Source organism: Triticum urartu, chromosome 2A (assembly GCF_056163025.1).
Source record: "Triticum urartu cultivar PI428250 chromosome 2A, HENAU_Tu73, whole genome shotgun sequence".
In the NCBI taxonomy this organism is placed as follows: domain Eukaryota; kingdom Viridiplantae; phylum Streptophyta; class Magnoliopsida; order Poales; family Poaceae; genus Triticum; species Triticum urartu.
The window spans coordinates 26,207,058-26,279,146 of record NC_141874.1 but is presented as its reverse complement, the minus strand read 5'-3'; the positions used below and the strand labels follow the sequence as shown (position 1 = coordinate 26,279,146).

General features: G+C 45.1%; 2 protein-coding genes, 1 long non-coding RNA gene and 1 pseudogene across 3 annotated transcripts; 1 reads left to right on the top strand and 3 right to left on the bottom strand.

Moving 5' to 3' along the window:
* Positions 1-1,166: 1,166 nt before the first annotated feature.
* Positions 1,167-2,863, top strand: LOC125527725 (putative inorganic phosphate transporter 1-13). Its single transcript, XM_048692241.1, has 2 exons — positions 1,167-1,670; positions 1,799-2,863. The coding sequence occupies exons 1-2, from the start codon at positions 1,167-1,169 to the stop codon at positions 2,861-2,863; spliced, it is 1,569 nt and encodes a 522-aa protein (XP_048548198.1).
* A 6,426-nt stretch (positions 2,864-9,289) lies between these two features.
* LOC147983123 (uncharacterized) lies at positions 9,290-12,587 on the bottom strand. Its single transcript, XR_015615572.1, has 4 exons — positions 12,361-12,587; positions 11,520-11,563; positions 11,208-11,310; positions 9,290-9,497 (listed from the first exon to the last, which is right to left on the bottom strand). It is a non-coding gene; the product is annotated as an uncharacterized LOC147983123 (long non-coding RNA).
* Positions 12,588-12,862: 275 nt separating this feature from the next.
* On the bottom strand, positions 12,863-16,231 carry LOC125553005 (putative inorganic phosphate transporter 1-4). Its single transcript, XM_087542852.1, has 2 exons — positions 16,168-16,231; positions 12,863-15,593 (listed from the first exon to the last, which is right to left on the bottom strand). The coding sequence occupies exon 2, from the start codon at positions 15,529-15,531 to the stop codon at positions 13,930-13,932; it is 1,602 nt and encodes a 533-aa protein (XP_087398978.1). The 5' UTR covers positions 15,532-15,593; positions 16,168-16,231; the 3' UTR covers positions 12,863-13,929.
* A 25,947-nt stretch (positions 16,232-42,178) lies between these two features.
* On the bottom strand, positions 42,179-71,814 carry LOC147983122 (xyloglucan endotransglucosylase/hydrolase 2-like; annotated as a pseudogene).
* Between the last annotated feature and the right edge of the window lie 275 nt (positions 71,815-72,089).

The following is a 72,089-nucleotide window of genomic DNA, read 5'->3' as shown; positions in this document are numbered from 1 at the left end:
TGCGTGGTGCAACCTGTAATCCGTGATGAAAACCTAGTACTTATCAGGGGATTTTTGTAAACTGTTTTCACAATTTGAAATTGACCCCTTTTTAGTTTATAAAGTTTATGTGGCTTATTATGCATATTTCAGGTTAAAATGAATAATAATAATAAACTCTTCGGCGTCCTTGGTCCTTGGGCGTATGCCATCGACTCGACCATCTACCTCCTGCTCCTGGCACTGGCAAATTCATTACTCCGGCAAGCAGCAGCGCCTTTGTCAACAGAAACACCATCTTTTAACTTTAAAACTACTGCTCCCTCTATGATCGCAGCTGGTCTCCGTGGTCCGCAGTCACCATCGCTTGCAAGCTGCAGTCAATTACATAGGTAATATCAGTCTAACAGAAGCGGAATCTGCACCAGATTCCAGTGGATATACCCTAAGACGCGTGTGATCTCAACATGTCGCGTCAGTGTGTCACACACCCTCTAATATATTCTCGAGACGCACCAATCATTTGATGCATGGATGAACAGAAAAATAATAATTATTACTAGTTGGTTCCTGCCGTCCAAGCTAGACTTCGTGGTTCGTACGCACGAAGACCGGCGGCAGATTCCTGCCAAGTTCGTCGCTCACATATATAAAGATCAAGTACGTAATTTTCAGTAGATCCACAGGTTAAATAGTATTCCAGTGACATGTTTTTTTCCACAATGTCAATAATACATTCACCATTAGTCTTTCAGTTTCATGAGTTCTTTTAGATTTTGTGTTTCATGAGTTTGCATCACATAGCGCATGGAGATTTCGGTCCTTTCTCAAATATTCATTCCTCTAAACTTAGTGGCCATCTGGACGATGCGGCTACACAACCAACATGGTCTCGGATTTTGCAGTTAACCGTATGCTAGTGTCTTGGTGCACAATCATATTCTAACAACTTGACAACGCATGCAGGGCAACATATGTCCCTTAGGAGACAACAATGAACTGTCTTAGGAAAATAAGCCTAATTATTAGTAACAAAACAATAATAATATTTGAACAAAACCTTAACTGCGTGAAAGCAACGTACAATTTCATATGGGACTCTAGGGGCCACTCTACGCACATATACATATCTGTCTGCAGGATCATCACTGCAACAACAACAAACAGCAGGCAAATAGCAAGGAACCATGGCTCGCAACCAGCAGCTGAGGGTGCTGCAGGCACTGGACGTGGCGAGGACGCAGTTGTACCACTTCATGGCGATCGGGATCGCGGGCATGGGCTTCTTCACCGACGCCTACGACCTCTTCTCCCTCTCCCTCGTCGTCGACCTCATCGGCCAAAGGTACTACACAGGCGGCCCGATACCAACCCACATCTCCGTCTACATCAACGCGGCCGCCCTCTGCGGCACTGTGCCTGGGCAGCTCGTCTTCGGTTGGCTTGGCGACAAGATGGGCCGGAAGCGCATCTATGGCGTCACTCTACTCCTCATGGTCTTCTGCTCCCTCGCCTCCGGCTTCACCTTCGGCAAGAGCAATTACAAAAGCGTCGTGACCACGCTCTGCTTCTTCCGCTTCTGGCTCGGCGTAAGCATTGGCGGCGACTACCCACTCTCGGCCACCATTATGTCTGAGTATGCTAACAAGAGGACCCGCGGTGCCTTCATGTCTGCCGTGTTCGCCATGCAAGTAAGGATGACATGGCTTGATTATCTAGTTCTTTAGACAAAGGAAGACGATTATTTCCTCCCTGACTGCTTTAATTTATATATGTATCAATTGTAATATAAGCACACTTTATTTCCAACTAATTCCAGGGTTTTGGAAATGTTGTGGCGGGGCTCGTTGGCATGATCACATCACAAGCCTTCAAGAAATCATCGCCAGACAATATAGATTTTGTCTGGCGCATTGTTCTCATATTTGGCGCCGTTCCTGCACTGCTCACCTACTACTGGCGCATGAAGATGCCAGAGACAGCACGGTACACGGCCCTCATAGCCAAGGACGCAGATATGGCTGCAGCGGACATGTCCGCTGTCCTTAGCATGCACATCGCCCCAGAAGAAGACAGTCTCGGTAGCCACGACCAGTATGGCCTCTTCTCCTCGGAGTTTCGCCAACGTCATGGGCTCCATCTCCTCGGTACCACCGTCTGCTGGTTCATCCTTGACGTCACCTTCTACTCCCTCAACCTCTGTATGAAGAACATCTTTACTACAGTCGGGCTGCTTGAAGGTCATGATGACGAAGTCTGTAAGGTTAATAGTTGTCAAGGGGCCAGTTATCATAAAGCCGACAATCCGTTCCAGCGAACAATCGACATCACTGCAGTGCACATGGCCATCGCAGCGGGGTGTACATTGCCAGGATACTTCTTCGCGGTCGCCTTCATTGATCGCATAGGCCGCGTGAAAATCCAATTGCTCGGCTTCACCATGATGACGGTCTTTCAACTCTGTCTTGCCATCCCCTATTATAAATGGCAAGAATGCAACCACAACAAATATGGATTCGCGGTCATGTATGGCTTGATCTTCTTCTTCGCGAACTTTGGGCCAAACACTACGACTTTCATCTTTCCAGCGGAACTCTTCCCGGCACGGTTGCGCTCCACATGCCATGGCATATCGGGGGCGGTCGGGAAGATCGGTGCCATCTTCGGCGTGTTAGCCTTCTCCGTCTTGAGGTGCCGTTTCAGGACCTTGTTGTTTGTCCTTGTTGGTTGCAATCTAGTTGGCATTGTGTTCACTCTTCTACTGCCGGAAACTAAGGGAAAATCTCTTGAGGAGATTACTGGGGAGATAGAAGAAGGTCAGCCTCTGGATGATGCAGCTGCAGTAGTCAATGCAGCTGACGGCATACACGTTGTGCCTGTTTAATTAGCCTTCTTGATTTGATTGATTGGTCTAGATTGTGTCTTCTACTCAAAAGGTTGCCTTGGGTATAGTACATGAAAGTGTATAATCATCTTAATTATCTTGATTATTGTGTATTTGTATAGAATATAAATCGGAATTTAGATCAGTAATTGAAAATGGGGATTAACGTTTTTTCATGTCAGGGAACAACCTATGGTTTTTCTAGAAGTAATAGCCATAAATATCGACACCAGATGAATCCGAAGGTGTGGGGCGAGCGGTCGATAATGCCCTATGTTACTGTGGATACCACTTGATGTGTCCCTACAATATCACAAGCGTACATAATAAGTGGGTGTATGAGGGGCGGAGGGGGTGTATAAGGGCATCTCGTGCAGAGGCCGGGGGTAACCCTCCTTTTCGAAAAAGAACAAAGGCATCTCTAACTGATCCCAAAAAATCTTTAGACGAGGATAAATCTGGTTCTTCCTTCTCTAACCGGGAACTAACAGAACCTGAAAAAACGTTCACGGAGGAAAAAAAATTACTCCTAGCCAGTCGCGGCTCTTAAATATACTTGGCCGAGCGGATGGGGAGTAAAAATTCCTCACCCCACTTGCCTCACCTCCCACCGCCCCCGCTGCCCAATCAACGCCGGGACGCCCCTACCCTCGCCCACATCCACTGTGCCGCAGGCTTGCCGGTGATAATAGCCAGATGCAGACACCGGCACCCATCACCAGTGCTCAGCCTGCGGATCAACAACACCACAAGCGTCGCTACGTCAACGCTTCCTCCCGCGCCGGTGCTTCATCCTCCTGCGCCGGCGCATCCGCAACCTACCATCGCCGCCGCCACAGTCAAAATACATAGGCGTGTGGCAGCGCCGGTGGAGAACGTGTGTAGCGGAGATCACTGACCGTGACACCAGTAAAGGGAGTGGACTGACTCCTTCCACTCTGCGGTCCTGGCGGCGCACGAATACAACATCATGTCAGTCTGCCTCCATGGCACCGCCACCTGGTACAACTTGCCCATGGATAGCCGTAGTTGAAGCCGGTCGACCCCCTGGGTGGCCACGACACGGGAGATGCGGGAAGACCGGGAGGCGCACAAGTGCCTCAAGGCAGAGCAAGCCGGCGAGACCTACATGGCGGAGCTCCGTCGTCCCCACCCGGAATGAGTCAAGGCAGAATGTCGGCTGTACGTGGTCGGTATAACGGAGGTCATCAGCTTCCCTTACAATCATGACGGCGACGCGGGACATGTATGTCTCATATGAAGGCTTGTCGAATCAAAGTGGGAGAGGATCGAGAACAAGACTGATAATGAGTAGGTTAGTTAGTTTGTATGCAATCTTGGTCTAAATTTTGTTTAATATTTATGTGAAATAGTTATGAAAAATATTTTGAATCAAGTTTGCAACGAATGAAATTCAAATCTTGCTAATGTTGCACCGAATATGTGTTGAAATTTCTGTAATCTGTTAAATTTAGGAGATCGGTTTTTATAGAAGCAAAATATGCTCCACTGAAGGATACTCGGCCGTATCCTCCTCTAAACTATAGGGAATCGGTTAGAGATGTCATGATGCTTGCCAAAGACCAAAGTCACCAACTATCATACCCAAAGTCTTGGAGTATTTGAAATGCTCCTGTCGAGCTAGTATTTCCGGTTTAACGATCTGCAGCAAATCGGCTTTTCTAGGGGTACACGAAATTCAATTGGATAAAAGAATTACTATCCTGGTCTTTTATTGGTGACCTATTTGCTTACAAGCTACAAAGAAATATAATTTACTATCAAGGAAATATAATGTTTCAAGGAGAACGCCAACCAGGTGGAAAGACAAGGGTTCACGATTCTGCAGATCATCACAGGACCCTCAAGTCTCAACCGCCTCTCACGACCACTATGGTTTCCCGCTGCAGACCGACAGCAACTCATACGCCACGCGACACAATGGTTCACGAAATTGAAAGTGCACTTCTCACCCTAATTGGTACTAGCAACCCTGCCGTCGGGCGTGGCTATGTTCTAGCAGCCTTATCTTTATTCTTTTCTTTTTACTTTCTGTTTCCGTTTTTTGCTTTTCTTTACTTTTGATATACTTCCAAATATTCTAAGTATATATTACAAAATAAATTTACATAAAACATTTGAAAAATATTAATCAAGAATTTGAAAAGTATTAAATGTGTATAAAAATTGTTTCTCATGTATATGAAAACATGTATGCAAAAAATATACAATTTATATGAAAAAAGTTGATCACGTATTTAGAAAACGTGAATCAAGCATTTGAATTTTTTTAATCAAGTATATGAAAAATGGTAATGAATCATTTGAAAATGTAAAATACGTATAGAAAAAATGTGTGTCATATATATGAAAAATACATATGAAACAAATATAATGTGTATGAAAAAGTGTTGATAATGTATTTAAAACTGTTAAATATCTATTAAAAATGCTCCTAGTGTATTAAAAAAAGTACAATGTGTATGAAAAAAATAGATATCGAAACTTATATATGGAAAAAAAGTTAATCATGTATTTACAAAATGTTAAATGTGTCTATAAAAAATGTACCTATAGTATACATAAAAATGCACAACCTGTATGGAAAAAGTAGACATAAAAAATATATATTTTTAAAAATCCTAACCATGTATTTGGTAACTCAAAATATATTTTAAAAATATATTCGTGGTGCACAAAAAATGTACAATTTTTAATAAAATGTAGACATAAAAAAGTAAAAGTTATATAAAATTTTAATCATGTATTTGGAGAATGTTAAAAGTGCACAAAAACATATTTCCTGTTGTATAATAAAAATGTATAAATGTGCATGAAAAGAGTGGGCATCAAAAACACATGTTTGGAAAAAAAAATTGTTAATAATCTATATAGAAAATTTCTGTGCAGTTTCAGGAAATCTATATTACCATAGAAAAAATGTTCAGCATGTATTGGAAAGAATGTTGACCATGTATTTCAATAAGTGTTCATGACATATTTTTTAAGCAAAAATCTGTACTTCATGTATATGAGAAATGTATAACATGTATCTAAAAACTGTTTCATGTGAACGCTGAAAATGTAAAGTCTGTACAGCTTGTTTTTACATGTATTGATCAAAAACAAAAAATGCTGAAAACCAGAAAAGATACATAAAGAATACAAAGAAAACGGGAAAAATGAAGAAACAAGAATTATGACAAAGTAAAAAAGAAAAACCTGGGAAAAAACAAAAGAAAACTGAACAGAAAAGAAAAGGAAAACAAGAAAACGAAGAAAACCTGGTGAAAAAAGAAAAGGAAGCAGAGAAATCAAGGGGGGGGGGGGTCAAGAAATGACGAAAAAAACTGAATGAAAAAATAAAAAGAAAAAACCCATGAAAACCAAGAAAGAAACAAAGAAAACTGGTTGGAAAACAAAGAAAACAAAAAAAGAAAACCCGTTGAAGAAACAAAAGAAAACTGAACAGAAAAGAAAAGGAAAACAAGAAAAAAAAAAGAAAAAACTGGTGAAAAGAAGAAAAGGAAACAGAGAAATGAAAGGGGGGGGGTCAAGAAATGACGAAAAAAAATGAATGAAAAAAGAAAGAAAAGAAAACCCATGAAAACCAAGAAAGAAACAAATAAAACCGGTTAAAAAACAAAGAAAACCGGTTGAAGAAACAAAAGAAAACCGGTGTAAAAACAAAACAGAACAAAGAACAAAGAAACAAGAGGAAATCCAGCCATTGATTTTCTCGATCGAAACAAGATCAGACGAAAAAAAACAGACGAAACTGGGCCAGCCCAATGGCTATACGTGGGGGAAAGCCCAATGGCTATACGTGGGGGGAAAGTTTTCATTCAAGGGCGGCATATATCGTTTGTTGCGTCCGTTGTTTCATTTTGTTTTTCGTGCTTCTATCGTTATCTCTTTTTGGTTTTCTATTTGCCTTTTTATATTTGCAAATATCGTAAATAAATACATTCTAAAATTAATTGACTTATATTTCAAAAGCGTTCGTAGTGCATTCGAAAAATTAACATGTAGTAGAAAACTGGTAGCGAGAATTACTCTTTTCATTTAAAAATGTTGAAGCGTTTCCAAAATATGTTTAAAAGGTACGTGTACCATGTAAAATAATGCTCATGTAAATTTTGAAAATAATTTTTTTAATTAAAAAATGGTGCCATTTAAAAAATTACGTATTTCGTAAATATGTTTGTGACATTTAAAGAATAAAATTATACATTGTAAATTAATATCTGTGTAATTTTGAAAAAAGGTTTAGTACCAATCAAAAAATGTTTGATACATTTAAGAAATGTTCTTCTTTAACAAAGGTTTTGCATGTTTTAAAACAATGTGCATGACATTTATGAAATAATTTCCATGTGTGTTAAAAAATGCTCACCATGGATTCAGAAAATTTCCAATGTAAATTTCAGAAAAATATTCAGTGTGTACATGAGAAATGTTCAACATGTATTTGCAAAAAGTGTGCATTTATTTGAAAATTTAGAAAAAGGGAAAAGGAAAACAATAGAAAAAAATGACCCAATAAAACAGAAAGAAAAAACTAAAAAAGAGATGAAACTTATACAAGAAACACACGCAAAAAAGAAAAAATAGGGCTAGGGATTCTAAAACAGTCCAAACTGGTCCATAGAAGTTTCCCAAAACTGCTTCCAGAAACACCACAAGAACAATCGTGGATCTGCTCATAGCACTCGCGCCGGCTGTCATCCTTGGAGACGTATCAATCATCACTCTGTCTACGGCGACGACGACAGGGGCGGCGCATCTGGAGGAGTTGGGGATAGAGCAGGGTGGGTGTGGGAAGGGGAGAGAAGGGCAAGTTGGTGGACGTATGAGGACACGAAGCAAAATCATGTTCGTTCGTTCGACATTAGTAAATTCCTGGATCCGCCAGCGTGGCTAGCTTCTAAATCGAACGGTCGGTTCCATACTGCAGTCCATAGTCAAACTCTATGAATTTGACTTAAGACAAATGTAATCTTACATTCTTTCAACATGCACACTATCCACATCAGCATGGCGCCACGTCATTATTCTCCACATTTTCTTTTTGAGAAAAATCATTCTCCACATGGACCACACCGACAACTCGCTCGTCTCTTTATTTACTCTCCACCCGGGCGTTTTCTCTCTAGACGATTAGTACCATGGATCGTCCCCGGAAAAGAATTCTATAAGACTAGGTCTCATGTGAGACCCATACTGATAAATGACACGTGGCATTCACAAATCACAAAGTATCCCCACCCCTCATTTAAAATAGGGGGGGGGGAGATTAGATGCTTTGTGATTTGTGAATGCCATGTGTCATCCATCAGGACGGGTCTCACCTGCTCACGCCCCCATCTATTTATTACCACCACTTCATTCTTCTTCTCCACCAAATCTTTATCATCTTCATCTCCTCCATTATTTTTTTCCTGTGAAAGAGAAACAGATTTCTGATTGTTTCCTCATCTTCTTCCATCGAAAAAACAAGTTGCTTTTCAAGATGTCAGATTTTTCCTTGAAGCCTCTATTGTCATCTGTCGTTGGTACCGCTTCATGAATTTACCAGCAACGTGTTGAACAAAGAGAATTTGGAGGAGGCGTCAACACCAACCTCCAGAGCATTAGCGAAGCACTGCGGGTGGTGGTGCCCTGGGACCCCAATACCGGCAACTCCGGCCTTATCGCCATCCGCGCCTTGTCGCCCACACGTCGTGCCCGCAGCGGCCTCAGTGGTCAGCGCCGTCGACACCACCACCAGGTCCAGATTTCCCAACCACACCGATCTTGGCGTTCTTCTTTTTGTTGGATTGTGTTTCAACATAAGAATTTTGTTACAGCTTCGGCGCTTCGCTTTTGAGTTTTTCAGCGCCGGCGGACGTCCGAGCTGCTTACTGAATGCCAGATGGTGGAAAAGATTGTGCTGATGTACGCCCGCGACAGCCCCAAACGCTGGAGCAGTTCAACTCCTTGCGGGTGCCCAGGCTCAGGTACTCCCATTAATCCTATCTGATGCTTCCTATGAGTACCAGCCTCGCATGCATGCTCAGGTTGGTGCTGCTGGATTGAATCGGTTAACATTGGTGCTTTTTCTTGCCAAAGTTGGTTTCTTTGAGCTACATGTCCACGCCTCAATCACTCAGAACAAGTTGATTGCTCGATGATAACTTTATTATAGCTAAACCATTTTTATTAGATTAACTAAATTGGATTCCATTAATCTTATTTGTATATTTTCCCTTGACTGCATAATTAGCAGTTCCGTTTTAGAATTAAACAACTGGTCATGTGGTCTGGCAGTGTTTATCTCTTTTGATGATTCTTTTGCACTACTGTTTCTGTTAGATACTAATTGAGTTTCAGCTTTGATTTAGTGGGACTGTCTATTTGACATTTGACTGTTTTTCAATCCGAAAACAGTCAAATTTCCTGACCAATCAACACAGTACACATTTATTAGCAGTAAAATCACTAAACGGGTCGGATAAACATCCGACCCGGTTCGTCCTGGACAAACAAACCCCCTCCTGATTCAGGGGCCACACAGCAAAAACAGTCGAACAGCAACTCCCTCATCCATCATCTCTCTTCACCTCTTGCAAGAACAAAAAACTGAAGGAGTTTCCTGCATGTACAAAACAGATAGATCAACATCAGAAAACATCCCAGAAAAATCCATAGTGTAAAAAACCAGAAAATTGCAGTGTAAACCCCCATGTAACTAGTCTTTCCTAACAGTTTACACTGTAAATTCCCCATAAATTCCAGTGTAAGCATGTAGACAAACGATGCAATTACATTGTAAGTACACAAATAATTACAGTGTAAATCATAGACATCAGAAAAGATGAACATCAGAAATTACAGTGTCAATTTCCAGTGTAAATCCCCATGTAAACTAGTCAATTTCCAGTGTAAATCCTAGAATTTTACAGTGTAAATCCCCATGTAAACCCAGTCAATTTCCAGTGTAAAACCCAGAAAATTACAGTGTAAAATTTCCAGTGTAATCCCCATGTAAACTAGTCAAAAATTCCAGTGTAAAATCCCAGAAAATTATAGTGTAAATCCCCATGTGAACTAGTCAAAAATTCCAGTGTAAAATCCCAGAAAATTACAGTGTAAATCCCCATGTAAACTAGTCAAACTTCCAACGTAAATCCCAGAAAATTAGCGTGTAAATCCCCATGTAAACTAGTCTTGCACCTAGAAAATTCCAGTGTAAAATTCCCATAAATTCCAAAGTAAAGAAATGATGGAATTACATTGAAAAGTACACTGTAAAATCCCCATAAATTCCAGTGTAAGCATGTAGACAAAAGATGTAGTTAGAGTGTACATCATAGACATCATAAAAAATCCCCATGTAAATCCAGTGTAAATCTAGTGTAAAATCCTAGAAAATTACAGTGTAAATCCCCGTGTAACTAGTCTTGTACCTAGAAATTTCAAGTGTAGATTTCCCGTAAATTCCAGAGTAAAGAAAATGGTGTAATTACATTGAAAGAACACTTTACAGAGTAAAAAAATGCAGCGAAGACAAATGATGTACTTACAGTGTAAATCACATAGTAAATTAAACTGTAAATGCAGACTTACATTGTAAAAAAAATGAAAATCACATTGTACCTACCTGGAAATTTTCCACTGTAAAACCCCTAGAAATTCCACTGTGAAATTAAACATGTAAAAATCCAGTGCAAAACTAAAGGGTTTTTACACTGTAGTTACCTAGTAAATTGCAGTGCAAAACCCCTAAAAAAATACAGGGACTATCTCCTGCCCCTCTCCCAATAGAAAGAAGTATTTCAAAAAAAAACTTTCATCTATTACTAAACGTTTTGCTGCTCATGATTATGTTAACACTGACATTCTACTTTCCAAATGTCATAGGAGAGGAGCATGATGAGCGTAGTAACTGAAAAGGATCTACTAAGATTATCACAGGAAGAACTCATACTAAATGTGCGATGCAATTGCTAGAACTTTGGGAATATATTTAAAATACATAAAAGGGTAAAAAGCTAACAATATTATGATGCAGGAAACATTTTATTTCACTGTGCTCCTTCACTCCAACTACACAAGGTAAAAATCCCAAAAATCAAAAAAATATCAGGTGTCTAAAAAAAGAACTTATGATGAACCTTGCAGGTACATTCAGGATTCAGGAGAGGTATCTACGAACATTACCGAAACTATCTACGAAAACTCCAGGAGCAAATCAGATGACAGTTTCATCACAACAAGAGATGACAATGTAAGCAAAACAGCAGCTGAATAACTATTACAAGAAAATGCCGAAGGAAAACACACTAACAATCAATAAACTTACTTAGTAGACACTGGAGGCAGAATTGCATCAGGAAATACCAGCAAGCGAAGATGGGGGAGGAGAATCCAATCCCTGGGACACAAACCTGTTCTATAACATGAATCTGCAATAGGTTCACACCACAAAAATTCAGAAAATACAAAACAATGAACATAAATGAAGGGCAGAACATTTTCAGAAGAAAGTAACTGAAAACAAATCCCTAAAAGTTGCAGGACCCTCAAGATGTTGACCCCAGTAAAGCGGCAGCTAAAACAAACTCAAGCGCGGGTCATAGCAATGAAGGAGAAAGAAAAGAACAAGAAGACTCACTTGGACAAGATGGAGACGATGAATTCCTTGATGAACAAATTACACTGTAAATTTGGGACAAACTACACAGTAAACATTGGGTACATTGCACTGTAAATGCAGGACAAAATACACTGTAAACTTGGTACAAATTACGCTAGGATTACACTGTAAAAATTGGCTAGAATACACTGAAAAGTGCTATACATGAAGGGGGGGCATGTACATAAATCCCCCAACTTCCTTCAGAAAATTACACTGAATGTGTTGGCACAAATTACACTGAAATTAAACTAAAAAAAATACATGCTTGCTTGAACTCAAAACATCATACAAAACATCTGAGGTCAATTACACATCAGCATGAGAAAAACCTAACTCTGTATAGGCACAAAAGCAAGCTACACAGCTGCATACAGCAGCAATCATCGGGACATAATAGACCAGAACACAAAAATCCCTGGAATCACGCACCTACAGGGGGGTCACATCTACACAATCCCCCAAACTGCAACAACCCGAGGACAGGAGACATGAAAACAACCACGGCATCTACAACTATATTAGCGGCGCGGGGAGGCGCACAAATCACACACCTCCACCTTTAGCAGGGGGTCAACCATAAAATCATGCATCTATTATGCATCTCCAACTACAAAACAGGTGCTCGGGAAGACATACAAATCACGCATCTCCAGCTTCGGCAAGGAGTCAACAAAAATCATGCATCTACAACTACAAGCACGGCACAGACAAATCAGGCATCTCGACCTCCAGCAGGGAGTCAACAACATCATGCGTCTACAACTAGAACAGTGCGCGAGACGATAGGGGCACGACGACAGGGACGACATGAACTCACCTAGATCTGGAACCAGACGCAAGCAAAAAGCACACGGGCAGAGAGCGGAAGAGAGCGGGAGAGAGGAGCAACCAACCGCGACACTGGAGATCAAATAGAAAGGGAAAAGAAATCAAAATCGAGCGGCGAGAATCGCCATGGACGGGGAGAATAGCCTGCTATGCTGCTATGCTGCGCCGCTCGAGCTCGCCCTCGAGCTTATCGAAATAGAGCGTCCAGAGTGGGGAAACGGGAAAAGATAGTCTCCCAAATTCAAGCGAGACAAAAACCGAACAGAGACGGGCCAGCGATAACGGGCAGACAGAAAACCGCGCCCGGTAAAAAAAAAACGGACCTGGAAACAAACCCGGACAGAAAACAAAACCAGCGCGAATCTCCGCGCAAAAACGGACGGACAACAATTCGAATGATGATGGATTGCAAAACACTCAGCTGTAAAATAACAAATCCGTTGATTTATTAACATGCGTGGCCATTCTAATAGACATCATTCATTTCAGGTTTGGAACTTTCTTGGTGGATGGTGTCTCCTTACTTCATCTCTTTTACTTTCAACTTTGTCGCAGCCATGGAGGATTCTTAATTTGATTCTTCTGGTATGTATGTGGTTGCAGCATCCCGTTTGAAATATAATATATCATGTTCTCTGCACCGTCGCTGATTTTCAATAGTAACAATTTTGTACTCCTCCAGCACCATATTTCATTATGATAATATTATTTGTTCTTGAGGTTTATTTATAGACATGGAATGTTCTCAAAGTTTAATCTTAATATAGGTTCACACGGACTCGGTCGGACAAAGCAATTTCATTTGAGTAGATATGATACTAAATCACCTGTCAGTTAATCCTTTCATGTAGGAGAAGAACCATTGTACTAATCAGAAGATGCGTTCTGGCATCCACTAAGGGTGACCCCTTTTTCAGTTTTGTCACATTATGTTAGTTACTCACCTTAGAGAACCCCCCTTTTATCTTCATATAAGGTTGCCTGCTACTGCTAGCGTATTCAATTTAAAACAGCTATTTGCATCATTCATCGGTTCAATCTTCCGTTGATCAATTCACACCCAAAAAAACGCTTACTTGACTGGCTAATATCAAATCAAAATTTTATAAAACCGACAATCTAGCACTCTTATTTCATATGAAAATTGGAAATCTCTCACAGTCTATCGAAGGAAGAAAGGTGTACATCTGTTTTAGCTTTTATCTTTATAAATGTATAAATATCATGTACTTATCTACTTGCAATACACCCTATTCATTGTTTACGAAAACCTACTCTACTGCCTATGCATACTTACTCTTTTGTCACATTGTTGTTCTCGAATTCTCAATACCAGTTTGGCATTTCGTTCTTTCATTTATAAAAAAATCCTTAACGTTAACTAAGTGCCCGCAGCAACGTGCGGAGTATCATCTAGTATGCAAAGTAAATAAAATAAAACGAAGGTACACCTATTATTTTACACGCCGGCACCACCAGTGTAATTGACTCCGAAGAGTACACCTATTAGCAGTGGTAACGTATACATATTCCATTATTGTAACTTCTATCAAGCCATCTATGAAGCCGCGGGTGCCGGCGTGCTCCTCTCTTCCCGGGCTGCTGCAGATGGCGTGTCTTCGGGCATGTCATCCTCCTCGTTCTCGCCGGAGAGCTCCTCCAGCGACTTCCCGTTGGGCTCCGGCACGAGGAACGTGAACAGACACCCGACCACGTTGCACCCGGCGAGCACGAACAACGAGTTACGGACGCCGATGCCAGGCGGGTACCCGGCGTCCGTCTTCGTGGAATCAGTGCTCTGGGCAGCATACAGGAATCCGAACGACCCCACAATGGCGCCCGCCTTCCCGGCAGCCGCCGAGATGCCGTGGCACGTCGACCGCAGCCGTGCCGGGAAGATCTCTGCCGGCACGATGAAGGTGGTGGAGTTGGGCCCGAAGTTGGCGAAGAAGAAGGTGAGCGAGAACATGACGACGAAGCCCACATGGTTCCCGGGGGTCGTCCAGTGGTGGTACGGCACGGCGAGCCCCAGCATGAACGCCGTCATGAAGAAGAAGCCGCCGAGCTGGATGGCGAAGCGGCCGACGACGTCGATGAGGAACACCGTGAACCAGTACCCTGGGATGGTGCCGCACAGCGCGACCAGCGTCTGCGCGCGCGAGATCTTGAACATCTCCTGCAGCGCGTTCATGGTGTCCGCCCTGGGCAGCCACTCCACCGCCGTGTAGATGTCCTTCTGGAACAGGTTCTGCGAGTAGAAGGCGATGTCGAGGACGAACCAGCACACCGTCGTGCCCAGCAGGTGCCGGCCGTGGCGCCGAGCGAACTCCCTGGAGAAGAGCCCGAACTGCTCGCGGTCACCGTGTCCGACGGGCACTGGCTGCTCCGCCTCGTCGGAGACGAGTTCCACGTTGAGCACCCGCGCCATGTCGGACGTGGCCAGCTTTGCGTTCTTGGCCACGAGCGCGGTGTAGCGCGCCGTCTCGGGCATCTTCATGCGCCAGTAGTAGGTGAGGAGCGCCGGGACGGCGCCGAACATGAGGACGATGCGCCACACGTAGTCGGCCTGCGGCACGGTGGAGCCGGCCCGGTCGTCCCTGTACGCGGGCGCGTCGAACCGCTCCTTGAATGCAGCCGAGACGATGATCGCAACGACGCCGCCGGTGAGGTTGCCGAACCCCTGCATGGCGAATACGGCGGCGATGAAGGCACCACGGGTGCGCTTGTTGGCGTACTCAGACATGATGGTGGCGGAGAGCGGGTAGTCGCCGCCGATGCCGAAGCCGAGCCAGAAGCGGAAGAAGCAGAGGGTGGCCATGACGCCGTGGGCGCTGGACCCGAAGGAGAGGCCGGAGGCGATGCAGCAGAGCACCATGATCATGAGCGTCATGCCGTAGACCTTCTTCCGGCCCATCTTGTCGCCGAGCCAGCCGAAGAAGAGCTGCCCGGCGAGAGTGCCACAGAAGGCGACGCCGTTGACGGCGGCGGAGACGTTGGGCGGGAGCGAGCCCGGCGCGGCTGAGCTCGGGTCGAAGTAGTAGATGCGGCCCAGGAGCTTGGTGACGAGGGAGATGGAGAAGAGGTCGTAGGCGTCGGTGAAGTGGTACCACTGCGTCTTGGCGGCGTCCAATGCGCCGAGCACCTTGAGCTCTCGAGCCATGGCGTGTGGCTCGTGCTTGTCAAAGGCCCGAGGCACGTATGTACGTGTAGGCTCGTGACTACCTGAGATGTCAATGTCAGATCACTCGATTTTCGAAGGTTATCACATAAGCATCTGGAGTTCTGGACAATGACACACTCGTTAACGTTGATCGAACTTCTCGAACGACCTCTACGTGGACCAAACATCTACGATAAAGTGATTCGAACAAAACAGTTTAGAAGAACTTGCCATGCATGTTTACATCAAAACTGTTAAGCTAAACGATAAGCCGAACATGCCTCCAGCTTTCATGGCGCTCGTGCTTAGGAGGGCGCATGCACGAAAATTTCTCGGCTGTTATCGACATGGTCTGCCTCAGTGACAGCAAACGCCGGCGGCTTGTTATTATGATGAAAGGGGTCATGCCGTAGTCGCAATTCTTATTGTGTTTTTTGGTGCTTTGTAGTTTTGATGAACTTCATAATATATCTGGGTCGTTTTTGGCAAGAAAATTCGAACTAAAATTCAGACCAATATTTGAGTTGGGTTGATGGAAAACCAGTAGTATGTGAGGATCATGCATGCATATATGGAGCAGAAAATGGAAACATAATAACGAAAAAAGACAGCAAAAGCCAATAAATAGCTACATACCTGATGCTACCCGGTTTCCCTGACCTTTGTTTCCTAGGCAGTAGCAAACACTGAAGAACTGAATACATCAATCGGCGAGAGAAGCGCTTGGGTGGCATATATATACAGGCCAGGAGGGTGCATCTTCCTCGTTTTGAAACGTGTGTATTCTTCGATGGATATTCCACGTGTCTCAGTTTAATTTGCTGCTGAGACTTGAGAAACTATACCTCAACTTGAGTGAAGTCCTAGCTAACCGTAAAGAAAATAAAATTCTCTGTCAAGGGACCAGCGATGCACCAAATAGCAGCTTTGCCTCTGCTTGCTAACGCTGTCTCGGTTCCTTGTCTCACCTGCTAATTGACTAGGATTGGCACGCGGATCACCATTTCCGCCAACAAACCTCCGTGCACGTGGACCACGAATATTCACACCCTCACCGTTTCATTTGCTGCACACAACACGTACTACCCATGCGCATCACACAATGACATCGAGTTTTGCTACACCTACGTATACTAATTTTACTAAATTATATTTGCATGGTAGTCCCGGATACGCTCATATGTGGCAGCGATGGTGGTGTGTGGTGGTGAATTCGGGGATCTTGCGGGTGCCGCGGGGCGGCACAGCGGCGGCGCTTCCTTGTGAAAGGGTGTTTCGGTGCTCAACGATCTCTAGCGCAAGGTTTGCAACTTTCTCCTGTGAGGCTCGTCATTGAAGTCAGAGTTGCCCCTCGTCCTCGATGTGTCTGGGCCAGTTATTTGGCTGTTCTTAGTTTGGCTTCGCGCGGCTATTGTCGTGAGGGGGTGGTTGCTAGTGGCAATGTCGCTTGCTCAGGGAGGAGTGACTTACGAGATGATTGTCTGCTACCTCGGCCATCATCTCATCAACGGCATGCATGGTATATCTCTCGTGTGCTAGGTCGACGAGCTGTGCCCGAGCTTTCCGTGTTCCTTCACGGTTTTCGTGGTTGTATTGGTTTTAGCCCAGTTTTTTGTAATTAATCTGCCAATTGTCAGGTTGTCTTAATTAATGTGCCTTGTGCTAAAAAACAAATACAGCCACAAATACTGTCGGTATGTTGTTCACAAGGCAGATCATCCACCTTCAAACTTTATGTGGTTGTGGTCTGGAAACTTCACTAAAATGGTCAATGTGTGTGAGTCATGCATGGACGCATAGTAGAAGCAAAGACTTGACTAGATACTAAACTATCAGCTGAGAAAAAGGCATTTTCTGGGCTCCGGGAGGCATATTCCCTGCCAGATTGACATGGAATCGAAGAGTCAAAGTCGTCAGTCTCGAAAGTCATCCTCTGGCCTGTTTGTTCTTACTTCTGGGACAGTGACTAGCCGGAGTATATTTGTTCACGTTTTGTTGCTCAGTGTCTTCTTGCTTACGCTGGTGTTAAGGTTCCTAGTACGTTTGCGTTTCTTCAAAAAATACCGCCTCCAGTACATGAGCTGGACGCATGCAATTGCATGTTTTTTTGCAAGTGTGCAACCTAAAAGCAACTTAACAAAGTTGCCATATTGGCTCGATCGGCATAATAACCGTTAATATGGTGATTTTGGTCAAAAGAGCGAATATATCCATTGACGGATGACCCCTTAGGACAAGGTAGGGCTGTGTTCATATCATTTTGGAGTCTTGAAATAAGTTTCCATATCATTTTGTTAAATTATCTTCCATGGTTGGGCCGAGTTCTAAACGTGTTATTTTCATAATTTTTTTATACAATTTCATTTCTGTGGCACATCTATTTTGCATATTTTTCATTATTTTTTTCATGCATTCACTTTGGCATGTTACATTGTTGTACCATCCGGTATACTCCCTCCATCCACAATATTATATGACATGCATGTCATAAAAAGCATACTCTCGAATTCGTATGTGAAAGGAGTTTGTGATCATATAATTTTTGTATCATACATCTCATATATTAATAATAGTAGTACCATTGGTTAAAGGCTACCTAGAAAGAAGTATTGGGCCCTATGTACGTGGATGGAGGGAGTATCATATAAGAGCATCTCTAGCCGTTCGGCCCCCAGGGCGTCGAAAAAGAGCCGTCTGGGGGCGAACCGGCGCTAGATTGGCGCATGGTGGCGACTCCGCTCCCAGTCGTCGGCTCACAGGTCGCCGCGGGCTCGACGCTATTTTATACAATTTTTTGGAAACTCGGCGAAATTTCATTGAAATTTGTACAAAAAAACATGCAAAGTACACGTAAACTACGCCTAGGAACTGCGTCCGCGTCCACCACTCGCCAACTACATGCCGAGAATCCTGTAGAAGCGGGTGTAGTCGTCGTCGTCGTCGTCGCGCGCCCTGCCGGAACCGCCGCCATCCCTGCTACACCCCTGGCCAGGGTTGCCGACGCGAGGTTGGGCGCTGGACGACCCGGCCTCGTCCTCCTCGTCGCTGTCGAGGACGATGACGCCGCCCACCTCGCGCCCGCGGCGCCGGGCCTAGAGCTCGGCGTATGCCCGGCGCTGGCGGAGCACCTGCCCGCGGACGTAGTCCTCCTTCGCCCACTTGAGGGCGGCCTCGTCGTTGGGGGCCACCATGTCCGCATGCTCCGGCTTCACCGGGAGCAGCCCCTGCTCGGTCTTCGGCCGAACCAGGCGGAGGGGGCGCGGGGAGGGGCGGGAGCCCTCGTTGATGACGAGGGCGCCGCCGCGGGTGCGGCGCCGGAGCGGCGTGTCCTTCGGCTCTGGCTTGACGGGGAGGAAAGCCGGTGATCCGGAGGAGGGCTGGACGGGGGGAGAGCCGGCGAGCCAGAGGAGAGCGAGCCGAAGCCCGACGACGATGACGTCCCCGGCTCTATTCGACGCGGCGTCCAGGAGCTGTCACATCGGCGAGAGAAGGACGGTCGCGCCGGGTACTCGAGGCGCGGCACGTTGCCTGTCTCGATGTGGTCGAGGACGGCCTCGAGGGTGCGGCCTGGCACGCCCCACCACTCGCGCCACCGATCGGCGTTGAGGCGGCCGCAGGGGATAACGCCCTTGGTGGAGGCGATCTGCTCTTGGCGGCGGCGCTCGAAGTACATCATCCACAGCGTTTCGCTGTCGGCGGCGTACCTCGGCTCGTTCCTGTAAGTGCATCTAGTGCCACCCCTAGTTGGTTTTGGAGTATTGACGACAAACCTAGTTGAGGGACTAATGTGTTTGTGAGAATTGCAGGATAACACAGGTAGAAGTCCCTCATTGATTCGGTTTTCCTACCAGAGATGACCCCTAAAAATGTATGAAGACATTGAAGTCAAAGGTAGTATATGAAGATATTCACATTAAAGACTATGACAAGAGAAGACACCACATGAAGCCTATGGAGCTCGAAGACTTAGATCTTTCGTAGTTCTCTTTCTTTTGTGTTGAGTCATAGGAACCACCGTACTGTTAAGTGGGGTCCAAGAGAACCAGTCAGAATGACTGAAGTGATGCTTAAACAAAACCTATGTCTTCGAGTGAAGACTTTGAGAGCGAATCTTGTCCAGAGTCGGGCAAGTCAGCTTTGCTTGAAGCCCAAGTAAAGTTGCCATGTGAGTTTGAAATCTGACCGTTGGAACACGTGTCAGTTCCTTAGTGACCCAGGGTCATTTCGGACAAATCAGGTCGGGTTGCCAAGTGGCTATAAATAGCCCACCCCCTACAACCATAAACGGATGGCTGCTCAGATTCAGAGTACGGCTTTTGTCGTTTGAGAGCAACCCACCTCGAAGCCTTTGAGAGAGAATTCCTTGCGAGGATAAAGCCCTAACCACCCAGAGCCAAAGAGAATTAGGCATCACTTAAGTCTTCTTGTCTGTGTGATCTGAAGACTTATTACACTTGAGGACTGTGCATCCTCCAGCCGGTTAGGCGTCGTGTTCTGAGCATCCAAGAGACATTGTGGATTGCCGGTGAACGAAGTCTGTGAAGGTTTGGGAGTCTACCTTGAAGACTTACCAGAGTGATTGGGCGAGGTCTGTGTGACCTTAGCTCAAGGAGAATACGGTGAGGACTGGGTGTCCTGAGCTGCGTGTTCAGGACTGGGTGTCCGGGACTGTGTGTCCTAAGGTTTAAATACCTAGCCGCCCTAACCAGACGTACAATTGTCACAGCAACTGGAACTGGTCCAAGAAATCATTGTCTTCAGCGAGTCACTGGTTTCATCTTCCCTTCCCTTCACTTACTGTTACTCCTTGTGAAGTCATTGTATGTTCGCACTATCTTTTGTCTTCACTGAGTGACTGCGTGTTCTGTGTGGCTTCACAATATCTTCCTACCTGATCCTTACTACATTGCTGCTATTAGTCATTATGCTTTCACTTTATTGAATACTTGACTATGGCTTGCCTAGTGTAGTCTACCTTCCACTGCAGGGTAATAGGTTTATTTCTATCGTTTGTCTTCATAACTTCCACGTTTTGAAGACTTTCATAAAAATCGCCTATTCACCCCCCTCTAGTCGATATAACGCACTTTCAATTGGTATCAGAGCAAGGTGCTCCCTTGTTCTGTGTGATTCGGTTTAACCACCTGGAGTTTTAGCTATGTCGACTGCAGGGATAATTAAAGTCTCCGCTGCGTGCCCCGTCTTCGATGGAACTGAATATCCCTACTGGAAGAATAAGATGCGCATGCATCTTGAAGCCATTGACGTTGACCTATGGTATGTCGTCAAGAACGGCGTTCCCAAGGCTGGAGGTGTCACTGCTGCTGATGTCAAAAAGTTTGTTCAACTGGACTCTACTGCCAAGAATATCATCTGTGGTCATCTGACCAAAGGACAGTATGGCCGTGTGAGTGCTTTGGAAACATCTAAGCTGGTCTGGGACTGGCTCTCCAAGGTCAATGAAGGCGTCTCAACCCAGAGAGATCAGAGAATCAGTGTCCTTCGCAACCTCTTCAACCGCTTCAAGCGAAATGACAATGAGAATGTCCAGCTCACATTTGACCGACTCACTGACATCACAAATGAGCTTCAAGCCCTCGGCGCTACTGAGATCACCAAACATGAAGTCGTCAAGACACTACTGAGATCACTTGATAGTTCGTTTGACACCCTAGCCCTGATGATTCAAGAACGTCCTGATTTCAAGACACTTGATCCGTCTGACATACTTGAGAAGCTCAACACACATGAGTTTCAGCTTTCTGAGAAAAGAGATATCTACGGTCCAAACTATGGGCGAACTCGTGCCTTGAAGGCAAAAGCTGTCTCCTCATCTGAAGAAGAATCTGACAGCAGTTCGGATGATCCTGAAGACATTGGAAGGGAACTTGCTATGCTTGTGAAGAAGTTCCAAAAATTCACCAAGAAGAAAGGTTTCAGAAAGTCTTCTCGATCAAACTCAAGGAATGATGAAGCTTCTGCTCACGACTACAAGAAGAAAACATGTCACAAGTGCAAGAAACCTGGCCACTTCATCTCTGAGTGTCCACAGTGGGACAATGAGAACAAGAAGAAGAAGAAGAGCAAGGAATATGACTCTGACAACAAGAAGAAGAAGAAATACTCAAAGTCTTCCTCACAGTCTTCATCACACAAGAAGAGCTCATCTGGCAAGGCACGTGCGTTTGTTGGCAAGGAAATGGATTCAGAGGAGGAGTCCGCTTCTGAGGAGGCGGAGGTGGAGTCTGAGGAGGAGTCCGATTCAGGCGTCGCAAGTCTGGCTACAGCATACGTTGCCAAGTCCATCTTCAACACTGAAGACAATGACTTCATCACCGACATCGATGCAAATGACAAGGACTACTCCGCTTCTACCTACTGCTTCATGGCACGTGGTACCAAGGTAAATACACGCACTACTCACTATCAAACATCTAGTGACGATGACTCTGATTGTGGTTCAAAACCCAGCTACAAAACACTTGCTAAAATTGCAACTGAACAACAGAAAGCTATGGAACATATTCAAAAACTGTTAGACAGAAGCGATGATCTGTTAGGTGCTGAAATGACTCGATCTGAATCCTTAATTGAAGACATAAAAAATCTTCACGTTAAGTATGAGGAACTTGAAAGTCGTCATGAAACTCTCTCAACAACTCATGAAAAGCTTTCCTATGATTATCTTCAAAGGAAGCAAGATCTTGAGAAATTGAGAGCGGCTCATGAAGATCTTCAAAAGGAAAACGGGTCACTTCGCGCCGAACAGATCAGCTCCGCTCAGGAAGGATTTGAACCACCATGTCTTAAATGCATTGAGCGTGATAATGCTACTACTGCTGCTGAATGTTCTACTACTGCTACTGTTGCAATATCTTCAACTGTTGATGTGGGAACTAACCCCTCTGCTGAGGATTCCACTGCTATTGCTGATGAGAATGCTAGGTTGAAGACATTGCTTGAAACAGGGATGTACAAAAGTCTTAAAGGGCATCAGACACTATGTGATGTCCTCAAAAAGAAAATTTTGAACCGAAACCCGAGGAAAGAGGGTGTTGGGTTCGTAAGGAAAATGAATGTTGATGGCTCTTATTGGAAACCTGAGCAGTACCCCAAAACCACATGGGTTGCTGCAAAGGAATTTTCAGTAGATCCATCCACTCTATCTGGGTTCACTTGTGCTAACCCCATTGTCATTGATGAATCCTTTGATGCAAACTATAAACTGTTTAAGAATCAAAATGGTGAAGTGTTTGCCAGGTACATTGGTACTAACTACAGGAATGGACCGCCTATAAAGAAGATCTGGGTTCCGAAAAGGTGTCTGGAGAATCTTCTGTGAATGTCATCATGACACCTCACGTGAAGAAGGCAAACCTCAGACCAAAGGCTTCATACGGTCCAAAGGCTTCATACAGACAGAGGACTCACCTGAGTCGCACTAACGCAAATGTTTTGAAGGGAAACCATACTCAGGCATATGAATATGAGAGCGGTTCATCAAACCGCCATGTTCATAAGACCAAGAACTATTCTGCTTATTCTTATGAGTACTATTGTCCGCCTGCAAGACTGTTTGCTAGGGCTCCAAAGCCAAAGTTCTCAGATGCTGCACTTAGACTTATTGCTTCTAAGCCACCCTTGAAGATGTGGGTGGCTAAGAAAGCTTAACTCTCTTTTGCAGGGAAAGGTCTCCAGCAGAAAACCAAAATCATCTGACGCTATTGCTGGGGACCTTAAACATCTTGTAGGGCGCAAGATCAAATGCTCGAATGGTCTTACTATGTACTTTGTTCCTGAATCGCTTGCTACTCTCCCTATTAGTCCTAATCTGGATCTAAGCTTTCATAACCCACTGGTTCGTCAAATGTTTTTGCTTCACAATGCTCTTCGTGAAGCCTATCCCCCTAACTGCACTGTAGGGTACGACACCAGCGTCTTCAGAATGGATTATTGATAGTGGATGTACAAATCACATGACTGGCAAAAGAAGCCTTCTTATGGACTCAACCTTACGTCCATCCGACAAGAGCCACATCACATTTGCTGACACTGGTAAAAGTAAGGTATTGGGTCTAGGTAGAGTTGCAAACTCAAGGGATCAACACATGGATAAAGTCATGCTTGTTGAATCCCTTGGCTTCAACTTAATGTCTGTCTCAATGCTTTGCGATTTAAACATGATCGTAATATTTGGAAAATATCGTTGCCTTGTTCTAATGGAATCTGACAAGTCTCTAGTATTTGAAGGGTATCGAAAAGATGATTTGTATGTGGTAGATTTCTCAGCAAGACCACATCTTGCCGTATGTCTTCTAGCAAAACCTTCAGAATGCTGGCTCTGGCATCGGAGGCTTGGGCATGCTGGCATGAGGAACCTCCACACCCTGGCAAAGAAGAAGCATGTCATAGGCATCGAGGGCGTCAAGTTCAAGAAAGATCACTTATGCGGTGCCTGTGAGGCAGGAAAGATGACGAGGGCCAAACATCCCTCGAAGACAATCATGACCACTACTCGACCCTTCGAACTGCTTCACATGGATCTTTTCGGTCCCACTCATTACTCAACTCTTACTACTACTGCTTGTCTCTATGGCTTTGTCATTGTTGATGATTATTCTAGATATACTTGGGTTCACATAATCCTTTACAAGACTGAAGTGCAGGATGTCTTCAGACGCTTCGCCAATCAAGCAATGAATAACTATGGCGCCAAGATAAAGCATATCAGAAGTGACAATGGCACTGAATTCAAGAACACTGGCCTTGATACATATCTTGATACCTTGGGCATCACACATGAATTCTCAGCCCCGTACACGCCACAGCAGAATGGGGTCGTCGAACGCAAGAACAGAACACTCATTGAGATGGCCAGAACGATGCTAGATGAATACAAGACTCCAAGAAAATTCTGGCCTGAAGCCATTGATACTGCATGCCATACAATCAATCGTGTTTATCTTCACAAGCTTCTGAACAAGACATCTTATGAGCTCCTTACTGGCAAGAAGCCAAATGTCAGTTACTTCAGAGTATTTGGTGCCAGGTGCTGGATCAAGGACCCACATCACACCTCAAAGTTTGCACCAAAAGCACATGAGGGTTTTATGCTTGGATATGGAAAGGATTCGCACTCCTACAGAGTCTTCAATCTCTTTCATTACAAAGTGGTTGAAACAGTGGATGTGCGGTTCGATGAGACCAACGGTTCACAAAGAGAGCAACTGCCAAATGTGCTAGATGAAGTTCCATCCAGTGAATCAATCAAGCTAATGGGAACTGGAGAAATTATACCTTCTGAAGCTCATCCTGAAGAAGAACTTATCATCTCAGCACCTGATCAACATGAAGACAATGCTCAGTGTTTGCATGTGTTTGCTTAGTGTTTGCATGTGTGCTCGATTCCAAGCGGCACCAAAGGAGTCGCATCACTTAGCTGTGAAGCGAATTCTTCGATATTTGGCTCACACCCCAACTCTAGGATTATGGTATCCAAAGGGCTCAGAGTTTGATCTGGTTGGATTCTTGGATGCTGATTATGCTAGTGACAAGGTGGATCGCAAGTCTACATCAGGCACATGTCATTTTCTGGGACGATCACTTGTATGTTGGTCTTCAAAGAAGCAGAACTGTGTATCTCTCTCCACTGCTGAATCTGAATACATTGCTGCTGGATCTTGCTGCGCTCAGCTTCTGTGGATGAAGCAAACGCTCAAGGACTATGGCATTCATCTGAAGCAAGTGCCACTCTACTGCGACAACGAAAGCGCCATCAAGATTGCCAACAACCCAGTTCAGCACTCGAAGACAAAGCACATTGAAATTCGTCATCACTTTCTTAGAGATCATGTTGTGAAGGAAGATATTGATATCATACACGTCAACACTGAAGAGCAATTGGCAGATATCTTCACCAAGCCCTTGGATGAGAAGAGATTTTGCAAGTTACGGTGTGAGCTAAATATCCTGGAATCCTGAAATGTCCTGTGATCAGGCACACATCCTAACCCTTATGCATATTGATGACTTAGATGTGCAACACACGAAGTAAAGTATATCTTCAATCAATGAAGACATACATTCTAAGTGTGAATACATTAAGGTGGAATTTGACTTCGGAGCGCCACGATAATTGTGCGCCGTGTCTGGGTCTAATACTTCCTATACGGTGGGTAACGCCACCACCAAATGTTCTATTTTGAAGTGTTTCACTCATGGCGTTACCTTGCTATGTCTTCACATTTGGTTTGGCTTCAATCTCAACATGTCTTCATGATTATCTTCACTATGTTGATTATATATATATACTAGTGTTCTGTCCTCTACAGCATTCAATTATAGCTATGTCCTCTTGTTGAATCTTTTGAACTAAGTGAATGTGATCGGACCCTAACCTCTCTATGCTATCTATCTCAAACTCTATCTCTCCAAATCATATGCATTATATTGAAACCGTCGAATGTCTTCTCTGCGTCCTTGTCAGCAGAAGATACAAAGACAAACCTTAAGTCCACTTTCAATGCTCATTCCTCCACATGAAACCCGGAGAAGTAGGAACGACCACCCGACAATCCAGGCGTGCGTGGGACATGGAACAAACCCCAAAATTCTGCATGATGGCCACGTGTTCCTCAGATGCGAATCGCTAGGGGCACCTGTGTAATAACGTAGTGCCGCCCCTGTACCTATAAATACACACTTCACGGCGGTCATTATCTCTTCTTCCACTCTCGCATGAACCCTAGCGCCACCGCTAGCCCTCGACGACGCCGACGACAAAGCGCTTCGCTGCCGCAACCTCTCCGACGCCGTCTTCACGCCGACCGCGGACATCGTCCTCTCCGCCGTCGCCGTAGGTGTCCTCCGTCGCCAAGTTAGGGCACGGAAGATCGAACTGCTCGGCCTCATCTTCCACTCCGTCTAGCAGTTCTTAGTGTGGTAAATAAAACTTCCTTTTTACGGCACCGTTGATCCTATGGCTTTGTCACTTTCTACCACAAGCAGTTTCTATTCACACAAGTTAGATCTCTCTCATACTGCATCTCATAACATGCCTAGTATATTCACTTATGCTTCACAAAGTAGTTAGATTCCTCACTTGTACTGATCTCTGGATTCGTACAAATCTGGAACCAACTCCTTATCTATGAGTGAATTTCTTCGCACGATGAGGTCAGTGTCTTCTAAACTGATTTATATTCAAAATCTTCTGAGAATGCATATGACCTCTTCCCCTTCCCTCGCACCTTAATGCTGTCATAGGTACATGTCCGTGGGAGAATCCCTTGGTTCTCATAGTCTGCATTCATTTGCAGAATTCTTACAGCATCATATAAATTCTCCCGGAGCAAGTTCCTGTTTGTCTAGCAAGCTAAAATCTTTGAAGCCTTTGAACGTGTTGAAGCCTTTCAGTTTAAAGTTCATGGCTTCAGAGAAATCAGCAAGGAAGGATGGCAGAAAGCGTCATGGAGAAACATCTAGAGATCTGCCAGATGACCTCTCAGAACTGTACAAGACAGATCCTGAAGAGGATTACAATCAGCGCAAGACCCAAATCCAATGGATTCAAAGATATTGGGCAAAACAATGGTTCAAATACCGATTTGTAACCCAGGAATATGCTGAGAAAAATGCCATCAAGAGACCGTGGGGAGACATCCTATACAAGAATCTTCAACTCAGGTCCAGAGATGAAGCCATTGAACAAGGCTTCTATCCCTGCATGGTCCGTGGGCCACAGCCTGCTGATGCACACCCATCGTCACTACTATGGTGTCGTGACGACATTCTGTTCAAGCGCAACTTCCAGTTTGCCCAGAACTCAGCGAAGCAAAACAAGAAGACATTGGGACTAGACTTCAACCCTGGTCCCTCAGCTCCAAGGGCTGATGGCACACGAGATGCAGAACCCAATGTCGTCGGTCCTTTCTACAACCTTGAAGGCCTCATCACCCATATCTTGGTTCAAGGGACTGCAGTGAATGAGCATGTAGCTGACGCTGAATCAGATGAAGCGCCTGCAGCGCCGAAGCCAAAGAAGTTGAAGAATTATAAAGCTTCAAAGCCTGCCCCTTCACCAAAAATCTCACGAGCGAAGCCACTGGCAACTGCACCTCCTGAAGACAGTGTACAGTCTGAAGATTTATCACGCATCTCCAAGCCCCAGAAGGTCAAGATGCCTCTGCCACACACCGGCCAAGAGCTAACAGCTGCTGCCATTCTGCGCAATGATGCCATTGATCTGTCAAGTGATGAAGATCTAGCAGATGACGCTCTTGAGCAACTCATCAAGAGCAAAGAAGAAGCAGAAATCTTCAATGATCTGCCTCTCTTTGATGTAACAATCATTCACAACTTCATTGATGAATGGTTTGACACGCCAAACATCAGCTTCGACGATCTCCAACGACCCATTAGCCTCAGTGTCGCCTTCCATGGCGCCATTGCTTCAGAGTTAACTATCGCCCAGCGCATTGTTGAACTGAAGCAGAAGATTGACTTTGAGAAATCTCAGTTCAAGAAGCATATGGCCAAGCTCAGCGTGCAAGACGTGAAGAGTTTCAAGATTATGCTGCACGAGCTCAAGGAAGCCTTTCTAAAGAAACATGCAGAAGCTCAGGGTTCTCGTGAGCACATGAAGGTCCTGGCTGATAGGTGTGTGCAAGCCTACAATGAGGCTGAGAAGCGCAAGGCCCTTGGGCGTCCTGGCATCGACCCCAGGATGGCTGCCAAGAAGCAGAAGAAGCCCGCTATGGCTGAACCTGAAGCACCACGGCAGGAGGCAGATCCCCTTGTCTTCCCAACTCGCATGACTGGCCCGAAGCCAAAGGCCAGGTCAACCGCTTCAGAACTGAAGAAGACCAGGACTGCTGAGGCTGAAGCAAGGAAGAGAAAACATCCTGAAGCCTCTGCTACTACCCCCGCCAAGAAGAAAAGAAAGACCAAGAAGGAACGGGCTGCTCCCACAGAGCCCTTGATTGTTGAACCCATTTCCATCGTTCACCCCGACGCCGATCCACAAGAACGTCAACTGACTGTCCATGAGCCTGCTTTCACAGAGGCTCATGAAGCTGAAGACTTTCCAGCAGCTGATCCCATCGTTGCTGAAGACATTGGTCATCATGACCATGTTGAAGATGATGCAGCCCTTCCTCAGCTAGAATACCAACAGGTATCATCGCCTGTGCTAACGCACGGCGAACTCATCAGCATTGGTCGTCCACTGACGCCAATTGCACATGATGCTTCATGGGCGGATCGCCCACAAGAGATTGAAGACCTTGAGGCCCAGCCAACAACAACTCCACAGGCGTCGCCCGCGTTGCGCAGGCTTCGCAAAGGTCCAAGGCCTCAAGTCTCTGCGTCTGAAGCTAAAACTCCTGAAGACATTCCGGCTGCATCAGCCGATGAAGAAGAAGTACCACAAGCTGCTACTCCCCTGTCCCACCAAGAAGCAGTTCTCAAGGAGAACGTGATCGTAAGCGACCCTCTAGCTCGTCAAGTGGAGGTTGAAAATCTTGCGGCTGCCACCACCAACACCACTGAAGCCACTGACGCTGTCATGGCTGAAGCAAATGTGGAGCCCTCACCAACAAAAGCACCAGAAGTCAGCGAAGCCACTGATCCCGCTGCTTCTGTTCCTGCGTCTGCTGCCGGTCCCCAATTTGACTATCATGTTGAGCACAGGCCTCAGGTACAGAAGCCAATCCCAAGATTGCTAAGGTTCCCAGGTCCTGCATCAGCACCTGGCTACTTCAATATCAATGGCTTCAGAGCAGACAACACATTCTTCAATAGCTCCAGGAACCCCTACTCCAGGGAAAGAATATCATCTGATCGGTTCTGGAGTTATCCGCAGCAAAGCTATTACTCATGCGTTCTTTACAACCAAGGTCGCATCTTCCCACACAAGCGCCTTGACATTGAAGCAATAGCTGGTCTGCCCTGTCTGGAAGAAGCTCTGGATTGCTTCAAAGAGGTTGGTCTACTGCCGTTCGTCACTGACCAAGAGCATTGGAATGAAGAGTTGCTGCTCCAATTCTATGCCACACTTCACATCCGCGGGTATAGCAGAGATCCGAAGACTTGGGTCCTGGAGTGGATGACAGGAAACGTTCATCATGAAGCCAAACCCTTTGACATCATTGAGCTTACTGGTTTCCCCACTCCTAGCGATCTCTACAAGCATGGCTGTCAGCTTCATAGTGAAGCTATTGAGAGCATCTTTCAGAAGACTGAACCTAATATGAGTCAGATGCTCAGTATGATGAAGCCATTGCCCCAAGATGCTGCTTATCCCACGGAGTTCTTCGTTGAAGACCTTGAGTATCTGCCAAGAACCATTTATCACATCATAAGGCGAACTCTCTGGCCAATCAAAGGACATTCTCCCCATGCCAAGCTGGAAGGTGCAATGAAGACTTTGGTCTTCTACATTCTTCATGGAAAATGCTTCAATACACAGGATTTCTTCATTCGCCAACTTGTTGCATCTGGCTCTGATCTATTTGGTTTGAAGTTCTACGCCCCTTGGGTGATGCGGCTGATCAAACTTCACTCCGCTATCTCATATCAGCCCTCGGCCCGTAACCATCGGATCTTTTTGCCTGATGTGGATATGTCTATTGAAGCCATCTATCCTGAGCCTGCCAAGGAACCTCTCAGTCTTCAGAATGCAGAGCATCAAAGTTTCACTCAAAATGTTGAAGGCGTTGAAGCCGTAACTCGTGTGTATCCTTTGGCTGGCACTACACGTGCACCGCATCCTGCTCTCACTGAAGCCACTGACAGTACAACTGCTCCACGACCCAAGAAGCGCACTCGTGTTCTCAACGACCGAGAGCTTCTTGTGGCTCTTCATCAGAAACAGGATAGGCATCATGACTGGCTGAAGCGTCAGATGCAAAGCCTCTTGGTGGATGTTAATCGCATTCGCAATCTTGCCACCAAGAATGCTTTTGTTGCCCATGAAACCTCTCGCCGCACATGGAAAGGGCTAACACTGATGTGTTCTGAAGATGATCTTCAAGAGGATGGCTTCACTGAGCGATTCAAGTTTGACTCCACACCTCCTCGAAGGGCAGTGCTGCGACGAACTCCATCCCTTGAAGACTTTGAGTTCTCTTCCTCTGCTGCAACTGTGAATGCCAAAGTTGAAGGAAATATGCCCTAGAGGCAATAATAAAGTTATTATTTATTTCCTTATATCATGATAAATGTTTATTATTCATGCTAGAATTGTATTAACCGGAAACATAATACATGTGTGAATACATAGACAAACAGAGTGTCACTAGTATGCCTATACTTGACTAGCTCGTTAATCAAAGATGGTTATGTTTCCTAACCATGGACAAAGAGTTGTTATTTGATTAACGGGATCACATCATTAGTTGAATGATCTGATTGACATGACCCATTCCATTAGCTTAGCACCCGATCGTTTAGTATGTTGCTATTGCTTTCTTCATGACTTATACATATTCCTATGACTATGAGATTATGCAACTCCCGTTTGCCGGAGGAACACTTTGTGTGCTACCAAACGTCACAACGTAACTGGGTGATTATAAAGGTGCTCTACAGGTGTCTCCAAAGGTACATGTTGGGTTGGCGTATTTCGAGATTAGGATTTGTCACTCCGATTGTCGGAGAGGTATCTCTGGGCCCTCTCGGTAATACACATCACTGAAGCCTTGCAAGCATTGCAACTAATGAGTTAGTTGCGGGATGATGTATTACGGAACGAGTAAAGAGACTTGCCGGTAACGAGATTGAACTAGGTATTGAGATACCGACGATCGAATATCGGGCAAGTAACATACCGATGACAAAGGGAACAACGTATGTTGTTATGCGGTCTGACCGATAAAGATCTTCGTAGAATATGTAGGAGCCAATATGGGCATCCAGGTCCCGCTATTGGTTATTGACCGGAGACGTGTCTCGGTCATTTCTACATTGTTCTCGAACCCGTAGGGTCCGCACGCTTAAGGTTTCGATGACAGTTATATTATGAGTTTATGAGTTTTGATGTACCGAAGGAGTTCGGATTCCCAGATGAGATCGGGGACATGACGACGAGTCTCGAAATGGTCGAGACGTAAAGATCGATATATTGGACGACTATATTCGGACATCGGAAAGGTTCCGAGTGATTCAGGTATTTTTCGGAGTACCGGGTAGTTACGGGAGAAGCAATGGGCCTTGATGGGCTTTAGTGGGAAGAGGAAAAAGGGCCAAGGGGCTGCTGCGCCCCCCCTCCCCTCTAGTCCAAATTGGACTAGGGAAAAGGGGGCCGACCACCTTTCCTTCTCCTCTACTTCCTTCTCCCTTCCTCCCCGCTTGGTGGACTCCTACTAGGACTTGGAGTCCTAGTAGGACTCCACATCCTGGCCGCACCAATTGCCTTGGCCGGCCTCCTCCTCCTCCATCCTTTATATACTGAGGCAAGGGGCACCCCATGAACACAAGTTGATCCACGTGATCATATTCTTAGCCGGGTGCGGTGCCCCCTTCCACCATAGTCCTCGATAATATTGTAGCGGTGCTTAGGCGAAGCCCTGCGACGGTAGTACATCAAGATCGTCACCACGCCGTCGTGCTGACGGAACTCTTCCCCGACACTTTGCTGGATTGGAGTCCGGGGATCGTCATCGAGCTGAACGTGTGCTAGAACTCGGAGGTGCCGTAGTTTTGGTGCTTGATCGGTCGGGCCGTGGAGACGTACGACTACATCAACCAAACGCTTCCGTTGTCGATCTACAAGGGTACGTAGATCATACTCTCCCCTCTCGTTGCTATGCATCACCATGATCTTGCGTGAGCGTCGGAATTTTTTTGAAATTACTACGTAACCCAACAGTGGCATCCGAGCCTAGGTTTTATATGTTGATGTTATATGCACGAGTAGAACACAAGTGAGTTGTGGGCGATATAAGTCATACTGCTTACCAGCATGTCATACTTTGGTTCGGCGGTATTGTTGGACGAAGCGGCCCGGACCGACATTACGCGTACGCTTACGCGAGACCGGTTCTCCCGACGTGCTTTGCACATAGGTGGCTTGCGGGTGACAGTTTCTCCAACTTTAGTTGAACCGAGTGTGGCTATGCCCGGTCCTTGCGAAGGTTAAAACAACACCAACTTGACAAACTATCGTTGTGGTTTTGATGCGTAGGTAAGATTGGTTCTTTCTTAAGCCCGTAGCAGCCACGTAAAACTTGCAACAACAAAGTAGAGGACGTCTAACTTGTTTTTGCAGGGCATGTTGTGATGTGATATGGTCAAGACATGATGCTAAATTTTATTGTATGAGATGATCATGTTTTGTAACCGAGTTATCGGCAACTGGCAGGAGCCATATGGTTGTCGCTTTATTGTATGCAATGCAATCGCGCTGTAATGCTTTACTTTATCACTAAGCGGTAGCGATAGTCGTGGAAGCATAAGATTGGCGAGACGACAACGATGCTACGATGGAGATCAAGGTGTCGCGCCGATGACGATGGTGATCACGTCGGTGCTTCGATGGAGATCACAAGAACAAGATGATGATGGCCATATCATATCACTTATATTGATTGCGTGTGATGTTTATCTTTTATGCATCTTATCTTGCTTTGATTGACGGTAGCATTATAAGATGATCTCTCACTAATTATCAAGAAGTGTTCTCCCTGAGTATGCACCGTTGCGAAAGTTCTTCATGCTGAGACACCACGTGATGATCGGGTGTGATAGGCTCTACGTTCAAATACAATGGGTGCAAAACAGTTGCACACGCGGAATACTCAAGTTATACTTGACGAGCCAAGCATATACAGATATGGCCTCGGAACACGGAGACTGAAAGGTCGAGCGTGAATCATATAGTAGATATGATCAACATAATGATGTTCACCAATGAAACTACTCCATCTCACGTGATGATCGGACATGGTTTAGTTGATTTGGATCACGTAATCACTTAGAGGATTAGAGGGATGTCTATCTAAGTGGGAGTTCTTTAAGTAAATTAATTGAACTTAAATTTATCATGAACTTAGTCCTGGTAGTATTTTGCAAATTATGTTGTAGATCAATAGCTCGCGTTGTTGCTTCCCTGTGTTTATTTTGATATGTTCCTAGAGAAAATTGTGTTGAAAGATGTTAGTAGCAATGATGCGGATTGGATCCGTTATCTGAGGTTTATCCTCATTGCTGCACAGAAGAATTATGTCCTTGATGCACCGCTAGGTGACGGACCTATTGCAGGAGCAGATGCAGACGTTATGAACGTTTGGCTAGCTCAATATGATGACTACTTGATAGTTTAGTGCACCATGCTTAATGGCTTAGAATCGGGACTTCAAAGACGTTTTGAACGTCATGGAGCATATGAGATGTTCCAGGAGTTGAAGTTAATATTTCAAGCAAATACCCGAGTTGAGAGATATGAAGTCTCCAACAAGTTCTATAGCTAAAAGATGGAGGAGAATCGCTCAACTAGTGAGCATGTGCCCAGATTGTCTGAGTACTACAATCGCTTGAATCAAGTGGGAGTTAATCTTCCAGATAAGATAGTGATTGACAGAATTCTCTAGTCACCATCACCAAGTTAGTAGAACTTTGTGATGAACTATGATATGCAAGGGATAACGGAAACGATTCCCAAGCTCTTCGTAATGCGGAAATTGACGAAGGTAGAAATCGAGAAAAACATCAAGTGTTGATGGTAGACAAGACCACTAGTTTCAAGAAAAGGGCAGAGGGAAGAAGGGGAACTTCAAGAAGAACAGCAAGAAAGTTGCTGCTCAAGTGAAGAAGCCCAAGTCTAGTCCTAAGCCTGAGACTAAGTGTTTCTACTGCAAAGGGACTGGTCACTGGAAGCGGAACTACCCCAAGTGATTGGCAGATAAGAAGGATGGCAAAGTGAACATAAGTATATTTGATATACATGTTATTGATGTGTACTTTACTAGTGTTTATAGCAAACCCTCAGTATTTGATACTAGTTCAGTTGCTAAGATTAGTAACTCGAAACAGGAGTTGCAGAATAAACAGAGACTAGTTAAGGGTGAAGTGACGATGTGTGTTGGAAGTGGTTCCAAGATTGATATGATCATCATCGCACACTCCCTATACTTTCGGGATTAGTGTTGAACCTGAATAAGTGTTATTTGGTGTTTGTGTTAAGCATGAATATGATTTGATCATGTTTATTGTAATACGGTTATTCATTTAAGTAAGAGAATAAATTGTTGTTCTGTTTACATGAATAAAACCTTATATGGTTACACACCCAATGAAAATAGTTCGTTGGATCTCGATCATAGTGATACACATAATCATAATATTGAAACCAAAAGATGCAAAGTTAATAATGATAGTGCAACTTATTTGTAGCACTGCCGTTTAGGTCATATTGGTGTAAAGCGCATGAAGAAACTCCATGCTGATAGGATTTTGGAATCACTTGATTATGAATCACTTGATGCTTGCGAACCATGCCTCATGGGCAAGATGACTAAGACTCCATTCTCCGGAGCGAGCAACTGACTTATTGGAAATAATACATACTGATGTATGCGGTCCGATGAGTGTTAAGGCTCACGGCAAGTATCGTTATTCTCTGAACTTCACAGATGATTTGAGCAGATATGGGTATATCTACTTGATGAAACATAAGTCTGAAACATTTGAAAAGTTCAAAGAATTCCAGAGTGAAGTGGAAAATCATCGTAACAAGAAAATAAAGTTTCTACGATCTGATCGCGGAGACAAATATTTGAGTTACGAGTTTGGTCTTCAATTAAAACAATGTGGAATAGTTTCACAAACTCATGCCACATGGAACACCACATCATAATGGTGTGTCCGAACGTCATAACCGTACTTTGTTGGATATAGTGCAATCTATGATGTCTCTTACCGATCTACCACTATCGTTTTGGGGTTATGCATTAGAGACAGCTGCATTCACGTTAAAAGGGCACCATCTAAATCTGTTGAGACGACACCGTATGAACTGTGGTTTGGCAAGAAACCAAAGTTGTCGTTTCTTAAAGTTTGGGATTGTGATGCTTATGTGAAAAAGCTTCAGCCTGATAAGCTCGAACCCAAATCGGAGAAATGTGTCTTCATAGGATATCCAAAGGAGACTATTGGATACACCTTCTATCACAGATCCGGAGGCAAGACTTTTGTTGCTAAGTTTGGAATTTTCTGGAGAAGGAGTTTCTCTCGAAAGAAGTGAGTGGGAGGAAAGTAGAACTTGACGAGGTAACTGTACCTGCTCCCTTATTGGAAAGTAGTGCATCACAGAAAACTGTTTCAGTGACACCTACACCAATTAGTGAGGAAGCTAATGATGATGATCATGTAACTTCAGATCAAGTTACTACCGAATCTCGTAGGTAAGCCAGAGTGAGATCCGCACCAGAGTGGTATGGTAATCTTGTTCTGGAGGTCATGTTACTTGACCATGACGAACCTATGAACTATGAGGAAGCGATGATGAGCCCAGATTCCGCAAAATGTCTTGAAGCCATGAAATCTGAGATGAGATCCATATATGAGAACAAAGTATGGACTTTGATTGACTTGCCCAACGATCGGCAAGCCATTGAGATTAAATGGATCTTCAAGAGGAAGACAGACGCTGATAGTAGTGTTACTATCTACAAAGTTAGAATTGTCGCAAAAGGTTTTCGACAAGTTCAAAGTGTTGACTACGATGAGAGTTTCTCACTCGTATCTATGCTTAAGTCTGTCCGAATCATGTTAGTAATTGCCGCATTTTATGAAATCTGGCAAATGGATAAACAAAACTGCATTCCTTAATGGATTTATTTAAGAAGAGTTGTATATGATGCAACCAGAAGGTTTTGTCGATCCTAAAGGTGTTAACAAAATGTGCAAGCTCCAGCGATCCATCTATGGACTGGTGCAAGCATCTCGGAGTTGGAATATATGCTTTGATGAGTTGATCAAAGCATATAGTTTTATACAGACTTGCGGTGAAGCCTGTATTTACAAGAAAGTAAGTGGGAGCACTACAGCATTTCTGATAAGTATATGTGAATGACATATTGTTGATTAGAAATAATGTAGAATTATTCTGCAAAGCATAAAGGAGAGTTTGAAAGGAATTTTTCAAAGAAAGACCTCGGTAAAGCTGCTTACATATTGAGCATCAAGATCTATAGAGATAGATTAAGACGCTTGATAAGTTTTTTCAATGAGTACATACCTTGACAAGATTTTGAAGTAGTTCAAAATGGAACAGGCAAAGAAAGAGTTCTTACCTGTGTTGCAAGGTGTGAAATTGAGTAAGACTCAAAGCCCGACCACGGCAGAAGATAGAAATAAAATGGAAGTCATTCCCTATGCCTCAGCCATAGGTTCTATAAAGTATGCCATGCTGTGTACCAGATCTACTGTATACCCTACACTGTGTTAAGAAAGGGAGTACAATAGTGATCTAGGAGTAGATCAATGGACAGTGGTCAAAATTATCCTTACTAGAATAAGGATATGTTTCTCGATTACGGAGGTGACAAAAGGTTCGTCGTAAAGGGTTACGTCGATGCAAGTTTTGACACTGATCCAGATGACTCTAAGTCTCAATCTGGATACATATTGAAAGTGGGAGCAATTAGCTAGAAGTAGCTCCATGCAGAGCATTGTTGACATAGAAATTTGCAAAATACATGCGGATCTGAATGTGGCAGACCCGTTGACTAAACTTCTCTCACAAGCAAAACATGATCACTTTTTGGGTCTTAATCACATAGCGATGTGAACTAGATTATTGAATCTAGTAAACCCTTTGGGTGTTAGTCACATGGAGATGTGAACCAATCACATAAAGATGTGAACTATTGATGTTAAATCACATGGCGATGTGATCTAGATTATTGACTCTAGTGCAAGTGGGAGACTAAAGGAAATATGCCCTAGAGGCAATAATAAAGTTATTATTTATTTCCTTATATCATGATAAATGTTTATTATTCATGCTAGAATTGTATTAACCGGAAACATAATACATGTGTGAATACATAGACAAACAGAGTGTCACTAGTATGCCTCTACTTGACTAGATCGTTAATCAAAGATGGTTATGTTCCCTAACCATGGACAAAGAGTTGTTATTTGATTAACGGGATCACATCATTAGTTGAATGATCTGATTGACATGACCCATTCCATTAGCTTAGCACCCGATCGTTTATTATGTTGCTATTACTTTCTTCATGACTTATACATGTTCCTATGACTATGAGATTATGCAACTCCCGTTTGCCAGAGGAACACTTTGTGTGCTACCAAACGTCACAACGTAACTGGGTGATTATAAAGGTGCTCTACAGGTGTCTCCAAAGTACATGTTGGGTTAGCGTATTTCGAGATTAGGATTTGTCACTCCGATTGTCGGAGAGGTATCTCTAGGCCCTCTCGGTAATACACATCACTGAAGCCTTGCAAGTATTGCAACTAATGAGTTAGTTGCGGGATGATGTATTACGGAATGAGTAAAGAGACTTGCCGGTAACGAGATTGAACTAGGTATTGAGATACCGACGATCGAATATCGGGCAAGTAACATACCGATGACAAAGGGAACAACGTATGTTGTTATGCGGTCTGACCGATAAAGATCTTCGTAGAATATGTAGGAGCCAATATGGGCATCCAGGTCCCGCTATTGGTTATTGACCGGAGACGTGTCTCGGTCATGTCTACATTGTTCTCGAACCCGTAGGGTCTGCACGCTTAAGGTTTCGATGACAGTTATATTATGAGTTTATGAGTTTTGATGTACCAAAGGAGTTCGGAGTCCCAGATGAGATCGGGGACATGACAAGGAGTCTCGAAATGGTCGAGACGTAAAGATCGATATATTGGACGACTATATTCGGACATCGGAAAGGTTCCGAGTGATTCGGGTATTTTTCGGAGTACTGGGTAGTTACGGGAGAAGCAATGGGCCTTGATGGGCTTTAGTGGGAAGAGGAAAAAGGGCCAAGGGGCTGCTGCGCCCCCCCTCCCCTCTAGTCCGAATTGGACTAGGGAAAAGGGGGCCGGCCACCTTTCCTTCTCCTCTACTTCCTTCTCCCTTCCTCCCCTCTTGGTGGACTCCTACTAGGACTTGGAGTCCTAGTAGGACTCCACATCCTGGCCGCACCAATTGCCTTGGCCGGCCTCCTCCTCCTCCATCCTTTATATACTGAGGCAAGGGGCACCCCATGAACACAAGTTGATCCACGTGATCATATTCTTAGCCGGGTGCGGTGCCCCCTTCCACCATAGTCCTCGATAATATTGTAGCGGTGCTTAGGCGAAGCCCTGCGACGGTAGTACATCAAGATCGTCACCACGCCGTCGTGCTGACGGAACTCTTCCCCGACACTTTGCTGGATTGGAGTCCGGGGATCGTCATCGAGCTGAACGTGTGCTAGAACTCGGAGGTGCCGTAGTTTTGGTGCTTGATCGGTCGGGCCGTGGAGACGTACGACTACATCAACCAAACGCTTCCGTTGTCGATCTACAAGGGTACGTAGATCATACTCTCCCCTCTCGTTGCTATGCATCACCATGATCTTGCGTGAGCGTCGGAATTTTTTTGAAATTACTACGTAACCCAACAAGAGTAATCGAGGATGAAGACGATGCTACTTCACCGCCACCTCCTTCAGCACGCTTCGACTCTGCTCCAAGCTCTTTAGCACCGCCAAACACAACCAACGACCCTGCTGCTTCACCTACTCCTCATGGGAACGAGTAGATGCTCTATGTCTTCAAACCTTTTTGGTCCTTACTGACAAAAGGGGGAGAAGCATATGAGGTTGATAGTCTTCAAGCGGGTCCATATGGGCGGGTGCTTTATATTTTGCTTCGTGCTTACAACTCTTGTTTTGCTTTATATTTGGTTCTTTGACTTGTAACACTTAAACTCGATGGTCGTCTGCTACTTATTTGCCACCTTATGTTGCGATGATAAATTCCGCATGTGCGACGATAAATTCCGCACTTAGATCATTCTGTAGACGTCCATTTTCCATTATGCATGTCATTATCTTCATATACTTTCACATGCATAGTGGATTGTCATCATAAGTTGAAGTGGATCTCCACAAGTACAACCTGCCATGTGCATTTGCATTCCAAAAGCAAATTACTTATATGTACAACCTTGCAACTTATGAAGACAATTCCTTATCCTTTACAATTTCACAGATTATATTCACCGTTGAAAACTTCAACTAGTTTGTCATCAATCACCAAAAAGGGGGAGATTGTAAGTGCATCTAGTGCCACCCCTAGTTGGTTTTGGAGTATTGACGACAAACCTAGTTGAGGGACTAATGTGTTTGTGAGAATTGCAGGATAACACAGGTAGAAGTCCCTCATTGAAGTCAAAGGTGGTATATGAAGATATTCACATTGAAGACTATGACAAGAGAAGACACCACATGAAGCCTATGGAGCTCGAAGACTTAGATCTTTCGTAGTTCTCTTTCTTCTGTGTTGAGTCATAGGAACCACCGTACTGTTAAGTGGGGTCCAAGAGAACCAGTCAGAATGACTGAAGTGATGCTTAAACAAAACCTATGTCTTCGAGTGAAGACTTTGAGAGCGAATCTTGTCCAGAGTCGGGCAAGTCAGCTTTGCTTGAAGCCCAAGTAAAGTTGCCGTGTGAGTTTGAAATCTGACCGTTGGAACACGTGTCAGTTCCTTAGTGACCCAGGGTCATTTCGGACAAATCAGGTCGGGTTGCCAAGTGGCTATAAATAGCCCACCCCCTACAACCATAAACGGATGGCTGCTCAGATTCAGAGTACGGCTTTTGTCGTTTGAGAGCAACCCACCTCGAAGCCTTTGAGAGAGAATTCCTTGCGAGGATAAAGCCCTAACCACCCAGAGCCAAAGAGAATTAGGCATCACTTAAGTCTTCTTGTCTGTGTGATCTGAAGACTTATTACACTTGAGGACTGTGCATCCTCCAGCCGGTTAGGCGTCGCGTTCTGAGCATCCAAGAGACATTATGGATTGCCGGTGAACGAAGTCTGTGAAGGTTTGGGAGTCTACCTTGAAGACTTACCAGAGTGATTGGGTGAGGTCTGTGTGACCTTAGCTCAAGGGGAATACGGTGAGGACTGGGTGTCCTGCGCTGCGTGTTCAGGACTGGGTGTCCGGGACTGTGTGTCCTAAGGTTTAAATACCTAGCCGCCCTAACTAGACGTACAGTTGTCACAGCAACTGGAACTGGTCCAACAAATCATTGTCTTCAGCGAGTCACTGGTTTCATCTTCCCTTCCCTTTACTTACTGTTACTCCTTGTGAAGTCATTGTATGTTCGCACTATCTTTTGTCTTCACTGAGTGACTGCGTGCTCTGTGTGGCTTCACAATATCTTCCTACCTGATCCTTACTACATTGCTGCTATTAGTCATTGTGCTTTCACTCTATTGAATACTTGACTATGGCTTGCCTAGTGTAGTCTACCTTCCGCTGCAAGGTAATAGGTTTATTTCTATCGTTTGTCTTCATAACTTCCACATTTTGAAGACTTTCATAAAAATCGCCTATTCACCCTCCGTCTAGTCGATATAACGCACTTTCAGTTCCGCTACTCCTCCATCAGGGACGAGCGAATGCGGGCGATCTCGGCTTGCCAAGCCGCCCCTTTGGGCACAGGTGGCATCGGGACGCCGCCGGCGCTCACCCTCCACGCCCCCGGCACATGCATGTCCGGGGGCGCCAGATACTCGGCCTCATAGAGCAGGCGCGCCTCCGGCTCTTGGAGGTGGCGGCGGCCGAAGCCGTTCACCGCCACGCCGTCGCCATGGGAACCTCTCGGCCATTTGTTCATCGGCGGGAAGGAGGGGAGAGGGTTCTTTGTGCGCCGGAGAGGGGGGAAATGTGAACGGTGGTGTCCACCAGCGGGAGGTCCCCTTTTATAGCCGCAGCGGGGCGGCGAGAGGCTGCATACCGTGAGGCATCAATGGAGGCTGACCGGCGCGGCAGCGCAGTAGCCTTCGCATTGATTCCTGCGGGAACCGAGGCGATGAGGACGACAAAGCGGTGTCTCGCTGACTCGGCGGGCCCATCCTCGTTAGCGCCAAAATCACTCGCCCCGGCGCCCCCGGGCGCCCCCCAGCGCGCCGGGTTCGGCCTGGTTCCGCCGGCACCAGTTTCGCCCCAAATCGGCGAAAAATGAGCTCCTAGGGGCGCGACTTGGCCGATTTTTTGGCGCCGGCGCGAAAATATCGCCTGGGGGGCATGTTGGGGGCGCGGCTGGAGATGGACAACTTTTGTTGCTTGTGTTGCCGATTTTTGTCCATTTATTCGATGGAATGTGGATACAATAGTGAAACTTAGAGCATCTTCAGCCGCGCAAGGTACAATAGTGAATACAATAGTGAACCATTAGTCCCTCTTACAATGTCTCTCACCAATCACCAGCAATTGAATAAATGGACAACTTTTCTATGATAAAGTACCATGTAAGCAAGGTACATTATGCCTATGTGAAGAAGCCTCAGCATGTAATACCCCTTTCCCTCTTGGTACTATTCAAACTAGGAAAGAAGCAACTAATCGAATCCATTGATACTCATTTTGCTCTTTGTAAGCACTATGTTAATCACTCCTACTACTATGACCCACACTCTGGAGGATACCCATTAGGGTACCTCCTCGAGTCAACGCAGTAATCATAAATCTTGTGTTTTTCGTCCACCTCCTTGAGCTTTCGTTGCCTGGCTGAACCAGCTGCTGTCACTGGAACCTCGGCCACAGATCCAGGCGGTCTTCTGCGAGACACAGGCGACGGGCTGTAGTTCTGGAAGAGCGAGGTGAACGGCGCCTGGGACCAGTCGGTCTTGACGCGCCCACCCTGCATCGCCCAGTCCTCCATGTTCCAGATGCTACTGTAGAGCCTCATTGGCTGGTACAGTAGGAAAGGGATATCTTTTTCTTTGTTGGTTCTTCATCTGCCGGACCGGTGTGCCGTCGACAAGTATCCTGCAGACGGATTTGACATGGGGTGAATTGGTGCTTTTAAATTCCAGAGTTGCTTACCACTATCACGACACTTTTAGAATGAGACCCACTACTTAATGAAATCAACGAAATATTATATACTCTTAACTGTCATGTTAAAAGATGAGGTAAAAGGAACCATGTTAAAATTGCTCTACTAGCACCACATATGTATGCCCGAAATTACGAAGAACAAGTTATATAAGCCCCATAGTAAGAGGGAAACTTACAATATCTCCTTTGGATTCCAGAGGCTGGAGTAGGAGTGGAAATCTTGAGTGGGATCAAACCAAAGCCGGTACTGCTTCTCCTGGCCGCCTCTTCCCCTGGTGTAAATGTTTGTGTGCAAGGTGTATGGCTCGACGGAGTTGTTCCCCAGGAATTCGAGGTCGACCTCATAGTGTTCTTCCCATGGCCCCTCTGTCAGCAACTGCAACACAAGGAACTAATGGTTAAGAGCATTTCCAGCCACGCCCCCAACAGCCCCCCAAGGATGTTTTTTTAGCGCCGGCGGTCAAAAATCAGCCCAGTCGCGCCCCTAGGATCTCATTTAGCGCCGGTTTGGGCTGAAATAACAGCCGGCGAACCCGAGCCGAATCCAAGCGCTCATGGGTCGTCTGGGGACACCGACAGAAGTGAAAAGGGCGTGGGGCCGCTCTCGGCGAGAGGAGGCCCTTTTCCCGTCGTTTCCTCCCGCTTTCCCACCTTGGCTTCCCTCTCATTCTCCATTCCTCCTGTCAATCTCCTCCTCCTCCACTCCTAGCCGGCCGCCATGCCGCCGAAGAAGTACGTGTCCCCCCGCGCCACGGCGGATGCCGCCGCCGCCCAACCGAAGCAGAGGAAGCCGCCGTCCAAGCCCCCAGGCATGTCCAAGGCCGACTGGAGGGCGGAAGTTCAATGCCGGGAGGCTGTCACGACCGACCGGCAGAACAGGGCGAACACCAAGAAAGCCAAGGACAGGGCGGCACTCGCGGCGGTGGCGGAGCAGGCAGAGCGCTCGGCCGAACAAGCTGAGGCGGCTCGCGCGGGGATGATGAATCCACCTGGCGACCACGACCCGTACGCGTCTTGGAGCTAGCAAAGCGTCGAGTCTCCGGCCGGCTTCTCATTGTCACCACAACCCTAGGGTTGCCTGCCGTCTCCGGGCTACGCCGACAGTGGCGCGCATGGCGGGTTCAACCCCAACATCATCTTTCCCCATGGTCACTGTTGACACCAGATTTTGACACGACCAAGAACTTAATTAAGATGGCCTCAACTGGAGAAGGGCTCAAAGTGAGAAAGTTTCGTATCGTCAAAAGGAGAAACTTTCATATTTGGGCCATAGCCATCCGGTCTCATCTCTACGGCCGAAGTTGTGTTTGAAGTACTCAGATTTTATATTCAGAACACTATTCACCTGATTACACCCCCCAAGATGGACTCATATGAGAAATGTTTCTACATGGATTGTCTTCGTCTCGTCGAGACGATCGATTTCGATATAAACAACGTCTAAATCGGAGGTCGTATGCAAAAGTTAGAGCCAAAACGGTGTGCTGCATAAGTTTGCCTCGGAAGTTCCGGGCAAAACTTCCGGGGAGGTTCCAGGCTAAACCGAAAGTTTGCACGCGGTGCGCCCCGAAGACTGGAATTTTAACATTGTTTGCAGATTTGCGGGGCCGATTTCGACATCAAGATGACCTCGGATGAAAAAGTGATCAACTGAAGAGTTTTTCTCCGTTGCAAGATCTACAACTTTGCTTCTTGGACCATCGTCATCCGAAGTACTATGCGGCCTTCAGATTCAGTGCAAGAGGGCTACTTGATATAATTTCAGCCCGGAAGTTCCGGGCCAGACCGGAAGTTCCGGCCCTCATAGTCCGAGTTAGGGTAACTTTTGATGATTTGGACGTGATTTGAGTCCTTTTCCTGTACGGGAAGTCTAGCCGCCTCATATATATGTAAGGGGTGATGGCCGATTGAACAACACACAATCGATCAAATCATATACCACCTTTTACCTTTACCTTTATCTCTTTACTTTGTTCTTCTTCTTCCTCGTTCTTCATTCGTTCTTCGTTTGCAGGGCGGCGAACCTCGAGCCCCTAGGGGCGGTCAGGCCGACCTAGGGCAGCCCATAGCCGCCGCGCGCCCTGACGGGGTCCCTCCTGGGCGTGTGGGGTTTCGGGTCCTCAAAAGCACCCGCCAGATTGTCTTGCGTACGCTTCCGGCGGGTCTCCTTCGACGTGAGCTGCGGTGCATCACCCCCGGTGTCGAGGGTACACGGTGACGTGTTCGTGTGCGAACACATTTTTTTGCGACTCCGCTGGGGACGAAGCTTTGAACGGTCTCCAGCCCGTTCTTTCTACGAAGAGATCGTCATCAAGTTGCTGCAATCTACAAAGGTAATATGAATACCCAATTCCCCTTTGTAGATGCAAATAATCCATATGTTGTTGCTGGATCACCTAATGAGCATAATGTATCGGCTGGCCCTAGTTTTATCAATCATGCATCTAATTATGCGCAAGGGCCGATGCAAAGCAATCTTCATGCTTCAAATTCTTATGATTTTAGCAACGTACAACATATGTATCCAAACTCTCATGCGTCGGCAACCCCACAAATCCATATGCCGATGAACAACATGATGGGTTTGGTTAATCAATTTGAAACACCTCATGTTAAAATTTCCAATAGCATACAAGAAAGTGTTTCACCTTTTTATTCATCGGCAACTAATTTGCAATATGTGAATCCAACCTTGCCGATGGATGGGAGAATTGGCCATGCTACTGCTAGCTATTCGGCCAGTTACTCTCAACCGTCATATGCTACACCTCATGTTAGTAATTTTTCGGCACCATACACAACTGTAGATGCTCAAAATTTGGCTTCACACCTTTCAAGTCATAGCCGAATAAATGTAAATTTTACAGGAGCAGTTGTGCCAAATATTGTAGAAGATGAGGTAGTGGTGGCTGCATTGAAGAGTTTAGCCCAGAATAAGAGGATTAGTGCTATTTGCCTTGAACAACATGAAAAAGGGCTATTTCCTGATTGTGCCGCAATAAAAGCTAGAGTTTTGCAAGAAGATGAATCTTTGCCAATTGATAAAATTGGCGAGCAAAAATATGGTTTTACAACAATGCATATGCCTTCACCTAGTACTACATCACATTATACACCCCCTACACTACCGCAAAATTTCGGCAACACCCGTGTGTCATTGCCGAAAGAATCTAAAAACATCGGGGGGCAATCATATCCGGAGTGGGCTGAAATTGAGAAAAAGCTTAAAGCCAACTTTGCTGCTCGCCGCCAGAAACAAATAGAAAAAGAATTGGCTCAGATAAAAGAAGCATTGCCAATGGGTAGTATCAACGAAAAGAAGGATAATTCGAAACTTGAAAGTGCTTCGGTTGAAAAAGCCGAATCAAGTAGTATGTATTCTGAATCCATCAAATCCAAAGAGGCAAGTATTATTGAGAAAGGGCATGTCAAGCATAGCAAAACAACCATGCTTGATTTTTCTGAAGTTAATGGAACCTACTTCCTGCCCTATGAGTTTCGTGCCATAGAAATTGACAAGCTTCAAGGACAAGAACAAGTAGCCGAACAAAGTTCGATTGACAAATATCTTCAAATTTATGATGCACGAAATCAAGAAGAAAATTGTGACATGGTGTTGGGAAGTCATCCAGAAGCAAAGCACAATATTATTCATCATATGCAATCATCATGCTCTCCCAACATATTTGAAGAGGTATGTCTAGCAAGTAATTTACCTATTTTCAGATTTGGTCACAACTTTATTGTTGATGCATCTATTAGAAAAATTCTAGTAAGTAATTTTCAAAGACCATTGAAGAAGGGCAATTTACTTGTTAGCAATAAAATTGTTACTAAGCATATCAGCCAATATATTGTACCATTCAAAGAGACCGATAGTGACTTATTACTGCAGCCAAAGTTTTTCCCATTGCTTTATTTAAAGTTCATATCTAATTGGGTAGCTTTTCTTGCTTCATGCTTGGCTTATGCATGGTCTCAATTGAGACGCGTATGTTCTAACTACTTTGATTTCAGAAATTTAAAGCCAAGGTTAAAATCTTTTGGGAAAACCGATGCTAGTGTAGTTTCTTATTTAAGGACATCGGAAAAAGTATGCGAAAGAGAATTCATAGCCGAATGGGAAGATGCCAAATCTGAACCATTCGTTTGCTTAACTCCAAAGCCGTTCTCACAACAAGATCGGCTAGAAAACAAAAAGTATACCTTCAATTCAAACATGTGTGATCAAATCTTTGCTTTGTTGTTGAAAAATAATTACATTAGAATTCTTGATCACCATGTCAAGCCATCTATCCAAGGACGAATGTATTGTAAGTTGCATGATTCGTCCAAGCATAATTTTGAGGACTACCACATGTTTCGTCAAATAGTTAAATTGGCCATTGAAAAAGGACGATTGAAATTTGTTGAAACACCAAAGGATGACCAGTCTATTCCGATTGGTCTTGATGGCAAAAAGGTTTTACATCGGCTACTTCAAGCCGATCCATCTAAAGAGAAAGTAAAAACTGCAGGTGATGGGATCAAGCTTTCAAGTAAAGAAGTAGTTGAAGACCATAATGAACATGAACTTGAGGGTGAGAATTCCATCGAAGCTACAATGAAGACGCTAAGGACTGGGGGCAACAAGGAAATCCAATGATCGATGAAAGCAAACCAAAAGAAAACAAAGGCCGAAATAAGCGCAAGTGTAAGAGATCAAAAATCACCTTCGCTGAACTATTGGATAAATATCAAAAGAAGAGTGGAGAGAAGAATGCTTATCGGCCAAATCATGCAAAGAAACCAAGATCACCCCCAAGGCGCAAATATGAGGATCGGTATTGGCAAAGTGAGCATTTTAATGCAACATATTCATATCCTTATTTTGGGCCGCCAGTGCCAATGCCGTGGATGCATCCCTATGCTCATGTAGATCCATATCCATCATGGGAAAGGTATGATACAAGGGCACACTCTTCATCTTATTTTAGACCATCTAACCAATATTATGCATCTCCGAGAAGATCAACATTTGAACAATCGTATGTTAAAGGCTGTTTCAATCATAAGGAATCGGTCCGGAGCTCAAAGAAGAAGAAAGAGGTGGTCAAACAAGTGTACCGTGTTAAAAGAAATGGTCGTAAGAGTGCAACTTCAGATTTGATCTCAAATGAAAAAGAGCCAATTAACGTGTTGACATTGGCTACTAAAGGCAATGAGACAAAGAAACCAATTATCAAGAGTCAAAGTGCCAAATCTGAAGAAAAGAAGTTGACAGTGCACAAGGTAAAACAAGAATTGCCATTGCTTCAAACAAAATCACAGCCGGGGTGCCCACTCGGCTTATCGTATTGGCGAAAGAATGAATTACAAAAACTTAGTGCACAAGAGCTGAAAAAGAAGAACATGGCATGGGTTCCCAAGAGGAGCAGTCAAAATAAAAATGATGTGCAACCTTCTATTGCAACAAGTGTTATAAAAGTGGAGAAAGAGAAGGATGGAAACCAGAAACAATTAAGCCGAAGATTTGCATCACCTATCAAAATCTTCGGTTAGCACATCATCCATGTTTTTCAACCATACCATTGATGCCTTTGCCATGGAATTCATCATCAGGTATGATAAATTACCCTCCCTGGATTTATTTTGATCCATGGAAGCGACATAATTTTCTGCATCATGATAGGGTATTACCAAATCTCTATACAATTTATTAGCTACATTTCTTCTTGCTAATCCAAAGGGCCGAAATATTTGATTGCTATTTCATTTGTTTATTTCGGCTATACATGATTTGGTGAATGAATTCTACATGGACCTCATGGTAATGGCCGATACTTATCTATTGCCCTAAGAATATATGTAGGAATGGCCGGTGTGGTACTCTAACACCGTCCTTAGTTTGAGTAGAGATTGAGATAAGTGCTTGCAAAGGAATTTGTCAAATTGATGCCATTGAGGATATTATGCATAGACCAATTCACCAAAATTGCAAAGTGAACTTATGTTTTGATTGGGTGTGCTTTGGCTTGTTAGTTTTCAGAACTTCCGTAAGGCCAAGTCATGGTTGATTTTATTATTGAGCATCTTATTGACATCATGCATAATATTTTTTTAGCTTGATCTCTTTAGTACCATGGATATTATATATTGATGGTTAAATTTCTAACAATGGCCAAGGTGTTGGTGTTGTTTATTTATCTCCATATGAAGCTATTTTGTGAAGCCTCATGCCGCTTAAAATATTTTTGCACAATGATCAAAGCCGAATATGCATTGTTATTCGGATTGGAGCTTTGCCTTGCTATAGGTGCTATATATATTGAGGCTTCCAGTGATTCGTTATTAGTAGTGCAACAAATATCCAAGGGTTATCAACGTTTTGATGAATCACTTATAGTTTATCTTTTGGTATGTCTAGATGCAAGATTTACCTTGGGTTGCTTTAAAATTGTTCATATATCTAGACATGACAATTCGAAAGAGTTGGCACAACAAGCATCCGGCTACTATGTTAACCATGGTGTATTACATTTCTATCAATAGCCGATGCTAGGTCTTGTCAATATAGGTAAGGCCGAACCGGAGTCCACCACTTCGGCCACTAATGAAACTTTTATGCAGGCGAAGTAAGGATTGGAGGAAGTTCATTCTTGATTATCTGCAAAATCCTAGCGAAAGGGAGAACAATATGGTTCGGAGGATGGTTTTGGTCTATGGAACCTTATCACCGGATTGTTATAGAAGCCGAGAAGTTTTCACCCAAGTTTGCCTCAAGAGGTTCAAACAAGCAATGGCCGATATATACTTATCGTCCTAAGAACATGCAAAATGGCCGATGGAGTGTTGACATCGTCCTTAGAAAAATCATCGTGCAAGTTATTTTTCGGCACACAAGTTTGCCGAAAAACAGGGGGGCATGTGTTGACACCAGATTTTGACACGGCCAAGAACTTAATTAAGATGGCCTCAAATGGAGAAGGGCTCAAAGTGAGAAAGTTCTGTATCATAAAAGGAGAAACTTTCATATTTGGGTCATAGCCATCCGGTCTCATCTCTACGGCCGAAGTTGTGTTTGAAGTACTCAGATTTTATATTCAGAACACTATTCAGCTGATTACACCCCCAAGATGGACTCATATGAGAAATGTTTCTACACGGATTGTCTTCGTCTCGTCGAGATGATCGATTTCGATATAAAAATGTCTAAATTGGAGTTCGTATGCAAAAATTAGAGCCAAAACAGTGTGCTGCATAAGTTTGCCCCGGAAGTTCCGGGCAAAACTTCCGGGGAGGTTCCGGGCTAAACCGAAAGTTTGCACGCGGTGCGCCCCGAAGACTGGAATTTTAACATTGTTTGCAGATTTGCGGGGCCGATTTCGACATCAAGATGACCTCGGATGAAAAATTGATCAACTGAAGAGTTTTTCTCCATTGCAAGATCTATAACTTTGCTTTTGGGACCATCGTCATCCGAAGTAGTATGCAGCCTTCAGATTCAGTGCAAGAGGGCTACTTGATATAATTTCAGCCCGGAAGTTCCGACCCTCGTAGTCCGAGTTAGGGTAACTTTTGATGATTTGGACGTCATTTGAGTCCTTTTCTTGTACGGGAACTCTAGCCGCCTCATATATATGTAAGGGGTGACGACCGATTGAACAACACACAATCGATCAAATCATATACCACTTTTTACCTTCACATTTATCTCTTTCCTTTGTTCTTCTTCTTCCTCGTTCTTCATTCGTTCTTCGTTTGCAGGGCGGCGAACCTCGAGGCCCTAGGGGCGGTCAGGCCGACCTAGTGTTGGGGAACGTAGCAAAATTTTAAAATTTTCTACGCATCACCAAGATCAATCTATGGAGTCATCTAGCAACGAGGGAGAGAGGAGTGCATCTACATACCCTTGTAGATCGCGCGCGGAAGCGTTCAAGAGAACGGGGTTGATGGAGTCGTACTCGTCGGGATCCAAATCACCGATGACCTAGCGCTGAACGGACGGCACCTCCGTGTTCAACACACGTACGGTTGGGAAGACGTCTCCTCCAACTTGATCCAGCAAGGGGAAAGGAGAGGTTGATGAAGATCCAGCAGCACGACGGCGTGGTGGTGGAAGCAACGGCGATCTCGGCAGGGCTTCGCCAAGCACAGGGAGAGGGAGGAGTGTCACGGGAGGGAGAGGGAGAGGCCAGGGGCTAGGGTGCGGCTGCCCTCCCTCCCCCCACTATATATATAGGGTCCCTGGGGGGCGCCGGCCCTAGGAGATCCAATCTCCAAGGGGGGGCGGCGGCCAAGGGGGTGGCTTGCCCCCCAAGCCAAGTGGGGCGCCCCCACCCCTAGGGTTTCCAACCCTAGGCGCAGGGGGAGGCCCAAGGGGGGCTCACCAGCCCACTAGGGGCTGGTTCCCCTCCCACTTCAGCCCATGGGGCCCTCCGGGATAGGTGGCCCCACCCGGTGGATCCCCGGGACCCTTCCGGTGGTCCCGGTACAATACCGATTACCCCCGAAACTTTCCTGATGGCCGAAACTTGACTTCCTATATATAAATCTTCACCTCCGGACCATTCCGGAACTCCTCGTGACGTCCAGGATCTCATCCGGGACTCCGAACAACTTTCGGGTTACCGTATACTAATATCTCAACAACCCTAGCGTCACCGAACCTTAAGTGTGTAGACCCTACGGGTTCGGGGGACATGCAGACATGATCGAGACGACTCTCCGGTCAATAACCAACAGCGGGATCTGGATACCCATGTTGGCTCCCACATGCTCCTCGATGATCTCATCGGATGAACCACGATGTCGAGGATTCAATCAATCCGTATATAATTCCCTTTGTCAATCGGTACGTTACTTGCTCGAGACTCAATCGTCAGTATCCCAATACCTCGTTCAATCTTGTTACCGGCAAGTCACTTTACTCGTACCGTAATGCATGATCCCGTGATCAACCACTTGGTCACATTGAGCTCATTATGATGATGCATTACCGAGTGGGCCCAGAGATACCTCTCTGTCATATGGAGTGACAAATCCCAGTCTTGATTCGTGCCAACCCAACAGACACTTTCGGAGATACCTGTAGTGTACCTTTATAGTCACCCAGTTATGTTGTGACGTTTGGCACACCCAAAGCACTCCTACAGTATCCGGGAGTTGCATAATCTCATGGTCTAAGGAAATGATACTTGACATTCGGAAAAGCTATAAGAAACGAACTACACGATCTTTGAGCTATGCTTAGGATTGGGTCTTGTCCATCACATCATTCTCCTAATGATGTGATCCCGTTATCAATGACATCCAATGTCCATAGTCAGGAAACCATGACTATCTTTTGATCAACGAGCTAGTCAACTAGAGGCTCACTAGGGACGTGTTGTGGTCTATGTATTCACACATGTATTACGATTTCCGGATAACACAATTATAGCATGAACAATAGACAATTATCATGAACAAAGAAATATAATAATAACCATTTTATTATTGCCTCTAGGGCATATTTCCAACAGTCTCCCACTTGCACTAGAGTCAATAGTCTAGTTACATTGTGATGAATCGAACACCCATGCAGTTCTGGTGTTGATCATGTTTTGCTCTAAGGAGAGGTTTAGTCAACGGATCTGCCACATTCAGGTCCGTATGTACTTTACAGATATCTATGTCTTCATTTTGAACACTTTCACGAATGGAGTTGAAGGGACGCTTGATATGTCTGGTCTTCCTGTGAAACCTGGGCTCCTTGGCAAGGGCAATAGCTCCAGTGTTGTCACAGAAAAGAGTCATCGGGCCCGACGCATTGGGTATGACTCCTAGGTCGGTAATGAACTCCTTCACCCAGATTGCTTCTTGTGCTGCCTCCAAGGCTGCCATGTACCCCGCTTCCCATGTAGCTCCCGCCACAACGCTTTGCTTGCAACTGCACCAGCTTACTGCCCCACCATTCAAAATATACACGTATCCGGTTTGTGACTTAGAGTCATCCAGATCTGTGTCGAAGCTAGCATCGACGTAACCCTTTACGACGAGCTCTTCGTCACCTCCATAAATGAGAAACATTTCCTTAGTCCTTTTCAGTTACTTCAGGATATTCTTGACCGATGTCAAGTGTTCCATGCCGGGATTACTTTGGTACCTTCCTACCAAACTTACGGCAAGGTTTACATCAGGTCTGGTACACAGCATAGCATACATGATATACCCTATGGCCGAGGCATAGGGGACGACACTCATCTTTTCTCTATCTTCTGCCGTGGTCGGGCATTGAGCCGTGCTCAATCTCGTACCTTGCAATACAGGCAAGAACCCCTTCTTTGACTGATCCATTTTGAACTTCTTCAATATCTTGTCAAGGTACGTACTCTGTGAAAGACCAATGAGGCGTCTCGATCTATCTCTATAGATCTTGATGCCTAATATATAAGCAGCTTCTCCAAGATCCTTCATTGAAAAACACTTGTTCAAGTAGGCCTTTATGCTTTCCAAGAATTCTATATCATTTCCCATCAACAGTATGTCATCCACATACAATATGAGAAATGCTAACGAGCTCCCACTCACTTTCTTGTAAATGCAGGCTTCTCCATAAGTCTGTGTAAACCCAAACGCTTTGATCATCTCATCAAAATGAATGTTCCAACTCTGAGATGCTTTCACCAGCCCATAAATCGAGCGTTGGAGCTTGCACACCTTGTTAGCATTCTTAGGATCGACAAAACCTTCCGGCTGCATCATATACAATTCTTCCTTAAGGAAACCATTAAGGAGTGCCGTTTTGACGTCCATTTGCCATATCTCATAATCATAGAATGCGGCAATTGCTAACATGATTCGGACGGACTTCAGCTTCGCTATGGGTGAGAAAGTCTCATCGTAGTCAACCCCTTGAACTTGTCGATAACCCTTAGCGACAAGACGAGCTTTATAGATGGTTACGTTACCATCCGCGTCTGTCTTCTTCTTAAAGATCCATTTATTTTCTATGGCTCGCCGATCATCGAGCAAGTCAGTCAAAGTCCATACTTCGTTTTCATACATGGATCCTATCTCGGATTTCATGGCTTCCAGCCATTTGTCAGAATCTGGGCCCGCCATCGCTTCTTCATAGTTCGAAGGTTCACCGTTGTCTAACAACATGATTTCCAAGACAGGGTTGCCGCACCACTCTGGTGCGGAACGTGTTCTTGTGGACCTACGAAGTTTAGTAGCAACTTGATCTGAAGTTTGATGATCAACATCATTAACTTCCTCTCTAGTCGGTGCAGGCACCTCAGGAACATTTTCTTGAGCTGCGCCACTTACCGGTTCAAGAGGTAATACTTCATCAAGTTCTACTTTCCTCCCACTTATTTCTTTCAAGAGAAACTCTTTCTCTAGAAAGGACCCATTCTTGGCAACAAAGATCTTGCCTTCGGATCTGAGGTAGAAGGTATACCCAATAGTTTCTTTAGGGTATCCTATGAAGACGCATTTTTCTGATTTGGGTTTGAGCTTTTCAGGTTGAAGTTTGTTGACATAAGCATCGCATCCCCAAACTTTTAGAAACGACAGCTTAGGTTTCTTCCCAAACCATAATTCATACGGTGTCGTCTCAACGGATTTCGACGGAGTCCTATTTAAAGTGAATGCGGCAGTCTCTAAAGCATAGCCCCAAAATGACAGCGGTAGATCGGTAAGAGACATCATAGATCGCACCATATCCAATAGAGTGCGATTACGACGTTCGGACACACCATTACGCTGAGGTGTTCCAGGCGGCGTGAGTTGTGAAACTATTCCACATTTTCTTAAGTGTGTGCCAAATTCATGACTCAAGTATTCTCCCCCACGATCTGATCGCAAGAACTTGATTTTCCTGTCACGTTGATTCTCAACCTCACTCTAAAATTCCTTGAACTTTTCAAAGGTCTCATACTTGTGTTTCATTAAGTAGACATACCCATATCTACTCAAGTCATCAGTGAGGGTGAGAACATAACGATAGCCACCGCGAGCCTCAACACTCGTTGGACCGCACACATCAGTATGTATGATTTCCAATAAATTGGTTGCTCGCTCCATTGTTCCTGAGAACGGAGTCTTGGTCATTTTACCCATGAGGCATGGTTCGCACGTGTCAAATGATTCGTAATCAAGAGACTCCAAAAGTCCATCGGCATGGAGCTTCTTCATGCGTTTGACACCTATGTGACCAAGACGGCAGTGCCACAAGTATGTGGGACTATCATTATCAACCTTACATCTTTTGGTATTCACACTATGAATATGTGTAACATTACGCTCGAGATTCATTGAGAATAAACCATTCACCAGCGGAGCATGACCATAAAACATATCTCTCATATAAATAGAACAACCATTATTCTCAGATTTAAACGAGTAGCCATCTCGAATTAAACGAGATCCTGATACAATGTTCATGCTCAAAGCTGGCACTAAATAACAATTATTGAGGTTTAAAACTAATCCCATAGGTAAATGTAGAGGTAGCGTGCCGGCAGCGATCACATCGACCTTGGAACCATTCCCGACGCGCATCGTCACCTCGTCCTTCGCCAGTCTCCGCTTATTCCGCAGCTCCTGCTTTGAGTTACAAATGTGAGCAACCGCACCGGTATCAAATACCCAGGAGCTACTACGAGTACTGGTAAGGTACACATCAATTACATGTATATCACATATACCTTTAGTGTTGTCGGCCTTCTTGTCCGCTATGTATTTGGGGCAGTTCCGCTTCCAGTGACCACTTCCCTTGCAATAAAAACACTCAGTCTCGGGCTTGGGTCCATTCTTTGGCTTCTTCCCGGCAGCTTGCTTACCGGGCGCGGCAACTCCCTTGCCGCCCTTCTTGAAGTTCTTCTTACCCTTGCCTTTCTTGAACTTAGTGGTTTTATTCACCATCAACACTTGATGTTCCTTTTTGATTTCCACCTCTGCTGATTTCAGCATTGAATATACCTCAGGAATGGTCTTTTCCATCCCCTGCATATTGAAGTTCATCACAAAGCTCTTGTAGCTCGGTGGAAGCGACTGAAGGATTCTGTCAATGACCGCGTCATCTGGGAGATTAACTCACAGCTGAGTCAAGCGGTTATGCAACCCAGACATTTTGAGTATGTGCTTACTGACAGAACTATTTTCCTCCATCTTACAGCTGAAGAACTTGTCAGAGACTTCATATCTCCTGATCCAGGCATGATCTTGGAAAACCATTTTCAGCTCTTCGAACATCTCATATGCTCTGTGTCTCTCAAAACGCTTTTGGAGCCCCGGTTCTAAGCTGTAAAGCATGCCGTAGTGAACGAGGGAGTAATCATCAGCACGTGACTGCCAAGCGTTCATAACGTCTTGGTTCTCTGGGATAGGTGCGTCACCTAGCGGTGCTTCTAGGACATAATCTTTCTTGGCAGCTATGAGGATGATCCTCAGGTTCCGGACCCAGTCCGTATAGTTGCTGACATCATCTTTCAGCTTGGTTTTCTCTAGGAACGCGTTGAAGTTGAGGGCAACATTAGCATGGGCCATTTGATCTACAAGACATAGTGTAAAGATTTTAGACTAAGTTCATGATAATTAAGTTCATCTAATCAAATTATTCAATGAACTCCCACTTAGATAGACATCCCTCTAGTCATCTAAGTGAAACATGATCCGAGTCAACTAGGCCGTGTCCGATCATCACGTGAGACGGACTAGCCAACATCAGTGAACATCTTCATGTTGATCATATCTTCTATACGACTCATGCTCGACCTTTCGGTCTTCCGTGTTCCGAGGCCATGTCTGTACATGCTAGGCTCGTCAAGTTAACCTAAGTGTATTGCGTGTGTAAATCTGGCTTACACCCGTTGTATTCGAACGTTAGAATCTATCACACCCGATCATCACGTGGTGCTTCGAAACAACGAACCTTCGCAACGGTGCACAGTTAGGGGGAACACTTTCTTGAAATTATTAGGTGATACCCCGCGCGTTGCAGCGGGAATTTCTTGTGATTTTTTCTGTAACATCCACATAGTAAAAGAAAGAGACAATATGAATCAATAATATGGTAGACTTCATATAGAGGTGATAATAATTAATAATATGATAGATTCAACGTATAAGTGATTCAAATTTATTCAAAGTTGTATGGTATATATCAGTTTGTAGCATCAACCATATATGAACCATACAGTATATATTGATGTTGTTTGTGAGTGTCGTCTTTGTAGTGAACAATGTATCCAAAGACGGATGGCCCCCAAACAATGTGATAGCAGTGTGTTAAGGCGTGGGCTCACATCTAAAAGTAAAAAATGTTGGTTCTTGTGTGTTCTTCACCATTGCAGTTGCATCTTTCTATTCCTTCTGAGCTTCTCTAATTGAAACGACGAAAGAACATGGGATATCACTGTTTGAAGAATTAAGAGTAATCCTACAGAAGACATGTGTTGACAATCAGGGTAGATGCACGAAGGTAAAATGTGAGATAAAAATATATAGATGATGTCATATGTCATTAAGAGTTTCTTTTTAGATGAGAAACGGACCAACTCATTTCTTGATTTTCATTGCTACATTTAGCGAATGCCTAATACAAAACAAAATTGAGAATCACAATGAAAACTATTGCTAAAATTATCCCTGAAGTGCTATTGCTAAGATCATCACATCATTAAACATCAGAAGTGCAGAAGGTTAAAAAAAGTAAAGACATTCTATTAGTGAAGTGCTCATTAGAATGGACAAAAATTCAACCGCTTATGGGCCGTAAATCTAAATAAACACGTTAATATTTGCTAGCCCTTGCCTCTGGTTTCAGTTCGCACGATGCAATGTGTGTCATGTAGCTGCTGCTTGGAGAAGGAAAAATATAAGCAAGTAGGGGAATATAAAATGAGATAATAAAGTAGTACAGCAGAAACTGAATCTTGTGGTTATATGTGGATTTCTCAGCGGCTGGATCCTATTGTCCGTGAACATAAGCATCGGTCATAGTTTCTGCCGACCTGCAAGAATGAACCCATAACTAAACCAATCAATAACAGTGTTTGCAGCAAACAACCAAGGGCGTAAAAACCTTCGTGTTCTAGCCAAGAAGAAACCCCACATCAACAAATCGTGTGATCCCTATACCCAAGTTGTCATCACATGGAAGCAGGAGGGATCAAATAAATTAGGAGATCGTATGTACAAATCAGATGGACTGTGTCGCTCACCATGATGCTCTTTCACCTTTTGATTCTTGGAGATGGCCGTTGAAGAGCACAGGGAGAGCAGCTTCTTTGCTTTTGGGTCTGTAACCTATGAGCGACGGCGGCAACAGAGCCATTGGAGGATAGCGAGAATGGAGACGGGTTTGGATTGGATGGGATGGTATTTGTTGGTGGAGGAGACCATGAGTCGGAGAAGACACAATGTGTTGTGGAGATTAATAGAAGACGAAGAGGATGAGAGAAATCAACCGATGGTACTGAGAAACTGATGAGACGGATCTGGAGAAGATGATAGGACTGCAACGCATAACACGGTCTTTTTTTTGTTTGGGTGAGAGAAGCTTCTCGATCTGCACCAAAGTATCCAGCTTTTTTTTTTGAGGCAACCGAAGTAGCCAACTCTATAGAGCCCATACGTCGTACGTGCAAAGAGGCTTCCTTCCACTTGGAGCAAAAGACCCAATTATCTAGCCCACAATCTGGCTGCATCAACCCAAGTCAGAAATTAAAGCGTACGTCTACAGCCCAGCTAAAATAAATCGATGTTCTAAAAAAAACCTAAAACGAATCGAGACCGGAGGAAGGCAGCGAGCGGGCGGCTGCAAAGGAACGAACCGGTACCCTTCACTTAGCGGTGGCACTACTTAGTAATTTCGTGAACTTTTCATCAGACGGTTGTAGACACTGAGCTGAATTGCATCAACGCCTATAACAATTCGAGTGATGTGGCCTCATGAGAAGGCAGGAAAATCATCTAGTGGGGTGCCCCTATTTAGATATAGAAGATTACGAGGGATCATCTTATTTAAGCTACCGTCGTTGTAAGCAAATAAGATGTAAAACATGATAAACATCACATGCAATCAAATAGTGACATGATATGGCCAATATCATTTGCTCATTTTGATCTCCATCTTCGGGGCTTCATGATCATCGTTGTCACCGGCATGACACCATGATCTCCATCATTGTGTCTTCTTGAAGTTGTCTCGTCATCTATTACTTCTACTACTACGGCTAACGCTTTAGTAATAAAGTAAAGTAATTACATGACGTTTATGTTGACACGCAGGTCATAAATAAATTAAGACAACTCCTATGGCTCCTGCCGGTTGTCATACTCATCGACATGCAAGTCATGATTTCTATTACAAGAACATGATCAATCTCATACATCACATATATCATTCATCACATCCTTTTGGCCATATCACATCACATGGCACATGCTGCAAAAACAAGTTAGACGTCCTCTAATTGTTGTTGCAAGTTTTTACGTGGCTGCTATAGGTTTCAAGCAAGAACGTTTCTTACCTACGCCAAAACCACAATGTGATATGCCAATTTCTATTTACCCTTCATAAGGACCCTTTTCATCGAATCCGATCCGACTAAAGTGGGAGAGACAGACACCCGCCAGCCACCTTATGCAACTAGTGAATGTCAATCGGTGGAACTAGTCTCACGTAAGCGTACATGTAAGGTCGGTCCGGGCCGCTTCATCCCACGATGCCGCCGAATCAAGATAAGACTAGTAAGGGCAAGCAAATTGACAATATTGACGCCCACAACTGCTTTGTGTTCTACTCGTGCATAGAAACTACGCATAGACCTAGCTCATGATGCCACTGTTGGGGAACGTAGCAGAATTTTAAAATTTTCTACGCATCACCAAGATCAATCTATGGAGTCATCTAGCAACGAGGGAGAGAGGAGTGCATCTACATACCCTTGTAGATCGCGCGCGGAAGCGTTCAAGAGAACGGGGTTGATGGAGTCGTACTCGTCGTGATCCAAAACACCGATGACCTAGCGCCGAACGGACGGCACCTCCGCGTTCAACACACGTACGGTTGGCAAGACGTCTCCTCCAACTTGATCCAGCAAGGGGAAAGGAGAGGTTGATGAAGATCCAGCAGCACGACAGCGTGGTGGTGGAAGCAACGGTGATCTCGGCAAGGCTTCGCCAAGCACAGGGAGAGGGAGGAGTGTCACGGGAGGGAGAGGGAGAGGCCAGGGGCTAGGGTGCGGCTGCCCTCCCTCCCCCCCCACTATATATAGGGTCCCTAGGGGGGGCGCCGGCCCTAGGAGATCCAATCTCCAAGGGGGGGCGGCGGCCAAGGGGGTGGCTTGCCCCCCAAGCCAAGTGGGGCGCCCCCCACCCCTAGGGTTTCCAACCCTAGGCGCAGAGGGAGGCCCAAGGGGGGCGCACCAGCCCACTAGGGGCTGGTTCCCCTCCCACTTCAGCCCATGGGGCCCTCTGGGATAGGTGGCCCCACCCGGTGGACCCCCGGGACCCTTCTGGTGGTCCCGGTACAATATCGATTATCCCCGAAACTTTCCCAATGGCCGAAACTTGACTTCCTATATATAAATCTTCACCTCCGGACCATTCCGGAACTCCTCCTGACATCCGGGATCTCATCCGGGACTCCGAACAACTTTCGGGTTACCGTATACTAATATCTCAACAACCCTAGCGTCACCGAACCTTAAGTGTGTAGACCCTACGGGTTCGGGAGACATGCAGACATGACCGAGATGACTCTCCGGTCAATAACCAACAACGGGATCTGGATACCCATGTTGGCTCCCACATGCTCCTCGATGATCTCATCGGATGAACCACGATGTCAAGGATTTAATCAATCCGTATACAATTCCCTTTGTCAATCGGTACGTTACTTGCCCGAGACTCGATCATCGGTATCCCAATACCTCGTTCAATCTCGTTACCGGCAAGTCACTTTACTCGTACCGTAATGCATGATCCCGTGATCAACCACTTGGTCACATTGAGCTCATTATGATGATGCATTACCGAGTGGCCCCAAAGATACCTCTCCATCATATGGAGTGACAAATCCCAGTCTCGATTCGTGCCAACCCAACAGACACTTTCGGAGATACCTGTAGTGTACCTTTATAGTCACCCAGTTACGTTGTGACGTTTGGCACACCCAAAGCACTCCTACAGTATCCGGGAGTTGCACAATCTCATGGTCTAAGGAAATGATACTTGACATTCGGAAAAGCTATAGCAAACGAACTACACGATCTTTGAGCTATGCTTAGGATTGGGTCTTGTCCATCACATCATTCTCGTAATGATGTGATCCCGTTATCAATGACATTCAATGTCCATAGTCAGGAAACCATGACTATCTTTTGATCAACGAGCTAGTCAACTAGAGGCTCACTAGGGACGTGTTGTGGTCTATGTATTCACACATGTATTACGATTTCCGGATAACACAATTATAGCATGAACAATAGACAATGATCATGAACAAAGAAATATAATAATAACCATTTTATTATTGCCTCTAGGGCATATTTCCAACACCTAGGGCAGCCCATAGTCACCGCGCGCCCTGACGGGGTCCCTCCTGGGCGTGTGGGGTTTCGGGTATTCAAAAGCGCCCGCCGGATTGTCTTGCGTACCGCGCTTCCGGCGGGTCTCCTTCGACGTGAGCTGTGGTGCATCACCCCATCGTCGAGGGTACACGGTGACGTGTTTGTGTGCGAATAGTCACCCGGCCCAGCGCACGCCCTCGCTCGCCTTCGCCGGCGTGCAATACCCCCCATACACCTACTCGCCGCCAGCTTACACAGCCTCCCCAACGTCACCTTTCCGCTGTGGCGCGCTGCCCTTCTCACAAGCCTCCTCGTCGCATCTCGGTGACACCGATGCGACGGAGGCCGACGTGGACTGTTGGGTTTCGTAGTAATTTCAAAAAAAATCCTACGCTCACGCAAGATCATAGTGATGCATAGCAACAAGAGGGGGAGAGTGTGATCTACGTACCCTTGTAGATCGACAACGGAAGCGTTTGGTTGATGTAGTCGTACGTCTCCACGGCCCGACCGACCAAGCACCGAAACTACGGCACCTCCGAGTTCTAGCACACGTTCAGCTCGATGACGATCCCCGGACTCCGATCCAGCAAAGTGTCAGGGAAGAGTTCCGTCAGCACGACGGCGTGGTGACGATCTTGATGTACTACTGCAGCAGGGCTTCGCCTAAGCACCGCTACAATATTATCGAGGACTATGGTGGAAGGGGGCACCGCACACGGCTAAGAATATGATCACGTGGATCAACTTGTGTTTCTCTGGGGTGCCCCTGCCTCCGTATATAAAGGCTCAAGGGGGGGTGCGGCCGGCCTAGGAGAGGCGCGCCAGGAGGAGTCCTACTCCCATCCCCCCCCCCCAATCCTAGTTGGAATAGGATTCGCGGAGGGGGAAAAGAAAGAGGGGGGCCGGCCCCCTCTCCTTGTCCTATTCGGACCAAGGGAGGGGAGGGGCGCGCGGCCCATCTTGGGCTGCCCCTTCTCTTTTCCACTAAGGCCCACTTAGGCCCATATAGCTCCCGGGGGGTTCCGGTAACCTCCCGGTACTCCGGTAAAATCCCGATTTCACTCGGAACACTTCCGATATCCAAACATAGGCTTCCAATATATCAATCTTTATGTCTCGACCATTTCGAGACTCCTCGTTATGTCCGTGATCACATCCGGGACTCCGAACAACCTTCGGTACATCAAAATGCATAAACTCATAATATAACTGTCATCGTAACCTTAAGCGTGCGGACCCTACGGGTTCGAGAACAATGTAGACATGACCGAGACATGTCTCCGGTCAATAACCAATAGCGGAACCTGGATGCTCATATTGGCTCCTACATATTCTACGAAGATCTTTTATCGGTCAGACCGCATAACAACATACGTTGTTCCCTTTGTCATCGGTATGTTACTTGCCCGAGATTCGATCGTCGGTATCCTATACCTATTTCAATCTCGTTACCGGCAAGTCTCTTTACTCGTTCTGCAATACATCATCCCGCAACTAACTCATTAGTTGCAATGCTTGCAAGGCTTAAGTGATGTGCATTACCGAGAGGGCCCAGAGATACCTCTCCGACAATCGGAGTGACAAATCCTAATCTCGAAATACGCCAACCCAACATGTACCTTTGGAGACACCTGTAGAGCTCCTTTATAATCACCCAGTTACGTTGTGACGTTTGGTAGCACACAAAGTGTTCCTCTGGCAAACAGGAGTTGCATAATCTCATAGTCATAGGAACATGTATAAGTCATGAAGAAAGCAATAGCAACATACTAAATGATCGGGTGCTAAGCTAATGGAATGGGTCATGTCAATCAGATCATTCAACTAATGATGTGATCCTGTTAATCAAATGACAACTCTTTGTCCATGGTTAGGAAACATAACCATCTTTGATTAACAAGCTAGTCTAGTAGAGGCATACTAGTGACATTCTGTTTGTCTATGTATTCACACATGTATTATGTTTCTGGTTAATACAATTCTAGCATGAATAATAAACTTTTATCATGATATAAGGAAATAAATAATAACTTTATTATTGCCTCTAGGGCATATTTCCTTCAGTCTCCCACTTGCACTAGAGTCAATAATCTAGATCACATCACCATGTGATTAACATCGATAGTTCACATCATTATGTGATTAACACCCATAGTTCACATCGCCATGTGACCAAAACCCAAAGGGTTTACTAGATTCAGTAATCTAGTTCACATCGCTATGTGATTAACACCCAAAGAGTACTAGGGTGTGATCATGTTTTGCTTGTGAGAGAATTTTAGTCAACGGGTCTGCCATATTCAGATCCGTATGTATTTTGCAAATATCTATGTCAACAATGCTCTTGCACGAAGCTACTCTAGCTAATTGCTCCCACTTTCAATATGTATCCAGATTGAGACTTAAAGTTATCTAGATCAGTGTCAAAACTTGCATCGATGTAACTCTTTACGACGAACCTTTTGTCACCTCCATAATCGAGAAACATATCCTTATTCCACTAAGGATAATTTTGACCGCTGTCCAGTGATCTACTCCTAGATCATTATTGTACTCCCTTGCCAAAATCAGTGTAGGGTATACAATAGATCTGGTACACAGCATGGCATACTTTATAGAACCTATGGCCGAGGCATAGGGAATGACTTTCATTCTCTTTCTATCTTCTGCCGTGGTCGGGCTTTGAGTCTTACTCAATTTCATACCTTGTAACACAGGTAAGAACCCTTTCTATGACTGTTCCATTTTGAACTACTTCAAAATCTTGTCAAGGTATGTACTCATTGAAAAAAAAAACTTTATCAAGCGTCTTGATCTATCTCTATAGATCTTGATGCTCAATATGTAAGCAGCTTCACCGAGGTCTTTCTTTGAAAAACTCCTTTAAAACACTCCTTTATGCTTTGCAGAATAATTCTATATTATTTCCGATCAACAATATGTCATTCACATATACTTATCAGAAATGTTGTAGTGCTCCCACTCACTTTCTTGTAAATACAGGCTTCACCGCAAGTCTGTATAAATCTATATGCTTTGATCATACTATCAAAGCGTTTATTCCAACTCCGAGATGCTTGCACCAGTCCATAGATGGATCGCTGGAGCTTGCTTATTTTGTTAGCACTTTTAGGATTGACAAAACCTTCTGGTTGCATCATATACAACTCTTTCTTTAAGAAATCCATTAAGGATTGCAGTTTTTTATCCATTTGCCAGATTTCATAAAATGCGGCAATTGCTAACATGATTTGGACAGACTTTTAAGTATCGATACGAGTGAGAAAATCTCATCGTAGTCAACACCTTGAACTTTGTCGAAAAAACCTTTTGCGACAATTCTAGCTTTGTAGATAGTAACACTACTATCAGCGTCCGTCTTCCTCTTGAAGATCCATTTATTTTCTATGGCTTGCCGATCATCGGGCAAGTCAACCAAAGTCCATACTTTGTGCTCATACATGGATCCCATCTCAGATTTCATGGCCTCAAGCCATTTTGCGGAATCTGGGCTCACCATCGCTTCTTCATAGTTCGTAGGTTCGTCATGGTCAAGTAACATGACCTCCAGAATAGGATTACCGTACCACTCTGATGCGGATCTCACTCTGGTTTACCTACGAGATTCGGTAGTAACTTGATCTGAAGTTATATGATCATCATCATTAGCTTCCTCACTAATTGGTGTAGTAGTCACAAGAACATATTTCTGTGATGAACTACTTTCCAATAATGGAGATGGTACAATTACATTATCAAGTTTTCTGCTTTCCTCCCACTCACTTCTTTCGAGAGAAACTCCTTCTCTGGAAAGGATCCATTCTTAGCAACGAATGTCTTGCCTTCAGATCTGTGATAGAAGGTGTACCCAATAGTCTCCTTTGGGTATCCTATGAAGACATATTTCTCCGATTTGGGTTTGAGCTTATCAGGATGAAACCTTTTCATATAAGCATCACAATCCCAAACTTTAAGAAACGACAACTTTCGTTTCTTGCCAAACCACAGTTCAGATTGTGTCGTCTCAACGGACTTAGATGGTGCCCTTTTAAACGTGAATGCAGCTGTCTTTAATGCATAACCCCAAAACAATAGTGGTAGATCGGTAAGAGACATCATAGGTCGCACCATATCTAATAAAGTACGGTTATGACGTTCGGACACACCATTATGTTGTGGTGTTCCAGATGGCGTGAGTAGTGAAACTATTTCACATTGTTTTAACTGAAGACCAAACTCATAACTCAAATACTCTTCTCCACGATCAGATCGTAGAAACTTTATTTTCTTGTTACGATGATTTTCCACTTGACTCTGAAATGTTTCAAACTTATGTTTCATCAAGTAGATACACTCATATCTGCTCAAATCATCTGTGAAGATCAGAAAATAATGATACCTATTGCGAGTCTCAATATTCATCGGACCACATATAACAGTATGTATGTTTTCCAATAAATTTGTTGCTCGCTCCATTGTTTCGAAGAACGGAGTCTAAGTCATCTTGCCCATGAGGCATGGTTCGCAAGCATCAACTGATTCATAATCAAGTGATTCCAAAAGCCCATCAGCATGGAGTTTCTTCATGCGCTTTACACCAATATGACCTAAATAGCAGTGCCACAAATAAGTTGCACTATCATTATTAACTTTGCATCTTTTGGTTTCAATATTATGATTATGTGTATTACTACGGTCGAGATCCAACGAACTATTTTCATTGGGTGTGTAACCATATAAGGTTTTATTCATGTAAACAGAACAACAATTTATTCTCTTAGTTAAATGAATAACCGTATTACAATAAACATGATCAAATCAAATTCATGCTCAACGCAAACACCAAATAACACTTATTTAGGTTCAACACTAATCCCAAAAGTATAGGGAGTGTGCGATGATGATCATATCAATCTTGGAACCACTTCCAACACACATTGTCACTTCACCCTTAACTAGTTTCTGTTCATTCTGCAACTCCCATTTCGAGTTACTACTCTTAGCAACTGAACCAGTATCAAATACTGAGGGGTTGCTACGAACACTAGTAAAATACACATTAATGATCTGTATATCAAATATACCTTTGTTCACTTTGCCATCCTTCTTATCCGCCAAATACTTGGGGCAGTTCCGCTTCCAGTGACCAGTCCCTTTGCAGTAGAAGCACTTAGTCTCAGGCTTAGGACCAGACTTGGGCTTCTTCACTTGATCAGCAACTTTCTTGCTGTTCTTCTTGAAGTTCCCCTTCTTCCCTTTGCCCTTTTATTGAAACTAGTGGTCTTGTCTACCATCAACACTTGATGCTCTTTCTTGATTTCTACCTTCATCGATTTCATCATCATAAAAAGCTAGGGAGCCGTTTTCGTCATCCCTTGCATACTATAGTTCATCACGAAGTTCTACTAACTTGGTGATGGTGACTAGAGAATTCTGTCAATCACTATCTTATCTGGAAGATTAACTCCCACTTGATTCAAGCGATTGTAGTACCCAGACAATCTGAGCACATGCTCACTAGTTGAGCGATTCTCCTCCATCTTTTGGCTATAGAACTTGTTGGAGACTTCATATCTCTCAACTCGGGTATTTGCTTGAAATATTAACTTCAACTCCTGGAACATCTCATATGGTCCATGACGTTCAAAACGTCTTTTGAAGTCCCGATTCTAAGCCATTAAGCATGGTGCACTAAACTATTAAGTAGTCATCATATTGAGCTAGTGAAACGTTCATAACGTCTGAATCTGCTCCTGCAATAGGTCTGTCACCTAGCGGTGCATCAAGGACATAATTCTTCTGTGCAGCAATGAGGATAAACCTCAGATCACGGATCCAATCCGTATCATTGCTACTAACATCTTTCAACACAATTTTCTCTAGGAACATATCAAAATAAACACAGGGAAGCAACAACGCGAGCTATTGATCTACAACATGATTTGCAAAATACTACCAGGACTAAGTTCATGATAAATTTAAGTTCAATTAATCATATTACTTAAGAACTCCCACTTAGATAGATATCCCTCTAATCCTCTAAGTGATCATGTGATCCAAATCAACTAAACCATGTCCGATCATCACGTGAGATGGAGTAGTTTCATTGGTGAACATCACTATGTTTGATCATATCTACTATATGATTCACGCTCGACCTTTCGGTCTCCGTGTTCCGAGGCCATATCTGTATATGCTTGGCTCGTCAAGTATAACCTGAGTATTCCGCGTGTGCAACTGTTTTGCACCCGTTGTATTTGAACGTAGAGCCTATCACACCCGATCATCACGTGGTGTCTCAGCACGAAGAACTTTCGCAACGGTGCATACTCAGGGAGAACACTTCTTGATAATTTAGTGAAAGATCATCTTATAATGCTACCGTCAATCAAAGCAAGATAAGATGCATAAAAGATAAACATCACATGCAATCAATAAAAGTGATATGATATGGCCATCATCATCTTGTGCTTGTGATCTCCATCTCCGAAGCACCGTCATGATCACCATCGTCACCGGCGCGGCACCTTGATCTCCATCGTAGCATCGTTGTCGTCTCGCCAATCTTATGCTTCCACGACTATCGCTACCGCTTAGTGATAAAGTAAAGCATTACAGCGCGATTGCATTGCATACAATAAAGCGACAACCATATGGCTCCTGCCAGTTGCCGATAACTCGGTTACAAAACATGATCATCTCATACAATAAAATTTAGCATCATGTCTTGACCATATCACATCACATCATGCCCTGCAAAAACAAGTTAGACGTCCTCTACTTTGTTGTTGCAAGTTTTACGTGGCTGCTACGGGCTTAAGCAAGAACCAATCATACCTACGCATCAAAACCACAACGATAGTTTGTCAAGTTGGTGCTGTTTTAACCTTCGCAAGGACCGGGCGTAGCCACACTCGGTTCAACTAAAATTGGAGAAACTGTCACCCGCAAGCCACCTATGTGCAAAGCACGTCGGGAGAACCGGTCTCGCGTAAGCGTACAAGTAATGTCGGTCCGGGCCGCTTCGTCCAACAATACCGCTGAACCAAAGTATGACATGCTAGTAAGCAGTATGACTTATATCGCCCACAACTCACTTGTGTTCTACTCGTGCATATAACATCAACATATAAAACCTAGGCTCGGATGCCACTGTTGGGTTTCGTAGTAATTTCAAAAAAATTCCTACGCTCACGCAAGATCATAGTGATGCATAGCAACGAGAGGGGGAGAGTGTGATCTACGTACCCTAGTAGATCGACAACGAAAGCGTTTGGTTGATGTAGTCGTACGTCTCCACGGCCCGACCGATCAAGCACCGAAACTACGGCACCTCCGAGTTCTAGCACACGTTCAGCTCGATGACGATCCCCGGACTCCGATCCAGCAAAGTGTCGGGGAAGAGTTCCATCAGCACGATGGCGTGGTGACGATCTTGATGTACTACTGCAGCAGGGCTTCGCCTAAGCACCGCTACAATATTATCGAGGACTATGGTGGAAGGGGGCACCGCACACGGCTAAGAATATGATCACGTGGATCAACTTGTGTTTCTCTGGGGTGCCCCTACCTCCGTATATAAAGGCTCAAGGGGGGGTGCGGCTGGCCTAGGAGAGGCGCGCCAGGAGGAGTCCTACTCCCTCTGGGAGTAGGATTCCCCCCCCCCCCAATCCTAGTTGGAATAGGATTCGCGGAGGGGGGAAAAGAGAGAGGGGGGCCGACCCCCTCTCCTTGTCCTATTCGGACCAAGGGAGGGGAGGGGCGCGCGGCCCATCTTGGGCTGCCCCTTCTCTTTTCCACTAAGGCCCACTTAGGCCCATATAGCTCCCGGGGGGTTCCGGTAACCTCCCGGTACTCCGGTAAAATCCCGATTTCACTCGGAACACTTCCGATATCCAAACGTAGGCTTCCAATATATCAATCTTTATGTCTCGACCATTTCGAGACTCCTCGTTATGTCCATGATCACATCCGGGACTCCGAACAACCTTCGGTACATCAAAATGCATAAACTCATAATATAACTGTCATCGTAACCTTAAGCGTGCGGAGCCTACGGGTTCGAGAACAATGTAGACATGACCGAGACACGTCTCCGGTCAATAACCAATAGCAGAACCTGGATGCTCATATTGGCTCCTACATATTCTACGAAGATCTTTTATCGGTCAGACCGCATAACAACATACGTTGTTCCCTTTGTCATCGGTATGTTACTTGCCCGAGATTCGATCGTCGGTATCCTATACCTAGTTCAATCTCATTACCGGCAAGTCTCTTTACTCGTTCTGCAATACATCATCCTGCAACTAACTCATTAGTTGCAATGCTTGCAAGGCTTAAGTGATGTGCATTACCGAGAGGGCCCAGAGATACCTCTTCGACAATCGGAGTGACAAATCCTAATCTCGAAATACGCCAACCCAATATGTACCTTTGGAGACACCTGTAGAGCTCCTTTATAATCACCCAGTTACGTTGTGACGTTTGGTAGCACACAAAGTGTTCCTCTGGCAAACGGGAGTTGCATAATCTCATAGTCATAGGAACGTGTATAAGTCATGAAGAAAGCAATAGCAACATACTAAACGATCGGGTGCTAAGCTAATGGAATGGGTCATGTCAATCAGATCATTCAACTAATGATGTGATCCTGTTAATCAAATGACAACTCTTTGTCCATGGTTAGGAAACATAACCATCTTTGATTAACAAGCTAGTCTAGTAGAGGCATACTAGTGACATTCTGTTTGTCTATGTATTCACACATGTATTATGTTTCCGGTTAATACAATTCTAGCATGAATAATAAACTTTTATCATGATATAAGGAAATAAATAATAACTTTATTATTGCCTCTAGGGCATATTTCCTTCATGGACGACATCATCACGGCCGGCTCGGCCGCCGCCGCCGCCTCCCCCGGGTTCACTGCCCATGACAACACAATGGACCTCAACGGCGGCATGGACGACAAGCTCGACGACGGCGAGGAGGAGCCAGAGGAGGAGGAGGAGGAGGAGCCGGCGCCTGTTCCGGCGAGGAAAGGGAAGAAGAAGAAGTGGGCGGCCAGGACCGGCAAACCGTGCATCAAGTGGGCGTCCAAGGAGGACGAGTGCCTCGCCGAAGCGTGGAATGTCGTCTGCCTTGATCCGATCACCGGCACGAACCAGAGCATCGAGACGTGTTGGGAGCGCATCAAGGCTGAGTTCGACGAGCGCAAACTTGTCGAACCCTACTTGAAAGGCGTCTACATGCAGCGCGGGTCAAAGGAAATGGCGAACCATTGGGGGCTCATCCAAACGGCATGCGACAAATGGCATGGGATCGTCGAGGATATCGCGGCTTCGCCCGAAGAGCGGTGCCAGCATGGAGGATCAGGTATGGCACGTCAGTCTCCCCCTTTTTTTCGTCGTGTGCACACCCGCCAACTATTTGTTCCTCGGCGCAGCTACTGCGGATGTTCGCCATGTTTCGTCAGGATAGCAGCGACCAAGGTTTCAAGTACCTCCACGTCTTCAAGCCTATCGACAAGTGCGAGAAGTGGGCGGATACCCGGCGCACCCTCGCCAAGGCCAAGGAGACGTACAAGTCGGACGCGCCGACGTCGGGCGCGGGCGACGGGCGTCCGAAAAGCAACAAAGGGGCCAAGAAGGGGAAACACATCGACTCGGCTACCGCACGGGTGCAAGAGTCCATCGAGCATTGCCTCGCCGATGCACAAGCCCGGGCCGCCCTGCGTGAAGAGAAGACCGAGGCGCGGTGGTCGGCGTTGATGACGAACAGCACCGTCAAGCTCGAACTACTCCGGACCAACGTCGCCGCAAAGAAGAGGAACACTGACCTGGCTTTCCTGATGGGCGGGGCGGACATGCTTCAGAGCAACGACGAGCAGCTCAAGACGTGGTACCTGGCGGAGCGCGGCCTCATCCTGAACCAGCTGTCGTCGAGGGGGCCGCCCACTCCCATGCCCACGCCAACACCACCGTCAAGCCCGAGCGATGATGCCTCCACGACGCCGCCCAGCACAGAAGCTGCGACGACGCCGCCCAGCCCGTGCACGCCGACTCCACCGACGCCGGAGGCCGACACCGCCATTTGATGCGTTGCCTACGCGTCCTTTCTTTTTTGCTTTTTATTTGATCGCCGAACTATGGCAAGTGGATTATGGAACTGGGCCGTTGATCGCCGGACTTGTGGCGTTTTTTTGGGAGCGGGAATGGTCAAGTTTGAATTTGCGGCACCTTGGGGGGCGGCACCTGGGGGCGTGGCTGGGACCTAGATCGCCCCCAGGGCTTCAAAAACGCTGGGCGAGCGTCCGAAATATCGCCGGCCTATGCACTGGGGGACCGAACGAGTGGAGATGCTCTAACCCGAGGATACATATATAGTATGCTAATAACATGAGTGACATGAGAAATCTAGCAGGTTCACTTCAGGATCACTTACATAAAGCGTGGTGATGGTGCCGGCCGAGTCTCTGGGGACAAGATTGATGTCCATGTCGAACCTCCCGAAGAGGTGCATTCTCTTGGTGCGGAATGCGGAGGTCGTCCAGCGGTCGAGGGACAGGGAAACGGTTTGGCGGCCGCTGCTATCGTACTCTACCTGTGTGTTGCCCCATAGCAGGTCAAGGCTGTCGGTCATGTCACTTGCTACTTGGGAGACTGCTAGGGTGAGTTAGATAGCTTGTAGCGAGGCTAGGAGACGAGCCCTCCTTGCTCCTCGCGCCATGGTCGTCTACCTCTACTAGTGTTCACTGTTAAGTGTGGGTGAGTGCGTTGTGTTTGAAATGGTGTACGTACACTTATATAGACAAATGAATCGGGCCAGTGGGTGACCAGTGTGTCTGACAAACTATTAACGAGATCTAACATAGCATATCATTGGATTCATCGAATATATAATGAGCTGGGTATCTT

What these genes read in the sequence shown, in the direction of transcription:
- LOC125527725 (XM_048692241.1), top strand. Translation starts at nt 1,167, where the DNA reads ATGGCTCGCAACCAGCAGCTGAGGGTGCTGCAGGCACTGGACGTGGCG. An exon ending in CTGCCGTGTTCGCCATGCAA is followed by an intron (nt 1,671 to 1,798) that starts GTAAGGATGACA and finishes AACTAATTCCAG; the next exon opens with GGTTTTGGAAATGTTGTGGC.
- LOC125553005 (XM_087542852.1), bottom strand. Translation starts at nt 15,531, where the DNA reads ATGGCTCGAGAGCTCAAGGTGCTCGGCGCATTGGACGCCGCCAAGACG.